This window comes from Macaca nemestrina, chromosome Y (genome assembly GCF_043159975.1).
Source record: "Macaca nemestrina isolate mMacNem1 chromosome Y, mMacNem.hap1, whole genome shotgun sequence".
Classification (NCBI taxonomy): Eukaryota; Metazoa; Chordata; class Mammalia; order Primates; family Cercopithecidae; genus Macaca; species Macaca nemestrina.
The window spans coordinates 2,343,658-2,415,224 of NC_092146.1; the positions used below are offsets into that span (position 1 = coordinate 2,343,658).

The 71,567-nt window shown below is 42.6% G+C and overlaps 1 protein-coding gene and 1 pseudogene across 2 annotated transcripts; one reads left to right on the forward strand and one right to left on the reverse strand.

The window, feature by feature from the left end:
* Positions 1 to 4,314: 4,314 nt before the first annotated feature.
* On the forward strand, positions 4,315 to 29,679 carry LOC139360998 (ribosomal protein S4 Y-linked 1). 2 transcript variants are annotated; one of them, XM_071089500.1, is made up of 7 exons: positions 4,315 to 4,373; positions 4,925 to 5,002; positions 6,827 to 7,007; positions 8,704 to 8,801; positions 17,509 to 17,680; positions 28,138 to 28,295; positions 29,517 to 29,679. In XM_071089500.1, exons 1-7 carry the CDS (start codon positions 4,371 to 4,373, stop codon positions 29,616 to 29,618), a joined length of 792 nt encoding a protein of 263 aa, XP_070945601.1. In that variant the 5' UTR covers positions 4,315 to 4,370; the 3' UTR covers positions 29,619 to 29,679. The 2 variants fall into 2 exon arrangements, with proteins under 2 accessions (XP_070945601.1, XP_070945602.1); XM_071089501.1 differs by lacking the exon at positions 4,315 to 4,373 and adding an exon at positions 4,418 to 4,731.
* A 22,477-nt stretch (positions 29,680 to 52,156) lies between these two features.
* Positions 52,157 to 53,812, reverse strand: LOC139360920 (heat shock transcription factor, Y-linked-like; annotated as a pseudogene).
* Between the last annotated feature and the right edge of the window lie 17,755 nt (positions 53,813 to 71,567).

Consider the following 71,567-nt stretch of genomic DNA (forward strand, 5'->3'; position numbering starts at 1 on the left):
AATAAGTGCTCAGTAAACACATCAATTTGTTACTGTTTGGAAGGAAGCTTTATCATCCAGTATCTGATTTAAGGTAAAAGCGTTTATTGCCAAGTTGTTACATTTTCTTATACTTTGATCATTTTGAAATTATGCATATGGCATTATTCAACTAAGAGAGTGTGAAAGGAAAAATAAATGTTGGAACCCCCAAATCACTAGGCCAAAGGGAAACGTCAAGCTGGAAACTGTGGCAGGCAAACCTGAGATGAGAATAAGACAGTTACAAAGCTAAAAAACGGCTACATAGGGCTGGGTGCAGTGGCTCGCGCCTGTAATCCCAGCACTTTGGGAGGCTGAGATGGGTGGATCACGAGGTGGGGAGATTGAGACCATCCTGGCTAACATGATAAAACCCCGTCTCTACTAAAAATGCCAAAAAAAAAAAAAAAAAAAAATTAGCTAGGCATAGTGGCAGTGCCTGTAGTCCCAGCTATTTGGGAGGCTGAGGAAGGAGAGTGGCGTGAACCCGGGAGGCGGATCTTGCAGTGAGCCAAGATCGTACCACTGCACTCCAGCCTGGGTGACAGAGCAAGACAGACTGTCTCAAAAAAAAAAAAAAAAAAAAAAAAAGCTACATAGATTCCTCACATTTGTGCCAAAAGAGAAATTCATTGTGGACCTCAAAGTCTTTTTTTCTGAGAAGGAGTCTTGCTCTGTCACCCAGGCTGGAGTGCAGTGTTGTGATCTTGGCTCACTGCAACCTCTACCTCCCACGTTCAAACAATCATCCTGCCTCAGCCTCCTGAGTAGCTGTGACTACAGGCGTGTGCCACCATGCCTGGCTACTTTTTTGTATTTTCAGTAGAGACAGGGTTTCACCGTGTTAGCCAGGATTGTCTCGATCTCCTGACCTCATGATCTGCCAGCCTCTACTATGAGCTTTCATTTTTGTCACTACATGAAGGCCTTGACTAGCATCCTTATAATTTGATAAGGCCATGATTTCCCACGCTTCCCATTCCATGAACTTTAATGATGAACTGGAGGCTGGGTTGGGTTTTTGTCCTTAGCCGGTTCAGTAGGATAACGGGAGAATAAGAAAAGGTTTACGTCTTCTGAAACATGCGCAAGTCTGCTTTGAGCTGCATCACACGTAGGAATCAGAGACCACACCTGGAACAAATTAAAAAAAAAAGTCCTTCCCCCTTCTGGGCAGTACAATTATTCCCATTCACTCCTTGGCATTCAGGTAACACCAGGGAGTGATCCTAGCCAATTGCCCTCAATTTCCAAGGAGCTACTAGGAAACAGCCACTGAAAGACTGAAAAAAGAAAAGGAAAAAAAATCTGAAAAAGACCCAGATACCTTAAACAAACTGAGCAGTGGTGATTTGGTGCCTCCACAGGGAAACCCCTAGTTTCACTGCCCACAGCCAGAAACCTGCAGTTGACTCTGTGTTTAGGCGCTGCCCACCAAGGGTCTCATATTGGAAAGGGCAGAGGTTCTGAGGTCTAGTACTAAGCCCTCCTTAGAATTTTCCCAAAGTGCTGGGATTACAGGCATGAGCCACCATGCCCAGCCATGCACCTCAAGATCTTTACTCCAAAGCAGGACAGAAAGTCCTCCATCTTCACATCTGCAACAAATGCATATCTCATTGCTTCCTCTGCTACACTGTTTATGTAAAAATGCAGACTCACTGAGCCAGACTATGATAGTAAGTGAGTATTCTCTACCCCTCCTGTGTGTTTTTTTTTTTTTTTTTTTTTTTGAGACAGAATTTTCCAAGTGATTCTCCTGCCTCAGCCTCCAGAGTAGCTGGGATTACAAGCATATGCCACCATGCTGGGCTAATTTTTGCATTTTTAGTAGAAAAAGGGTTTCTCCATGTTGGTCAGGCTGGTCTTGAACTCCCAACCTCAGGTGATCCATCTGCCTTGGCTTCCCAAAGTGCTGGGATTACAGGTGTGAGCCACCTACCCGGCATCTACCCTTTCTCTTACACTTAAATTGTGTATTTAGTGAAAGACTGATCAGAGACCCAAAAGAATGCAACCATTCATCTCTTACGACATCAAACTCTACCTCCCCACTGCCCCAACCCCCCACCAACCCACCCCAAACTCCTGCACCATATACATCTTGCATACATTCACTGAAGTCTCTTGTCTTCCTAAAATGTATGAAATCAACCTGTGCACCGGCCACCTTAGGCACATTTTGTCAGGACCTGGTGTGGCATCTTTAACCTTGCAAAATAAGCTTTCTAAATTGAGACCTGTGTCAGGTACTTTGAGTTCACCAGAGACACAAAGCAAACTGGGTTAATATATTTAACTTACTCCTACTAAGTGTTCAAAGCCTTCTCATTCTCAAAAGCTCCGAGGAGCAGCAGACAGTCAGGAACCCTCTCTGTTTAACAGAAGTGTAAACAAATTCTCACAGTAGAGTTTGGTGTAAGCCTGGATAGAGAGGATTTCATACATATATCTATGAAAACTCACCGTCATCTGAGACACTTCATCTATCCCCATGCCCACATATGTATTTGACTAAGAATCTTCTGAAAATGATCCAGTCAGAAAAGTCTGTATTAGTCAGAAAGCAGTATTCTGCACTATTCTATCTGGATGAGTGAATGCATTATTTGGGAGAACAACAAGAATGGAAAAGAATAGAAAACTGAGTGTGGAGCTGTCTGCTACCAAGAGTGGGAGGAACCAGCCCAATTAAGTGTAAGGGCTCTCCTTGGGCTGTCCAGAACAAGAACTGAAATCAGCAAGGAGACCTGAGAAATGGCAAAAGGAATCTAGGAATTTTGGAATAGAAGAGGTGAATCCTGTTACAGCACAAATAGTATGGAGTCCAAATCTATTCCAGCCTGCTCTCAGGACAGCTGGCACATACACTACCTGAAGCCTTGAGTCAAGGAATTGAATGCAAAAACAAACAAAACAAAACGAAAAAACACTTCAGGTACTGTTATGTGCTTACAAATTGGTAAAGACGATGGATCTTATGTTGTGTTCTTGCAACAGTTAAAGGAAAAGCAAAGCCAGGAAGTGATGACAGTCCCAGCACTGTGGGAGGCTGAGGTGGGAGAATTCCCTCGAGCCCCGGGAAGTCGAGGCTGCAGGGAAGCTGGGCGACAGAGGGAGACCCTGCCTCATTCAAAAAGACAAGAAAAGAAAGAAAAGAAAAGGAAAAAGAAAAGAAACACTCAGAAAGGAACACAAGAAACTTTTGGAGGTGATGGAGATGTTCATTACCTCGATTGTGATGGTGGTATCGTGGGTTTTACGCCTACGTCCAAACTCGTCAAATTGTACACATTGAGGAAATGCAGCTTCATTTGGCTGTTTTAAAATTTTATTTATTATTATTATTATTATTATTATTGAGAAGGAGTCTCACTCTGTCACCCAGGTTGGAGTGCAGTGGTGCGATCTCGGCTCATGGCAAACTCCGCCTCCCGGGTTCACGCCATTCTCCTGCCTCAGCCTTCCGAGTAGCTGGGACTACAGGCGCCCGCCACCACGCCCGGCTAATTTTCTTGTGTTTTTAGTGTTAGCCAGGATGGTCTTGATCTCCTGACTTCATGATCTGCCCGCCTCTGCCTCCCAAAGTGCTGGGATTACAGGCGTGAGCCACAGCTTCCGGCTTGGCAGGTTGTGTTTTGTATATCAATTCTGTCAGGCGGACGCGCGTGAAAAATTCCACCTCAATAAAGCTGTGACTACACACACGCGTGCGCAGTGCAACTTACATAGCCGACTGTGAATTGTTTTGGAGGTTTTACGACATGCACAGAGCTGTGCATCCATCATGACGAGCTAATCCAAAGCAAGGTATTCAACTTAAAATTCACATGCCATAAAATCTATCATTTCAATGTTTACAATACAGACGATTTTAGTACATTCCCAAACCTGTGAAACTGGCCCCAATCCAGAACAACGAATTATTTGTCTCTGACCCAAATCATGATTTTGCAGTCACAGCATGTCACAGTCACAAGGACTCACATACGTTATTTCTTACCATTGGCATTTTTTTAAGGCTCCTAAATCGTGCTCTTTCAGGGCTCTTGCTAAATATTTTGAAGGTCGGTGACAGATAAGTTAAAGAGTGCAAACTGCGTCCTCCCAACTCAGCCGACCTGACGCAGGGGAGGCACAACAAAAAGTCCTGCGGCATAACTGACACCTGTAAATCAGTATCAGAAACTTAAAATACTAAAAAATTCAGTTCCAGGCTGTGAACTCTATAGCGGAAGAATAAGAAACCGGAACTGAACTTCTCACTCATCTGACTTCCTGCGGGTTACGACCACAGAGTTTCGTTGCACCGGAAAGGAAAAGGTTCTCTTCCGTCGCAGGCTTTCGCCATGGTAAGACTGATACGCCCAAACTCCGAATATATCTGCCTCCATCCTTTGAAAAAGGGCCGTTCCACCTTGGCAGTGTTTCGCTTTTTGATCGCCCCTACTTGGTGGGTGGGAACGGTGCTGGTACTGCTTCAGGAAACCCAATTTGGAGAGCGGAGGTCTCAGAAGTGTGCGTCTAGTTGTCCTCGGCCTGGGGGCCGGCACAAGAGCAGGCCGGCACAAGAGTCCTTCCTTGACGCAGCCCGGCAGTGGCTTTTTACCCGTATTAGCTTATTTCCACACGTTGAAGCAGTCTGAGATTCGCTTGGAGGGCACTGTGGATGTTTTCGACGTGTGATAGGGAGACGCGCGGTTTTCAAAGGTCTGTACTTTACGCGGTCTCTGTTCTGGGGTCTGGCAGGAAGTAATATTGGCTCAAAACGGGGCGTGAGTATGGGCTGGGCGATCTTTTCTCCTTGGATGAGGTATTACCAGTTAGCGGTTCCTGCAGCTGAAAATGAGGACGTTTCACTGTCAGCGGAGACGAATTTCTCTGAGTTTGGTGTCCTTTTCAGGCCCGGGGCCCCAAGAAGCACTTGAAGCGTGTTGCAGCGCCGAAGCATTGGATGCTTGACAAACTAACGGGTGTATATGTGAGTATAACTTCATTTTTTTTTTTTTTTTTTTTTTTTTTAACTCGAGTACATGCTAAATACCTGTGGCTTGGTATTTCTTGGGAGCGGGGTTTGCTTATTTGTTATGTGGAATTTTCGTTGGTAAAGACTTCCTACACCCGGAACTTGTCCTTGCACTTTTCTGTGCAACAAAGGGCCAGAATATCACGTCCTGGTGGTCTCCTTTGCTGTTTGAGGTCCCCACTTTAGAGGGCACTTGCTGAGGCCAGAGCCGGGTGGGTTAATGAATGTGTCCAATTTCACGTAAGAAAGGAGTTCAGTGAGAGTCCACTGAGTCCCCATTAATAAATGTTTAATTTAAAGTTACCCTTGATTTTAGAGAGTGGAGTAACTGCTTTTTACGTTGAGCCCGAGGTACTGGTTTAGCAGTAAAGGCTACAGGAGCCCCTGAAACAAGGGCAAGAAATTGTGTGAGAAACGCTGGATGCTCTTGAAGTGAACGTGAAGACCTGGCAGGATGAGGGCAGTATACTTAGATGCACGGGAGGCAAACATCTCACAAGGAGACTAGGCAATTTCCACATTGGTGGTGTGGTGACATTGGGAGAGAGTGGTTGAAGCCATAAAGTCTTGGTCTTCTGAGACTGAGAGGAGTCAGTGTGAAGAAGACAGAACCGAGGTGCCTAAGATGCCAACAGTTTTTTTGATTGGGAATAAATGTGGGGCATCCTTAAGAGACTGTATCTTCCCCTGAGGGTCTACAGCCATATAGGAGGCACTTGGTAACTAGCTTGATTTGGCCTCTTCTTCGTACAGTTTGAACTCTGAACACAGTAGTAGAGGCTTGTCTTCCTTGTCCTGATATTTTCGGAGACAACCTAGGCCATGTGTTGGCTGGGGACCTGGATTTGCAACCTGTCCTAGTCAGTTTCTGCTTCCAAGTGCTGCCTCTGCTACTGTCCACTACTATCTGACCTCCCTGGTTGGGCCATTGTTTTCTCTATTGTTATGTGGATGAGCAAGGCACTTTAAGAAGACTTGTTGGGAACTTAGTCCCTTAGTCTTGTGGGCTCCTCTCGTTTTCCCCTTGGCATTGATGAATGTGTGTGGTTAATGATTGCTAGTCCCTTTTAAGAGGGACAAAACTAAAGAGGGATCTGTAGAAGCAGCTTGAAGAACAGTCTCCATTAGAAGGGATTCCTGTGTGATCCAAGCTTAAGAGATAATTGGGGAGTGATGTTCAAGACAGACCTTGATTGAGGCTTTTGTAGGTACTGGCAGTAGATATCCAAAGGACAGTATAACGCTGAAATTGCAAGATAATAGGTTACAGGATTTGTTGCAGTATGATTTTGATGACACTGAAGCCAGCAAGCAGCCAAGAAAGGAAGAACGCACATTGGGTGTTATGGGGTAGTCCAGCAACATCGGCAGGACTTGTGTGGAACTTTGAAGCCTGGAATGGTGAGAGAGTAGTAGAATATGTCTCCGTAGGGTTTTGGGTAAAGTATAAGCTACACTCGAGATACATGGGGTGTAGTGTTGTGTTCAAGGGAGGTTTGAGGAGGCAGTACCAGTGGCAGTGGTGCTTGGGGCAGGGCAAAATGGGGAGATTGTTGTGAGGCTGGATTTGGGGAAGGAAGGGGCATGAAATGGAATTTCCATGATTGGAGACATGACCTTCCTAACAAGACAGACCTCTCTAAATTGATGAAATAATTGCCCTCTTGTATTCCTCTTCCCCGCAACAAGTTAAGTTCAGCTGAACTTATGCAGAGCTAAGATCTGATTCCATAAGGACCTGGTTACATAGATCAGGTTACCTGCCCTTGTTTTCTGCAGGCACCTCGTCCATCGACAGGTCCCCACAAGCTGAGGGAATGTCTTCCCCTGATCATCTTCCTCAGGAATAGACTCAAGTATGCGTTGACTGGAGATGAGGTAAAGAAGATATGTATGCAACGCTTCATCAAAATTGATGGCAAGGTTCGAGTGGATGTCACATACCCTGCTGGATTCATGGGTAAGGAAAGAGCTCTTTATTTTGAAGAAGGAATGGGTTGAGAGAAAGACAAGGTGTAGGGCTTTCATGTTGCCAGTGATAAAACCGGACACTGAACTTTTGATTTGTACAGAAGTTACTGCTGGTCCTTTCAGAAGGAGAATGAGGGATAGGGAGAGGAGTGGCAAGGCTGAAGTGAAAAGCAGGAAAGGGGTGGTCACTGTAAATGGGATGAGACAAGCAGTGGCTGCTAGCTGGTGTGTTATCAAAGTTAGGCTCCTACCCTCGCGTCAGAGGTTGGGAGACAGAGCAGCTGTCCTTAGGTGTTGGCTGGAACAAACAGTAAATTCTTGTGGCAGCCTTGAGTTTTCTCAGGTAGGCACTTTGAGGGGGATTGGGCTCCTCTTGAGCTTTTAGAAGCCATGTTAGTGTTGAGGTCTTCATAGGCCAAGGTTGAAGCTTAGCCAAGAAGAGGGCCCAGAGGAATCTGGCTAATGATTGGTCGAGGAGAGACTCTTTGTCAGTCAACAGAGTTTTGGCTCTATCTTCCCACTTTGTTGATGACTTAACTATTCTGCATCTCCAAGGATGGATTTGCAGCTTGGTTTGTGGGGGGGGGGAGTGGAGGAGGGGCAGAAGGGTCACACACCTCTAGGGAAAAAGTGTACTGAGAGGGGAGGTAGGGAAAAGCGCTAAGGAATTCTGACCTAGTGGATAGTTCACCCTTTTATTTTATTTATTTATTTATTTTATTTTATTTTTTTTTTTTGAGACGGAGTCTCACTCTGTCGCCGGGCTGGAGTGCAGTGTCCGGACCTCAGCTCACTGCAAGCTCCACCTCCTGGGTTCCCGCCATTCTCCTGCCTCAGCCTCCCGAGTAGCTGGGACCACAGGCGCCCGCCACCTCGCCCGGCTAGTTTTTTTTTTTTTTTGTATTTTTAGTAGAGACAGGGTTTCACCGTATTAGCCAGGATGGTCTCGATCTCCTGACCTCGTGATCCGCCCGTCTCGGCCTCCCAAAGTGCTGGGATTACAGGCTTGAGCCACCGCGCCCGGCCTAGTTCACCCTTTTAATGGTGAAAGGCTCAATTTAGCCTAGTATTGTTCCAAAAGCAGGGGGATGATTAGTTTATCAGGTGTGGATGCTACCAAGTGGATGGGGTTCCAGGCCAGACTTTCCCAGGATGCAGCCACTGAATTAGAAAAGACAGACCTTCCTTTTCTTACTTTCCTTCCTTCTTTTTCCCCCCCCCATCTTGCTTTCTTCCTCAAAACCCCAAATCCCGAGTGAGGCAGGACTCCTGATAAGTCATAGAGGGAGTAAAGGGGGCCAGGCCATTGACTGCTGACCCTTGAGTCTTGCTTGCTTAAATGTGAGTTCTGCTTGTTCATTTGGTTTCCTGGTATGTGTGGGTGTGCTCATGTGTGTTTTCTCCTCAGGATCCTAAGTGCATTAACCCAGAACACAGTCTCAAGTAGCCATTGCATAAGAACATAGGAAGCGGTAGAGCAGCCTTATTTGTATTCACTTTCTTTTGCTGGATGACATGTATTGGGACAGGAGCAGGCTTTGGTTTCGTTCAAGCACCCCCATCAAGTGCTGGGTACTCCTAGCCTGCTAAAATGTTCTCAGGTTCAACCTGGCATAGAGTGTTCCTGCTGTGCAGGCAAAAGAAAGTTTGTGTTAACAATGTTCTGTATACCTCTTTGTGATCAGATGTCATCAGCATCGAGAAGACAGGTGAACATTTCCGCCTGGTCTATGACACCAAGGGCCGTTTTGCTGTTCACCGCATCACAGTGGAAGAGGCAAAGGTATGTTGTGCAAATTAAGTGAGGTTTGTAATTTCCAGATGCTAGGTCTGTTACCACGGTTGTCAGAGGGTGTTTAGGCCAGATTCTGGGAGTATTTCCTATCTCTGCTTGTTCATCTGGTTTTTTAATCCAGGCACATAGGTGCCACTGATGGAAGGTAATGGATTTTTCACATGAGACTGTTTTAGAAGCAGGATACGAGTAAGCAGTTCTCTGAAGGACAAGGTGTTTCTGTACAGGAAGGGTCTGTGGTATTGGAACCAGGAAGGCCTGGGTACAAATCCAGACCCTTGTCATTCATTCATTATGTAACTGCAGGCAATAGTCCATAGAACCTTTTTTAAGTCTTTTGTTTTCTTTGTAAACAGTGGTAATAACGCTTTCTTGCCAGCTGTCTGTGACTATGTTAGTAGTAGTGCTGCCTCGCACTTACTAGACGTAGAAGATTATTGACTCCCTAATGTCTGCCTCAGCCCTTAAAACTCCCTCTTCCCTCCCCAGATTTAATGGCTGAAGTTTCAAGGAAACTTTCACAGGAGCTCCTTTCTGTGTGTACAGGACTTTCCATTTTTCTGTGTAGGGAAGACCTCTTTGGAAACCACAGTCACCCCTCAGTCATCCATTCCTCTTTTTGCTGAATTTAGGGTCGTGGGATGACTTTGTTTTTCACATAACCAAATCACGTTTACAGTGACTAGATGCCATCTGAATATGAGATACATTCTGTAAGTGAATCACAACATGTTTTATTGGATGTTGTTTCCACTTAGTTTAACCGGCTTGCCTTTTTCTCTGTATACTTCTTTGGAACACATTAGAGTCCCTACAGGAATTGACAAATACTTTCATCTCTGAATAGTTACTTAATTGATCAGTTGTTTGGTTGTTTCTGACTTCTTTGGTCATGTCCCTTGATAGAGTCTATCCTGTTTTTGTGGATTGCTCCCACAGGCGGTGCTTTGTTTTAGATGGTAGTAGTAGGCCTTGAATCCTGCAGGGTGTTCAGTCGTGCAGGCTGTCACGTTCTGTTGTACATAAAAGCTAGAAAGCACGGGGGAAATCTTAAATCTGATGACCGGTTTCTGCTTTTGTAAGGAATTTGGATCTCAAGAGACAACGCACATTGGTAGTCCCTGTGAATTTTTAAGTAGGGAGAGGTGGAGTGGGACAAGGAGATACTTGTGGGACAAGGAGTGTTGTCATACCTAGTACTTGCCCTAACGGATTGGCCAGCCACTGTGTAAAAATGGTTACCCTGGGTTAGGGTACGGGCCTTACCCTTGTATAACAGGTGAGAGACTTGGGGAAGTTTTAGTTGAGCTTATTTGTTTGCTGATTGTTTCTTTGAGCACTTGGAAGGGAGCATTCCTTATTACAAACCCAGGTTAGCTTGGCTTGAGCCAAGAGTTGAAGGACACAGTGAGTTCACAGTGGAGAATCACAGGCTCCTGGTTGTCAATTGTGTCAGGGACACACCAGGGAGCCTTTTCGTAGTTTATTAGTTCACCAGGTAGCATAGGTTAGTGGAGAGACAGAACATCCAAATAGCCCTCCACCCTTGAAAATAAGACAGAAAAGGGGTATTTTGTGGGTCTTGGGAAAACAGCCCGATGGATTTCAGACATAATTTTTCCCTTTAACAACTTGGTATTTGTTGAAGACCAAGGAAATAGAAGTCACTGGATTTAGGAGTGGGAGAATACATCTGTTTCTGTGGGTGATTGCCACTACAGTGGATGGGAGAAAAAGAAAGATTTTGGGTGAGCCCATGATGAGCCTGCACAAGAATAATGGGAACTAAGGCAGTGCCTGTTCCCATTGCGAGTAGGGGTAGAGAGCACAAGTATCAACTGGGAGATGCAAAGAAGACAGGGGTTTAAGATATATATCCCCTGCTGTGGTATGGAGGAAGCACATGTGGAACAGGGTGATTGAATATTTGGTGGTAGGATAAGGAGATGGTAGCTCCAGATCTTGACGAAATACATGGATGCTTGAGAGAGTTGTGGATGGAAGGACAGTACCATAATGCTTTGGGTTCAGCTTGCCTTGTAGCTTGCAAGTACATAATAAGACAGAAAAAAGTAGGAGCTGACTGAAATAGAGGACTGAAGCACTGCTCAAAGGAGTTACAGTAGATGCTGTCTGAATAGTTGGCACAGTATCCTCATTGATGTTGGGCAGCTTGTGTTCAGTGATAGGTGTGCATAAGGAGAGGGAGATTTTGTATTGCAGAAGGTTTATGAACAGGATCTAGGTGGTGCAGGTTCTTTTTCCTGAAAAGTGGAAAACACTGGTTAAAGAAATCGAAAACAGGAAATCAGAGAGTAACCAACCAGCCAGAGACTTGGGTTTATGTATTACCATTCTTGAATGTTGAGAAGACTGAATCTCATAAAGGTGACCGTTATTCTCAAAGTAGAAGATACAGGACAGTGGCTAGAAAGAGGCAGAAAGAGGGAGTTTCTTTTAAGATAGTGGGTAATGTTTGCTAATTTGTTTTAGAAAATTGGAGACTAGTGCAAAAGGAGGTGTTCAAGACCATGAGTGTGGAGACTAGTGCTTTTTTTGGTGGGCAAGGAAGAAATGTGGGAGGGAATAGGCAGTTGAAGTTTAAGTTTCAGAAAAGATGGAACCTGGGCAGTTAGATTTATTTCTAAGGGAGGCCAGCTGAGAAAGATTTCATATTGGTTTGTGTATGTGTTGTACAAAGGGCAGTGGAAACGTGAAGCGAAGAGTTAATCTTGGTTCGAGAGGGACAGGGTAGAATGCTCTCAGTGGAGCCTCACATTTGACATTCATTTTGGAGAATGACAGGAAGCGTCACCTTGCAGTCAAGATTATATGGAAAGGGTGTCAGTGGGGCAGGCATGTTGTAGTAGGTGGTGATGTGATTACAAGTTATGACTGGGAGTCAAGATTGCTGAGCAGAGAGAAGGCAGAGTTGAGGTTTTCTTGTGGTAGAGCGCTATTCAACAGTTAAGAATAAACTCTTTTTCTCTGTAGTTCTTCCTTTAAAAAAAAGAAATTTGAAAATATTCAGTAACTTTTTGGATACAAGTGTTTTTTGGGTTACATGGATGAATTATCTGGTGGTTAATTCTGAGATTGTAGTGCACCCATCACTGTAATAGTGTACATTGTATCTAATATGTATTATTTTTATCTCTGGCCCCCTCCCAACCTTCAGATACTCGAGAGTATCTGAAGTATCTGAGTATTTGAAGCCCGTTATATCACTCTGTATGTGTTTGCATACTCATAGCCTGGCTCCCACTTACAAGTGAGAACATAGGGGTTTTGGTTTTCCACTCCTGTGTTATTTCACTTTGAATAATGGCTTCCAGGTCCCTTCAGGTTGCTGCAAAAGACATTATTTTGTTCCTTTCAATGGCTGTTTTTCTTCAAATGTCTGTCTCTGTGAGTGCTCAGAAACTGACACGTTCTGGAGACTACCCTAAGCATTTTGCTTAGATATGCCCGTGGCTTACATATACCTAGGCTCAACTGCTTTTTATTTCCCTGGCTCCCACCCCTGTCCTTTTCTGTCAGACATTTCCATTTGTCTTAGACATTTTATTATAAGCAGTTGGTTTGTTGTACTCCAGCTCATACTGTCTTGTTTTCATCCATTATATCCTTGCCTTCATGGCTTTTAGGCTGCCTCCTTGGAGGACTCAATCCAAACTCTGATTCCTGTTCTGGAATCGTGCCACACAGAGGCTGAGCCCCATGCTAGGAACTGAGGATTGAACCCAGAGCAGTCTCCTGTTTGCTGTCATTGTTGTGCTTTTCTCACTGGCCGGTGGTGACCCAGAGGGCCCTACAGTCGTTGGGGCTGGAGGGAAGTCTTGGGGCTGGAGGACAGAAGGTGATGGGGGTATCACATCTTTAAAATCTGAAGTCAGTCTTTTCAGCCGTGGGACAAAGGAAAAATAATTGGTTTTCCGCAGATGTTGAGCTACCCCTGTGGTAAGAGGTTTAGCTCAACTGGAAGTTCCCCTCATGATACCGCCAGCCTTACCCTTAGTGAACCTCTAGTTTTCTCACAGGATGGGCCTCTACCAAGCAAGAGTACCCAAGATCTCTAAATCCTGAGCTGTTTTGGCCACATAAAGGTTTGGTGCACAGGTAATAAAAGTCGTTTGAGGTGGATATGAGGAAAGCGTGCTGAGGTTGGCTTTTGCAGGAACTCTCCGCCTAATAAAAGTGTTCAAAAGTTTTGAGCCTACTTTAGTCCTGGTCTTGAAGCACCGCAAACCTGGTCAGGCAGCTCTGTGTAGAGATTAGACATGGAACTGTTACCTGTTAATGTGCTAGCATGCTTACAGGCATTTCGCTCACTCATGGATAGTTGCTCTCTGCCATCTCTATTTCACAGTCATCTCTGGATCCTTCAGGGACAGACGTGCATCGTGAAGTTTGGGTTAATGGTTCCAGAGGGAACCATCTGACAGGATGGAGGGGGAGGCCCCTTGGAAGTGGAGGCACCCGGAGAGGCCATGTCTTTTTCAGAGGGTGTTTCATGTGTGCAGTTAAAGGCAAAGGACCTTTGGGCCCAAGGGTTCAAGTTTGTTGCTGTGATGTAGCAGTGAACAGCATGGTGCTGTTGCTGTCTATGTAGATACTTGGTTAGTGAGAGGATCTGTGGAGGATACAGGAAAATAAAATGTTTTTACTTGTTTTGTTGTTGCTTTCTTTCCTTTCTCCTGACTGTCAGCAGTACCTGATGACTATTGTGACTCCCTTAGCACCATTCTCAGCTCAGCTGAGACAGTACACTGCCCAGGATGTATGTGAAAAGTAGAGGGCAGCAGGTAGGCTTTGAGGTGTGAATAGGCTTTCTGTGAGTTCATAGCCATAGAACTTAGTTGGACTTGTCTTACCTGGGATATTTGGGGCTAATGAGCAAGGGTGGAAAGGGGAAGGGTTAACTTTGACTGGGAACATTTTAGAATCACCCAAGAAGGTTTAGGATGTCATGTACAAAAAATGTGGAGGACAGTTGGGTGGCAAGAATGCATTCAGCAGGCCATGATGCAAAGACTTGCCTTGTGAAGTTGGAGGGGCAGAGGTAGAGAGGGCCAGATTTTATTCTGAACAGGGAGCAGTGATTGTAATAGGGGTGTCAGTAATAGTGACCTCAGAAACTGTGTGTAGAGCCATTTCAGAACTGGAGCTTGCATTTCAGTTCTTCCTCTGGTTATCAAGGACAGTGGGTTTCTTAAATCTAGCATGGAGGAGAGCTGGAGAGATTGAAAATTTCCCTAGTAGCCTTAGATTGATTAAAGTAACACTGCATTAGTAAGTAGTCAGTGGGTTGGTACTGGATTGAATAGTACATTTTAAAGGTGAAGTGCAAGTTGCACTTCTAAATGGGGATGGAAGAGTGAAGTCAACAGATTGTTTTCAAGTCTGGCTCCACTGGTTGCAGAATGTATGCTGTGTGTTGTAATCTTTCTTATGGTTTGGTCCCAGGGCCTTTGGAGGTATAAGGGGAAAAAGTGTTTCCTCTGTCTGCATACCCAGCTTTACTTACCCTGGACTGAAACAAGCCTAGATTCTTCACCCACTGCTTTAGTGCTTATGGACTGTAGCTTGGTAGTTTTCCACTTTGGAATAGAGGGCAAAGAGAATAATGGACTTTGATAGTCATATTATACCTCATCCACATGTATTCACCCTGAAGTTCGGCAGGTTAGTAACCCTCTGTGCCCGTGGTATACCATTTATTGTCTGAGGCAATTCTGCTTGGCTCCTCAGTGAACCTCAAAGACCTCCTTTCAGTACCCTGGACACTCTGTGTCTGTGTCCATATTCTCCCTCTGCCTCATCACACTTAAGTATTTTGCCTACTGTAACACAATAGCTTGATGATTTTCTGTTCTGGCACATAATCTTATCAGCTGAATTTGGTTGTTTATTGGATCTGTCTTCTCTTATGGGGATATTTATACCTGGTTGGAAGGAATGTGCCAAGTTGTATTCAGTATCTTAATGACAGCACCCCCTACCCTGCCTCTGCACACATTACCTTCATTACACTTGCTTATGGATGGCCAAGTACTTACATCCCTGGGTGGTGGGGCCATTCCTGTAGTCACCTTGGTTTGCACTGTGTTTGTTTTGCTTTCCTTCTGCCACCATTCGTTCTTTCCAAGTCCCATCCATACGTTCAAAGGGCTTCTGTCCTGCTGTGCCTTGCTGTGACAGGCAGTAGAACAAAAGTTTTAAACACTGCAGCCTTTGTGTGTGTGTGCAAGCAGGTTTCTGATGTCTTGTCCTTCAGGGCCAAGTTCTGGACCCAGAGGCATTCCTAAAGTTAATTTGGGCGTGGTGTACACACTGGCAGGGCAGCAGGAAAGGAGAATGTGGTTTTCCTTTTCCTTTTGAAGTAAGAGGGCTCAATCAGCCTAATTGTCCCTTAGAGTGCTTCCGACTTTTCTTTAAGAGCTTCAGTTGGTATGTTTGCATGCAACATCTGGGTGTTTCTTAAATTTCTACATTTATGTGTGACTTCTGTATTACAGTCTCTAAGGTTTTCAGTTGGTTGGTCCAGTAGGCAGCTCTCATTGGGGAGCTAGGCAGCTTTTGATTCTTTGCTTAATTCACTGGCCAGGAAAGCTGGAAATGATCTTGAGTTTGTATTTGTAGTGGTGGTAAATGTGAAGTGGTGGTGGTAAACAAACTGAACACTCAACTGAAGAGTGCCTGGAGGAATGTGTCAACTGTGAAGTTTTGAGTTGAAGAGAGTGCTCTCATTAGATTGACTGCATAGGTTCTAGGCCTTAACGTGGATAAGTGGGGTTGGATATGCCAGGCTGGTGAATTCCAGATTTACTTTAACTGATGGAGTTAATGTGGCCTAAGTTCCACATGTGGAATAAAAGTCTTTTGTCACCTTCTTGGACTGCTGGCTAAATGGCTTCACATCTCCATAGCACCTTGAATGGCGTTGGATCTATAGTAGCAACAGGAATAATATTAGCTGACATTTAGTGCTTTGCCAGGTCCTTTATGTTCCATTATCTCATAAACATTAGATGTAGTAGTGTGCAATAATTATTCCCATCCTACACCTGTGAAGCCTAAGGGGACAGTATTTCAACTTGTGCCTTTTTTATAGAAGAGTGAGCCCAAACTCTGGTTACTTTACTTACTTTGCTTCTCTTTCCACTCCTAGGCAGGTCAAAAGCAGTGATAGAGAGAAGCTGGCAAACCTAGTTAGTCCTAAGAGCCCAAATATAGGGGAGAGAGTTGAAATATCTGTAGAGGAAATGCAGGAGCTGATTAAAAAAAAAAAAAAAAAAAAACAGTGGCTCCTCGAGTTCATTCATTGTACAGTTTTTGGACTGTTTCTGTCATCTTCAGGGGGCTCTTTCTGTCATCTGGCAGTCTGCATTTGTCCTTGTTATTTTTACATTTACCCAGAGAGTTTGTCCTGAGACTTCAGAGGACTGTACTCAGTTTAAGTGTGGGGTTTTTAATATCTTTTAACTTTCTATAAGCCTTTTCTTCCAACAAAACTGAAAGAAAACCGACTTTGTCACTTCTGAGCAGTGACACTCTGTGGGGAGCCTGGATGTGGGGATCCTGGTATGTAGGATGAGCATTGGCAACCACAAATGGATGATGTTTGTTTGAGATTACATAGTGTACCATTTGAAGCTCCTGAAAATTGCTTCTATAACAAAATGGGGCTTGGATAACTCTTGGGCTGATACTTGTATTTGGTATGAGACATTTTGAACTGCTCCTGCTGGTAGATGTCACAAGCAACACCAGAGTGGTAAATGTTAACAAGGAAATAAAGCAAGTATATAATGGGTTGTGCCATTTAAAAGTGAGATGAGGAAGAGCAGCATTGTGTACTGAAAGCATATAGCTGGCTGGCACAGCTGTTTTTACCTAACCTGGTCATAAAAGCCTCATGTTTTTCTTTTCTTTTTTTTTCCTTTGAGACAGAGTTTCGCTCTTGTTGCCCAGGCTGGAGTGCAGTGGCGCAATCTTGGCTCACCGCAACCTCTACTTCCCAGGTTCAAGCAATTCTCCTGCCTCAGCCTCCCGAGTAGCTGAGATTACAGACATGCGCCACTACCCTGGCTAATTTAGTATTTTTAGTAGAGACAGGGTTTCTCCATGTTGGTCAGGCTGGTCTTGAACTCTCAACCTTAGGTGGTCCGCCTGCCTTGGTTTCCCAAAGTGCTGGGATTACAGGCCTGAGCCACTGCGCCCAGCAAAAGCCACACATGTTCTTAGCAGTTCTTAGTAGTGGTAGAGTTAGGTTTGTCTCTGGGGCTCTTTATTACCACCGCTCCAGAGTTGCTGGATGAGAACTATCAATTGGAAATATGTCCCTGAGGAGAAAATGATATACCAGTTGACTGTGAGTTACCACTCAGATACACAGGCAACAAGCTTTTAGGGTGTGATAAAGGACCAGAGGTTAGTTCAGCTGAGCACTCTTCCAGTAGCCACTAGAGAGTTCTGAAACAGATTCCCCCTTGGTGAGATTTCCCAGATGTCTAAATTACTAAATCAGTATGGGAGATCATCAGCTCTGTGACTGGTTAATGTAGTTTTTCCCAGGAGCATTCCTCTGTCTGAGGACATGCTGGAAATCGATGGGATAGGAAATATTTGGGTGACTGCTTTAGGCTGGCTTTGTGTTTACATATTAAATTGGTTTTCCTTGCTGTGTTTATAGTACAAGTTGTGCAAAGTGAGGAAGATCACTATGGGAATGAAGGGAATCCCTCACCTGGTGACTCATGATGCTCGTACCATTCGCTACCCAGATCCTCTCATTAAGGTGAATGATACTGTGCAGATTGATTTAGGGACTGGCAAGATAATCAACTTTATCAAATTTGAGACGGGTAAGTTTTTTTTTCCCTTGTGTTGTCTGCTACCTCCCTCCTTGTCTTTTCTTTTTCTATCTTTCTATTTTATTCTATTTTGTCTGTACAACCATTATGATTAGAGAGAACTAAATAAAACGCATTTGGTTCTCCCTAAGAGAGAGCATATTGTGTCATGGTCTCCTGGGTTTGCAGTGGGTTCTTGATGTTGAGTAGGGGTGTGATGTCCCTTTGAGCTATCTGCAATAGCCTAGCCTCATTCAAGAATGTAAACCATAGCTGTGTAAACTCTGTGTCCATTCTGTCACCAGAGGGGAACTTATTTTAAATGAGATAAACTTTAGGTGTGTTCCTTGAGGTGAAGGGCTGAAGTTGTCCAGATAACCTTAAACTAGTTACGAGGAAAACATGTGTCTACAGCTTTGTTTCTCCTCTCTACACCACAGGCTCCGTCTCCTGACAGGTGTACACCCAAGTGCTTGGTAATACCTGATCAGCTAAGGAAGTAAAATATTTTGTTCTACTTATTTTAACAGAAATTTCTAGAAATGCAGAAACACTGAAAAAACAGGACAGGGACAACAAACAGTGGCAACTCCTTTTGTGCCAACCTTCAGTGACTTTGCATTTTGTTATGTTGCCTATCTGCCCTCCCTGTTTACCTGCTTATGGCACCCCCACAGTCCCCACTTGGACTGTGATTTAAGACCTAGCCAAAGTCCTCAAGTTGCCTTGGTGTTTGAGCCCAGGCTGGCTGTCTTGAATTCAGTACTGCACAGGCTGGGGTTGTCTGATTGTTTGACCACTATGATCTTCTACCTGCGCTGCCTGCACTGCTGTTATTTACTGTTGACCTGGAAATTTTAGCCAAGAATGTTTCTTGGCTGTGAAAGTTGAGAGGCCTTCTCATTAGGGGAAAACATTGAGAGAGGGGATATTTAACGGGATGTGTCATGCTTGTGATACCTAAACCTGTTGTTTGATGTCATTGTGACCACAAAAGAGAGAACTAGACATCTTGCATCTCCTAGTAATAGCAGGAAGTAATAGCAGGGATACTTCCATTCAGGAAATATTCTTGTGAAAGAATCAAGACAAACTTGGATAAAGGGACAAAGGAAAGCATGTATATATTGGAACACACTTAAGACACCTAGAAATAATTTGCAGAGTTACTTAGATTTTCGAGTGGCTTGCCAGATATTTCAGATTCAAATGATTTGGTACTGGCCATTTGTTTCTAAGTGATCCAGCGAAGGACTGCAGGAGTTTAAAAATGTTACGAAGCTGGAGAGTGTAGCTAGGATCATATTGTGCTTGTGTCCCAACTTTTGCATACCTTTGAGAATAATTTTTTAAATGGGTGTGGACTTCTTATCTCCAATTAAATGATAATGTTGTTTCTCATTAAATCAAATTCTAAGTTAAAATTAAACAGATTTTTTTCTCCCCCACCTAACTTGGTTTTGTTTTGTTTTTTTGGGGGGATTTTGTTTTGTTTTGAGACAAGAGTCTTGCCCCATTGCCCAGGCTGATGTGCAGTGGTGTAGTCTCAGCTGACTGCAAGCTCTGCCTCCTGGGTTCAAGTGATTCTCCTGCCTCAGCCTCCCAGGTAAAGACAGGGTTTCACCATGTTGACCAGGCTGGTTTCAAACTTCTGACCTCAGGTGATCCACTGCCTTGGCTTCCCACAGTGCTGGGATTACAGGCGTGAGCCATTGCCCTTGGCCCTGACTTTGTTTATTTGAAATATATATCCCTTTTTCTTACACAAACATGCTTGGTATTAATTTGTTTACTTATTTGCTTATTACTTGTTTATTAGTTTACTTAGTTTACTCCTGGGAGTTTACATAAAATCTCAGAATGACAAAGCCAATATTCCTAGTAACAAGAAACCAAGTGAGGGCAAAGGTTTCTGTGTGGTTCTTGGTTTGTTTGGTTTTAAATGCTTAACGAATTTTTAATTGTGGTTTAAAAACAAAAAACAAGATAACTTCCGAAATTTAGCACCTTAACCGTTTTTAAGTGTACAGTTCATTAGTGTTGTTAACTATATTCACATTTTTGTGTGGCAGATCTCCAGAACTCCCTCATGTGCTTTAACCAACTCCGCCACTTTCTGCTTTCTGTAACCTCTGACAACCACCATATCACTCTTTGCTTCTGTGAATTTGACTTTTTTGGGTGGTTTCTTTTTTTTTTTTTTTTTGAGACGGAGTCTCGCTCTGTTGCCCAGGCTGGAGTGCAGTGGCCAGATCTCAGCTCACTGCAAGCTCCACCCCCGGGTTCACGCCATTCTCCTGGCTCAGCCTCCCGAGTAGCTGGGACTACAGGCGCCCGCCACCTTGCCCGGCTAGTTTTTTGTATTTTTTAGTAGAGACGGGGTTTCACTGTGTTAGCCAGGATGGTCTCGATCTCCTGACCTCGTGATCCGCCTGTCTCGGCCTCCCAAAGTGCTGGGATTACAGTGGGTGGTTTCTTAATAAGTGGAAATCATAGTGTTTGTCCTTTTTGACCAGTTAACTTTACTTGGCCTAATGTCCTCAGGCTTCATGCATGTTGTGGCATGTGAAAGTATTTCTTTCTTCTTTTTTTGAGACAGTTTCACTCTTGTCGCCCAGGCTGGCATGCAGTGATGCTATCTCCACTTACTGCAGCCTCCATTTCCTGGTTTCAAGTGATTCTCCTGCCTCAGCCTCCTGAGTAGTTGAGATTTCTGGCACCCGTCACAACACCCAGTTAATTTTTGTATTTTTAGTAGAGATGGGGTTTCGCCATGTTGGCCAGGCTGGACTCAAAACTCTTGGCCTTAGGTGATCCACCTGCTTTAACCTCCCAAAGTGCTGGTATTATAGGCGTGAGCCACTGCACTTGGCCAGTGTTTCCTTCCTCTTTAAAGGCGGAGTAATACTCAGTTGTGTATATATACCACATTTTGTTTATCCATTCCTCTGTGGATGGACGTTTAGGTTGTCTCTACCTCTTGCCTATTGTGAGTAGTGCTGCTAGGAACACGGCTGTGCAGACAGCTCTCCCAGATCCTGCTGGATATTTCTGTGTACATACTCAGAAGTGGCATTGCTGGACCATATGTGATAGTTTTGAAATTTTTGAGAAACCTTTGTGCTGTTTTTTTTATAGCAGCCTTGCCGTTTTACATTCTCACCAACAGTGCAGAAGAATTTCAGTTTCTTCATATTCCTTCCCACACTTTGCTGTTGTTTGCTTTTTATATTTTTTCTTTTTTTTCTTGTGGCTATCCTGATAGGTATGAGGTCATATCTCATTATTATTTTTTTAATTTGGAGTTCTGTGATGAGTAGAGACATTGAACATCTTTTTGAGTGCTTGTATGTTTTTGGAGAAAGGTCTTATGTCCTTTGTCCAGTATTTAGCCAGGTTGTTTCTGGTATTGTTGAGTTGTAGGACATCTTTAGATTGTATCAAATGTAAGATTTGTGGATGTTTTTTCCCATTCCATAGGTTGCCTTTTCACCGTTACTGATTGTTTCTTTTGGTTGACAGGCTTTTAAAAATTTGTCTGTTTTTGCTTGTGCTGTCATGTCCAGGAAATCGTATCTCTTATGTCACTTGTGGTTTCTGTGTGTGTCTTGGGAGCTTTACAGTTTGAGGCCTTACTTTTAATCTGTTTAGAGCTGGTTTTTGTATATGGTGTAATGTAAGGTATTCTCCTTGTTGTTCATTTATGTGGGGACCTAGTTTTACCAACACCACTTGTTGAAGTGACTGTCTTTTCTCCATTGAGAGGTCTGGGCACCCTTGTTAAAGATCATTTGGCATATACACTTGGGTTTATTTCTGGGCTCTGTTTTCTTCCTTTGGTCTGTTTGCCCGTGTTTTATGCCAGTATCACACTGTTGGATTGCTGTCATTTTGTATTTCGTTTTCAAATTAGGAAGTGTGTTATCCAAGTTTGTGTTTATTTTTCAGAATTGTTTTGGCTGTCTTTGGTGCTTGTAGAGGAGGTGTGTCCCTTGAGATTCCATATGAATTTTAGTGTGATTTTTTATTTCTGCAAAAAGAAAAAATGCTATTGGTATTTTGATGGTGATTACATTAAATCTATAGGTTGCTTTGGGTTATATGGACTTCTAAAAGATACTAAGTTTCTGTATCAGTGGAGATGACTGAGTGATTTTTGTCTTTTATTCTGTTAATGTAACACTGATTTTTTTATGTTTCATCATTCCTTGCATTCCAGGAGTAAATCCTACTTGATTGTGGTGATGTATTGCTGTTGAATTTGATTTGCCAGCATTTTGGTTACAATTTCTGCATTGTATTTATTAAGGACAGTGGCATGTAGTTTTCATTGTGGTATCCTTGTCTAGGTTTTATATCAGGTTGATGCTGGCCTCACAGAATGTACTTAAAGTGTTACCTCCTTCCCAGCCTTTTCAGGAGGATTAGTGGTAATTATTATTCTGATGTTGTCAGGTCCTGGGCTTTTATTTATGGTGAGGTTTTTGGTTACTGATTCAAACTGCAAGTCTAGCTATAGATCTGTTCAGATTTTTTTAAAGTTTTAAATTTTTTTTTTTTTTTTTTTTACTTTTGAGACAGTCTGACTCTGTCGCTCAGACTCTAGATCTTGGCTCACTGCAACCTCTGCCTCCCAGGTTCGAGCGATTCTCCTGCCTCAGCATCCCGAGTTGCTGGGATTAGACGGCAGTGCCACCACGCCTGGCTAATTTTTGTGTTTTTGTTAGAGACAGGGTTTCATTTCACCCTGTTGGCCAGGCCGGTGTTGAACTCCTGACCTCAGTTGATCTGCCAGCCTTGCCTCCTGAAGTACTCAGATTAGAGGTGTGAGCGAGCCACTGTGCTCGGCCTCAATTTTTTTTTACTTCTTCACGAGTCAGTCTTGGTCCGTTGTATGTTTTTAGGAATTTTCCTCAGTTTCTTCTAGGTTCTCCCAATTTGTTGGTGTACTCATGGTATTCTTATGATACTTTTATGTCTATGACATTGGTTGTAATATCTTCTCTTTCATTTCTGATTTTAATTTTTTTGAATCTGTTTCTTAATTTGGCTAAACTTTTGTCAAGGTTCTTGTTTTGTTTTTTTTGGGAACAGGGCCTCACTCTGTCATCCAGCCTGGAATGCAGTGGTGTGATCACTGCTTACTGCAGCTCAACCACCTTGGGCTTGGATAATCTTCCTGCCTTACCGTCCCGAGTAGCTGGGATCACAGGCACGCACCACCACACCTGGCTAATCTTTGTAATTTTTTATAGAGATGGGGTTTCACCATGTTGCTTAGGCTGATCTTGAGCTCCTGGGATAAAGCGATCCTGTTTGCTTTTGCCTACCAAAGCAGAGTCAACCACGCTCAACTTCCGTTTTGTCAGTTTTGTTAATCTGTTTTAAGAAATCAACCCTTAGTTTTTTTTCTTTTTTCTTACTGTTTTTTCTTATGTCTGCTCCGGTCTTTATTTAATTTCCTTCCTTCTGCCAACCTTGAGTTTATTCTGTTTTTCTAGTTTCTTGTAGTGTAGTTAGGCTATTCGTTTGAGGTCATTCTTCTTTTGTAACATGAGCATTTTTGAGCTGCCTTGTCTTGTGTGAAAATTTTTGACTTACAGTTTGTTTTGTCTGACCCAAGTTTGGTCAGCCTTGCTGTCTTTTGGTTACCATTTGCTTGGAACATCAACTTCAGCCTTTCACTTTCAGCCTGTATGTGTCCTTAAATCTGAAACTAGTCTTTTGTTAACAGCATATAGTTATAACTTGTTTGGTTGGTTATATGGTTTTATTCCTTTAGCTAGTCTTTGTCCTTAGATTGGGGTGAGGAGTTAATCTATTTTACAGTCAAAATAGTTAACTGTTAAGGAAGGTGTTAGTATAGCTCTGTTAATTATTTTCAGTATGTTCTGTAGCTATTTTATACCTATTTTTTCTCCCTTAATTACCTGCCTTTTTGTGTTTTGCTGCTCTTTACTTTTTGTAGTGACAAGGAATAAAATAATGCTTTGAATTCTTTCTGTTTTTGTTTTGTGTGTCTTCCATGGTTTTTTTCTTTGTAGTTACCAAGGGGATTACATAAATTATCTTAAAGTGAAAACAGTCTGTTTTCAACTGTTACCTGCAGTTGCATTGCCATATTCTCTCAGACCAATTTTGTTATTGATGGCATACATGAATTTTTTTTATTGTGTATCCTTTTACATTGGTTTATGGTTATATACATGCTTTTGTGATTTAAGTTCTATACCAGATTTAAAAGTGATTTATACACCTTTGTGATCCAGGATTCTCTTTATTTCTTTGTATATTTACTTTTATCAGAAAGCTTTATGTTTTCTTTTTTTTTTTTTTCTTTTTTTAAGAGAAGGGGTCTCGCTGTGTCGCCCAGGCTAGAGTACAGTGACATCATCTCAGCTCACTGCAACCTAGGCCTCCCGGATTCTAGCAGTTTTCCTGCCTCAGCCTCCCAAGTGACTGGGACTACAGGCATATGCCGCCACACCTGACCAATTTTTTTGTATTTTAGTAGAGACGGGTTTTCACTGTTGCCCAGGCTGGTCTCGAACTCCTGAGCTCAGGCAGTCCCCTCTCAAAATGCTAGGATTATAGGCGTAAGCCACCATGCCCAGCCAAACTTTATATTTTCATGTGGTTTTGTGTCTGACATCCTTTTGTTTCATCTTGTAGGACTTCTTTCCGCATTTCTTGCAGGGCAAGCCTAGTGGCTTTGCTTACCTCGGAAGGTATTATCTTTTTCTTTAATTTTGAAAGATGGTATTCTTGTGAGGACTAAACACTGATTATTATCTTGTCCCAATCCCTATCTAAAGGATCTGGGAGTTATGCCCTACAAATGAGCATGACTAATCATCAGATGAGTTTTATTTAACCCTATATTTCACGACTGACTTTCCAGTCTGACTCTGGGATAACATTACGAGACAATGAAGAAAATAAAAATATTTTACTCCAAAACATTTTTGTTTGCTGTATTTTGAAATGACCCTGCGAAGCTCTTCTTTGTGGGAATGGGGGAAATCTGCATCTGTAAAGAATCTCTGTTAAAATTGTTACATCTTTTTCTTCCAGACCCTCCCAATCCTAAAGAGAGAAACTAAAATCTGAATAAGAAACATTGATCATCTATTGTCTCTAAGGGCAGCCACTTTAAGACTTCAGAAGAACTTTGGTCTACATCATCTTTTATCTTAACCTGAGCATTCTGTTTCCCTTCTTACCAATCCCAGGCAAACTCAAACTTCAACGAGAAAAATATTTAAATTCACCAATAGACTAGACCCGATAACCCCCACAACCCTGTTTTTTCTGGACCAAACCAGTGTATTTCTTAAATGTATTTGATTGATGCCTCATGCTTCTCTAAAATGTATAAAACCAAGCTGTGTGCCCTGACCACCTTGGTTACATGTTCTCAGGGCCTCCTCCTAAGGGTTGTGTCATGGGCCATGATGACTCATATTTGGCTGTTTGATAGTTAGCCTCTTTTAGTTGTCACTTGGTTGACAGTTTGTTCCTTTGAGCACGTTGAATATGTGTCATCCCACTGTCCTCTGGATTGCAGAGTTACAGCTTATCTAGCAGGAGTTCCCCCATAAATCATGAGTCACTTTTTACCTGCTGCTTCTTTTTTTTTTTTTTTTTTTTTTTTGAGACGGAGTCTCGCTCTGTCACCCAGGCTGGAGTGCAGTGGCGCGATCTCGGCTCACTGCAAGCTCCGCCTCCTGGGTTTACGCCATTCTCCTGCCTCAGCCTCCTGAGTAGCTGGGACTACAGGCGCCCGCCACCGCGCCCGGCTAATTTTTTGTATTTTTAGTAGAGACGGGGTTTCACCGTGGTCTCGATCTCCTGACCTTGTGATCCGCCTGCCTCGGCCTCCCAAAGTGCTGGGATTACAGGCGTGAGCCACTGCGCCCGGCTACCTGCTGCTTCTAAGATGCTTTCTTTGTGACTCTTGACAGTTTGATTATATTGTCTCTTGATGTGTATCTCTTTGGGCTTGTCCTAGTTGGAGTTCAGCTTCTTGAATTTGTATGTCTGTCTTCTTTCTCACAATTGGGGAGCTTGGGCCATTATTCTTTTCTAGTAGGCTTTTTGCCCCTCCCTGTCTTCCCCCCAAATCCCGTTCTCATTTTCTCTGTTTCTGTCTAATCTCTTTCTAGGACTCTTGTAATTTGTATATTGTTCCTCTTGATAGTGTCTCCTCCTCCCTGTCTTAGGCTTACCTTTATTATTACTTTTTCCTTTTTGCGCCTCTGACTTGTTAATTTCAATGGCCTGTCTTCAAGTTTGCAGATTCTTTCTGGATCTGTGAATTTTTAAATTCAGTTGTATTCAGCTCCAGAGTTCGATCATTTTTTTGTGGGTTTCGTTTACATTGTTGATAATTCTTACGTTGTTTATGGGTTGTTTTCTGATTTTGTTTGTATCTGTGTTTCCTTAGTTTGATGTGCATCTTTAAGATGGTTAGTTTGAATTCTTTGGTAATCATTTCTTCAGGCTCATTTTTCTAAAGAAATATAGTCACCTCTTCCAGTCTTCACCAAGTATCTTCATACAGGGAGTATAACCTTCACCACTCAGCCAGGCTAGAGGTTTTAGGGATCTCAACTCAGGGCTTGCATGTGTACTTCCTTGGCTGTGCTTTTCTGAAGCCCCTAACATCTTGCTTTGCCTGATGCCTGTCTGTGATACTATGGCCTCTCTGCTATTGTAAAAACTGTCTTGTACACCCAGCTCCCACCCCAATCCCTGCATGTCTTTTTTTTTTTTTTTTTTTTTTTTTTTTGAGATGGGGTTTCATTCTTGTTGCCTGGGCAGTACTGCAATGGTGTCATCTCAGCTCACTGCAACTGTCGCCTTTCAGGTTGAAGCGATTCTCCTGCCTCAGTCTCCTGAGTAGCTGGGATTATAGGCATGTGCCACCATGCCCGGCTAATTTTGTACTTTTAGTAGAGATGGGATTTCTCCATATTGGTCAGGCTGGTCTTGAACTCCCAACCTCAGGTGATCCTCCCACCTCAGCCTTCCAAAGTGCTGGGATTACAGGCGTGAGCCACAGTGCCTGTCAATTTTTGTAATTTGTAGTAGGGACAGTTTCATCATGTTAGTCAGGCTGGTGTTGAACTCCTGACCTCAGGTGATCTGCCTGCCTTGGCCTCCCAAAATGCTAGGATTACAGGCATGAGCCACCATGCCTGGCTTTTTTTTTTTTCCAAGACAAGAGTTTTGCTCTGTCACCCAGGCTGGAGAGCAGCGGCATGATCTCGGCTCATTGCAACCCCTGCCTCTGAGGTTCAAGCATTCTACTTCAGCCTCCCAAGTAGCTGGGGTTACCAGGTGTGTGCCGCCATGCCTAGCTGTGATCCATTGCAGTAGAACATGTTGTTTTCACATACTGCTTTGTTCATAACCTTCATCTCACTTCAGTGTTTGGGACTTGTATTAGAGCTTTTCATAGTAGACCCACTTGTCCAGTCTTCTCTGTTTATCATCTTTTTATCTTTCTATAGTGCATCATGAACATTTCTTTTCAGCACCTTCTGTTTTTCTCATTCTCTCTTCAACCAACTGTAGACATGTTTCTTTAAACCCATTCCTTTCCATTCTTAATTTTGGTAACCACATTTTTCATTATTTGTTTGATTTTCGAATCCAGTAGGTTACTCTGCAAAGGTGGGCTTCTTGTTGATTTGCGTTAGTTTTATTATGTTTTGTTTTTGCTCTTACCCTTGTAGACCCTTTCAGGACAGTTACAAGTTCTGCATTTGGTTTGATGCTGTGTTGAGGGTGGTGGTCTTTATCATGATGTCTTAGTTCCTTCCATGCTAGATACTACATGTAAAGTACTGACACATACAAGAATAGTATGTGGTCAAGACAAGGTAGCCGGTGCCCTATATAGTATGCTTATAATAGATGGTTAGGTCCCACAAAAATAACTCTAGATATCTGAAACAAATGTATTCTTCCTGGGGCCGCCTGAGAGCCCTTAGAACGTTGGAAGATTCCTCCTCGAAAGACTGGATTAGCTAGCCATCCAGTTAAAGGCCTTTCGTTGTTGTCTAGTGCCTTTCTCATAGCCTGAATTTCTCCAGTTCTCCCTCCCTCTCAGTCATCCTCACTATCTCTCCACCCATCCACCTACCCAGTGCTGCTCTATGCTGTCTTTGTCAACCCCAAAATGATTATTTATTCAACCTTTGAAGAATTATTGTTGGACAAACAATGCAGGGAAAGCTTATGATTTGAAAAATCCTTAGGGGCTTGCCTTTAAATGATGACTGCAGTGTAATTCACAAATAGCATTCATTTACAGTGACAAGAGTTCTTGAAATTACAATTTGGGGATGATGCTCCATTTTTGTTGCCTGGTGAGCCCATCTGTTTTAATTGGTTTTAAAGGCAGCAGGCTTCTGTCTGGTTTTAAAATGACTCCTCTCCTGTTTATTTTCCATTCCCTCTAGGCAATGTGTGTATGGTGATTGGTGGAGCCAACCTCGGTCGTGTTGGTGTGATCACAAACAGGGAAAGACATCCTGGTTCTTTTGATGTGGTGCATGTGAAGGATGCCAATGGCAACAGCTTTGCCACGAGGCTTTCCAACATTTTTGTCATTGGCAATGTAAGACTTACACTCTCTTTACTTCTTTCTAAGAAGACTCACCCTAAAAAGCATAAAGACCTGCATCCGCTACTGGTGTTTGTCTGTCTGTTGTTGTTCTTGTGTTAAGGTTCACAGAGTGCAGCAAGCTTTCTATTTAGAGTCTCAGAGAAGAAACAAGATTAGATCTAGAGCCTTACGCCTGCCTCTTCAGGTGGTCTATGTGAGATGCCAGCAGTGTCATGCAGTAAATTAAGTTAAACTCAGCCTTGCAACTTTTGCAGGGCTACACCAGTGGTATGGGCTGGATTAAGGCCACTGGCTGCAATCCTGGTAGTACCATGCCCCCTTACTTTTGTAACTAAGTCTGCTAAACCCCTCTGAGACTCCCATGATATAGCTCATCAGTGAACATGGTGGAATTTGATGCAAGGGGGCTATGAATGAGTTCCTAATTTGAGAATAAGAGCATTTACAAGGCATATAACACTCGTTAGTTTCCTTTACTTGTTCAAGATGATCTTGCTCTGGGATCTTTTGAGACCTTTTCAGTGAAGGAGCACCTCTAAAGTCATGCAGTATCCTTACATGGGAGTCAGTTACCCCAAGACTTAAGGAAAGGGCAAGGGACGTAATTGAAAAGCTTTTCATCAAGCTATTCAGCCCTGGGAACAGCATCTTTCACTTGTACCCTGGCAGTCCTTAGAATATTTGAGAGGTGGTACAGAGGCGAAGCCTGCTGTTGTTTTTTTGGCTATGCCACTCAGCAGCTCTATAGTTGGTCCATTCCTTTTCTCGGTATTGAATTATGACACCTCAGTTTATATCTTTGAAAGCAAGGGATCAGGGAAGTGAGTAAATGCATGTAAAAGTTCTTTAAAGCTGATGATGGGGTGCTGACAGTTCATGACTTCAAAACTATGAGAACCTGAAGTTAGTGTCCTTGCCTTTAAAGATGCTTATGAAAAACTTGTTGGCTGGTTGCTTCATATAAAATAGAAGCAGGAAGACCTTTATTTAGCAGCTCAGCAGTGAGGAGTGGGAGGGAATGTGAGAGGCAGATAACCTCTCAGGAGACATGTATAAGGAAATCTTTTATTTTGTTTCAAATTTTGTTTGGCGGTGTTCTGTTAGCTGGCTCTTAATGTAAAGGAAGGTATAAGGCGTGTGTGTTTTGGTGGGATGTTGTTTTTCTCTCCTCCCTCTCTTTCTGTACTTATTTTATCTCCTTCTCAATTACAGGGCAATAAACCTTGGATTTCTCTGCCCAGGGGAAAGGGCGTTCGACTTACTATTGCTGAAGAGAGAGACAAGAGGCTGGCCACCAAACAGAGCAGTGGCTAAATTGCAGTAGCAGTGTATCTTTTTTCTTTGCCAAAATAAACAGTGAATTCTTGTTTCCTAATGTGTTTTTTCCCCCTTGTGGATAATAGTAGGGTTTGAATTTGCTCATGGTGTTGGCACTATCTTAAGATCTCTAGGAATACCACCTATACTTCCTCTGACCCTCCAGTAAGTAAACCTTTACTTCCCTCATACATGTTACCCACACCATCTCTGTGGGCAGAGTGATGGAGTAGCATTACAAACCAAGTACAAAAAGCATATGACGTTTCTGGTGCCTCAGAGAATGAGCATTAGTCGAAATCTTAGAAGAAACAAGTGTTTGTAAATTAGGGAGTTTAATTTTTCTTTACCAGGGACATGCTTTCCGTACCTCCCCCTCCCCCACCCCAGTTCTTTAGGTCAGAAGTCCAGCCTGTCTCAGAAAGGATGGCATTCTTTTGTGGAAGCTGTGGGCGATGGTCTTAGTTTCCTTGCTTGTTCACATTATTGGCAGAAATTAAATCCTATGGCTGTAGGACTGAGGTCCCTTTTTCCTTGCTGACTGGCAATCTGAGGGCTTTTCTCAGCTTCTGGAGGCCATGTGCATTCTTTGCCTAATGGTCCCATTTCTCCATCTTGTTCAAAGTCAGCAGTGGCAGGTCAGGTCCTTCATGTACAGAGTGTTTGGTCTTTGACCCAGTCAGGAATGTTTCTCCACTTAAGGCCCCATTAGAGTAACCTCTTATTCTCATGGATTGTCACTTTAATGTCATATTTATAGGATCTTTGGATACTGCTTTTCTTACCAGAAACCTCTATGGCTGGTGGCGCCTTTGCCTGAGTTTTATTTTGGCTTGCTGGGCTCGTTCTGCCCACTTGGCATGGCAGGCTAAGCTTGGTCTATAATATTATCTTAGATCCCATGCCTGCCAAGGGCAAGTCAGGCGTGGAACAGTTAGGGGTGTATGAGCAAGCATGGGGTCTGGCCATTGTGCAGTCCCACATGCTGGCTGCTCCCACAGGGCAGGCAGCTCTAGGTGCCAGGATGGGCGCTGGCTCTCTGCAGAGCTCCAGCTGGTGCACCGCAACAGCTTCCACAGCTGGCTCTGGGGAAAACGGTAGCACTCAGAAACTTGGAGATGCCAGGAACTGCACGGCCTCAAATGGGGAGCTCAGCCCTGGCTCAGGGAGCTCCCAGGTCTTGGCTCCCTGAAGTACTGCAGGGCTTCTTCCCTCATCACCTGCAATGTGGCAACCAAGGGGAATGTATCAGCCCTTTTTGTGTTATAGGTATTTTAGAATTCACATTCGGTGGGTCCTGAGTGCTTGTCCTGTGTCCAGGAAGAATGAGGTACGTGGACAAGTGGAGGGTGAGGAAGACAAAGAGAAGCTTTATTGAGCAACAGGACAGCTCAGAGGAGACCCACGGGCAACTTCAGTCCTCACCCAAGATTGGAGCAGGCTCTGGGAGCCAGGAGAGGTCAGTGGGAGCAGACACCCTGATTCTGGGGACCAGGGGTGCCTTCCGAGGCCCCCAAGGTTGCAGAGTGCAGAGACAGTGTTGGCAGCAGGGGTGATATATCTGGCAAGTTGTTCTGCAGCTCCAGTGCTCCCCTCTGACAGGCCCCTGACCCTGGAGGGGAGTGGGGGGTGTAGGGGGACCAGGGTGCCTCCAGGAGCAGATCACCATTGCTTGATGGTCACCCCTTGGGCCCCAGAGACACAGCCTTAGGAGGCCATGGCAGAGCCAGGTATATGTGTGCATACACCTGTGATAATCAGATTTTTTTTTTTTAGGCGGAGTCTCACCCTTTCCCAGGCTGCAGTGCAGTAGTGTGATCTTGGCTTACTGCAACCTCCCCTTCTTGGTTTCAAGCGATTTTTGTACCTCTCAACCTCCCAGGTAACTGGGACTACAGGCACATACCACCATGCCTGGCTGATTTTTGTATTTTTAGTATACAAAATTGGCCAGTGTGGTCTCAAAACTCCTGACCTCAAGTGATCCACCCATTTTGGCTTCCCAAAGTACTGGGATTACAGGCATGAGCCATTGTGCCTGGCTGATAAGCAAAATTTTGACTCAAGTACAGCAAAGATACTACACTGGAAAGAAGTGGGATAATAATTCCCTTGAGTACTGTGTTTATTGTAGTCTCATAGACACATCTATTTCAGTGTCCCTTCATCTCCTTATGACTGACTAATGCAAAACTGAGTATGATGCTCAAAAATGTTTTCTCTTACCAACCCTTCCTCCCTGATGTAAGGACATCTTATTCCTCATCACACTTGAGAACCTACGGTTATTGTTACCTTATTCCTCACCTTCATGTCATCATCTCCCTCAAATCCTTTCTGTAAGTGGGTGAATTTTAAATCATGTTAGTAAAACTAATCAGCCACCAAACATTACCAGCTGGTGTAACTCTCTTTCTATCCATTGCCACTGTCACTCCTCGGGAGGATTTTATCCCAGAAATATTTCTCTGACTTCTCCTCCTCCAACCACTGCCTGTTACTTGAGTTTGGTCTTCCTGTATTTAACTAGGTGGTGAGCTCAAAGAGCTACAGTGTGAATCCCTGACTTTGTTTCTGAGCCTCTTTCAGGTTTGCCCTGGGGCTCAAAGGCAGGAAGTCTTGCCCTCACAAAATACTGCTCGTTGGTTATTTGGTATCTTAAACTCTCAAGTACATGGCTGCGCATTGGTCCAGCACCTGACAGCCTCTTTCTTCAGAGATTAAGCCCTCAGGCCTTTGTGCTCAGGCTTTGAAGGTCTAATTTTCCTCCCAACTCTTTCCTAGCTGGAGGGGTGGTAGAGCAGGAGTAAGAATTCACCTTCTGGCAACTGAGACAAACTGAAACAAAAACACACTCATCAGTATCTGGGAAAGAACTCAGTCCCATGACTCTTCATGCAGTAAGTCCAAATACTTAATCACAGCCCTAAGAGACAGATGAAAGGGAAGAAGGGAGGAAAAGTGGAATAAGAAAGGAGTGAGCACCATCAGTGTCAAAAACACTTGACCATACAAAAAAATCTGTATTCCTGAATTAAACATTACTTTCTCATATCTATTCTTGAGATATTTTTTGAGTACCTACTGTCTGACATGCGCTAAACAGAATAGACAGAAAACACTAAAGCTTGAACTCAGGTGTGGGAAATTGATGATTTAAAAAGTTAGCAAAACTAAGCAAGGTTGTGTCAGTGACAAGTCTGTGAATGAATAAAATGGAATTGGGATAGAGACCTCTTGAGGCAGTCCACAAGGCCTCTCTGAGCATTGACATTTGTGAGTCAGTAGAATAAAGAGTCGACCAATAATGCAAATTAAAGGCACATTGATAGATTTCCTCTATAAAAAAACAGTAGATGTGTGCTTCCCATTTGTATTAGTTTGCTGAGCCACGAAATGGGTAAGACAAATGAAGGACCGGTGTGGTGAACACTTGTCATCCCAGCACTTTGGGAGGCAAAGGTGGGTGGATCATGAGGCCAGGAGTTCAAGACCAGTCTGGTCAACATAATGAAACTCCATCGCTATTAAAAACCAAAAAATTAGCCAGGCATGGTGGCAGGCACCTGTAATCCCAGCTACTTGGGAGGCTAAGGCAGGAAAATCGCCTGAAAATCGCTTGAACCAGCGAGGGAGAGGTTGCAGTGAGCCGAGATCATGCCACTGCACTCTAGCCTGGGCAACAGAGCGAGACTCCATCTCAAAAATAAATACAGAAATTAGTTGTCTCCTAATTCTAGACGCAAGAAGTCTCCTAATTCTTGACAGGACCATGCTCCCTCAATGGATAGGAGGGTCTGTTCTAGGCCTCTCCTATTTCTGGTAGTTCCTTGGCTTGTCGCAGCATAACTAGCCTTCACATGGCATTCTCCCTGTGTGCTGGAGATACACTTAAGTGAAACTTAAACTTGTTTTGTTTTTTTCTGTTTTGAGACAGTCTGGTTCTGTCGCCCAGGGTGCAGTGCGATGACATGGTCTCCACTCACTGCAAGCTCCGCCTCCCGGGCTCACGCCATTTTCCTGCCTCAGCCTCCGGAGTAGCTGGGACTACAGGCGCCCGCCACTGCCCGCGCTAATTTTTTGTGTTTTTAGTAGTGACGGCCAGGATAGTTTCATCTGTCAGCCAGGATAGTTTCAATCTCCTGTCGTGATCCGCCCACCTCGGCCTCCCAAAGTGCTAGGATTACAGGTGTGAGCCACCACGCCCGGCGCTATTTACTTTTAGGGGAGCTTGTATGGTCTTGAAGATTACAAATGACTTAGTTTGGTACTACTGCCTTGATCCATTCGTGGTAGGAAGCCAGGAGTCTCAACCACCACTGCCTTTGCATCTTCAATGCAAACATCAGCATGGTGAAAAGGGCAGATAATGTTTGCATGTGAAAATAATTGTGACTTTTTAAGTATTCCTGGAAAGAGTCCTGGGACCTTGATTTTAGGGATGGCTATGTTGAAACAGGCATTGGAAACTCCTATAAATTGATGATCTTCAATAGTTCGTTTTCTAGTAAGAAAGTCAACCAAATAACATACCTACCAGTGCACAATGTCACTTATGAAGAATTTGTGTGTGTGTATCCATATAGTTACATATATGGATATGTTCTGAATACAATCAGGCAGATCTAACAGTATATATGAGAAAATCAAGAGAGGTAGTTTAAAGGGAATGATATGGCATAAACAAACGACACAAGCAATAAAAAGGAAAGCACTTCTAAAACACTGAGCAACATAAAAGAGTATCACTAAGTGGTTTAGAGGAAAAGAATATAACTCAAAAAGTTCTAATTTATATGTTACCCAAGAACATAACACCTGTGATACCCAGGTGTGAGCCACTGCACTCGGCCTTGTTTTTTTGATGTGCCTTCATTGCTATGGAATTCCCTCTTAGGAGTGTGTTTGCTGTAACTCTTGTTTTCTCAAAGAGATTATGTAGAACTGATTATGTTCTTAAAGATATGTGGTAGATTCTCTTCTATTTTTTATAGAATTAGGTAGAATTGATGTTATTTCTTTAGATGGTATCTTTTGAGTCGAGTTTTTTTTTTTTTTAGGTGTCAAAATTTTGCATTATACATTTAATTCTGTGAATAGTTACGGGACAATTTAAAGTATTTTATATCGATGGGTTGAAGTGCTGTGTCTGTTGTTGGTTTTTGTTTTGTTTTGAGACAAAGTCTCAGTCTGTCATTCAGTCTGAACTCTGGTGGTACAGTCATGGCTCTCAATAGCCTCAAATTCCTGATCTCAAGTGAGCTTCCTGTCTCAGTCGCCGGAGTAGCTGGGACCACAGCCACACACCACCATGCCAGGCTAATTTTTTTTTAAGTTATTTGTAGAGATGGTGTCTCACCATTTTGCCCAGGCTGGTTTTGAACTGGACTGAAGCAGTCCTGCCTCAGCCTCCCAAGGTGTTGGGGTTACAAGGGTGAGCCACTGTGCCTGGCAGTTGTGTGTTTTCTGAGAAATTTGTCCATTTTGTCAAAGATTCAAATTTATGTGTGTATAATTGTTTATAGTATTCCTTATTGTGTGTGTATGTATGTGTGTGTAAGGTGTAAGGGTCTGTAAAACAGAATACCCTGTTTTATCCTGATCATGATAATTTATTTTTTCTTTTTGTCAGTCTTACTAGAAAAAGGTTGGTTAATTTTGTTGATCTTTACACAGAACCATTCTTTGTTTCACTGACTTTTTTTTTTAAAAAAAGATGATCTCACTCTGGCTGCAGTGCAGTGGCACATTCTTGGCTCACTGCAACCTCCGCGTACCCGGTTCAAGTGATTCTCCTGCTTCAGCCTCCCGAGTAGCTGGGATTACAGGTGCCCACCTTCACCCCAGCTAATTTTTGTATTTATTTTTAGTAGAGATGGGGTTTCACCATGTTGACCAGGCTAGCCTTGAACTCCTGAACTCAAGTGATCCACTTGCGTTGGATCAAAGTGCTACGGTTGCAGGTGTGACCCACCATGCCCAGCCTGTTTCATTGATTTTTATCTATTGTTTCTCTTTTCTATTTGATGGATTTGTGTACTTTATTGTTTTTTTCCTTTTGCTTGCTTTGGGTTATTTTTGCCCTTCTCTGTACAAGTTACTAAAATGGAAGTGTACATTATTGAAAGGTATTATCTTTTCTCATGTTTTAATTTAATGCCATAATTTTACCTGTCAGCACTCCTTCTCCTTTTACCTTCATCTGATCTGAAATGTATTTTCACATTTATCCAGCTCAATGTATTATTTTATTTTTTGTTGACACTTTTCCTTTAACCCTCTGATTATTTGAAGTATTCTTGCTTGACCCAGCGATGATCTTCCCAGTGTATGGAGATTTTCCTGTTATCATTTTCTTATTGATTTCTACTTTAGTTCTTTTGTGGTTTGGGAGCACACTGGATTATTGTAATTCTTTTTTATTTGTTGAGTTTTGTTTGATCACACAGGAACCTTGAAAATAATATGTATTTTGCATTTAGCAGAGTGTTCCATAAATGTTCATTAGATTGTTTTGGTTGATGGTGTTACTGAGAGGTCTCTTTGTTGATTTTCTTTCTAGTTGTCCTGTCAATTGATAAAGGATGTTGGCCTTTCAAACTGTAATAGATTTGTATTTTTCTTTTATATTTTTAGGTTTTGCTTGACATATTTTCAGTTTTGTTTCTTTCTGCATGGACAGTTCTGACTGCTCTTCTAGATTAATTGTTCATTTAGCATTATATAATATCCTTTACATAGCTGGTAATTTTATCTTCTCTCATTTACTTTATCTGGTAATATATCTATCCACTTCTGTTTTCCTTTTTACTTTTGAACTTTCAGCCTGTCTGTACTTTTATATGAAAGTGAATTTCTTGTTGTAAATATATGGGGCAGGTTGTTAAATCTACACTGCTAGTCTCCATATTTTAGTTGGTGCATTTAAACTATTTAGTGTTTACATTTAGTATTAATTTTTGATATGTTCATAGTGTACTTGGAACCAAGCAAGGTCTGGCTGCATTTTCTCATGGCCTAATAACTAGAAGCAGACAAACTACATAAGAAGGGAATTTATTGCTGTAACTAGATACAGGGAGACTAGAGATACTTCCAGGAGACCAACTGAAAGTGTTAAAATTTTTTGGTGGTTATATAGGTTGGGCTTATGTGCCTACATGCAGTACACCTTTTGCCTAAGTCTATTGGCAGCTTATTTTGTTTCACCTAGGTCAGAGGCTAAAAGAAAAAAAGGCTTGTTAAGTCCGATTCAAAGGGCCCCGGTGCCTTCAAGGGCTGTCTACTGTGATATAGCAGTGATTACTTGTAGCTTATGTCCTTTAGAGCTTGATCTGAAGAGCTGCCTTTGACTCTCCAATGAATCCATTCAAACAGCTGCCTCTGTTACCTTGACTCTTCTCAGGTTTTGTTGACCCGAGATGGGTCCTGGCACTAGGAATGTAAGGCTGTCTCTATTATTTTGGTTGGCTCCAGGTTAGGGAGAGACCCATGCAAGGCTCCTGATGACCATGTTTCATTTCTAGCTTTGATGTCTGGACACTGATTTCTGTAGGTTTAACTTTGCTCAATGTTAAGGCAGCGCTGTGGAAATTTGTCTGTAACTAGGTTGTTGCACAGGCCTGTGTAAGAACTGTCATGCCATAATAACCATTCATTTTCTCTCTGCTGGTTTTTTTTTTTCTTCCGGGTTTTATTTTTTGTCCTTTGGGCGGGTTATTTGAAGAGATTTGAGATATTCATTTTGACATATTTATTATCTTTTTCAGTGTACCTGAAGAGATATAAAGATATGCCTTTTTTGGTTGTCTTTTTGGTGTTACATTCTATAAACATAATTTGTCACAGTCTACTAACATAATTTTACCTTACCTCCTGTTAGTCCCTTTTAATTTCCCTTTTTATACTTGCCTTATATATTTTCTCTACATAGATTTAGGATGATCTCAGACTGTTACATAATTTTTGTTATGGATTTTAGTTTTAAAATTTCATTTTCTTTGTTGAAACCCGTAATTTTTATGCTTTATACTTACTAGTTTTAAGCATGTTCATAATTCTTCATTTAATTATTTTTATGATGGCAGTTTAGGAATCTTTCTCCGATATTCCTGATAACATTGACATTTCTGTATTGACATCGTGTTGTTTCTTTGAGGTGGAGGCCTTCCTATTGCTTGATTTTTATTTGAAATGAAATTTGAACTTTTAAGGGACTGTTAGGAGACTCTGGACCTTATTATGATGTTCATTTTTATCTGGCTTTGTCTAATACCACCCTAACAGAGGAAAGGGTGTGCTTGTCTAGTAGGGGCACAATTCCAAATTCCCTTCTACATTTCCTTTGACACCCAAGGCAGGGCTCCTCATTACTGATAAATAAATATGTAGTTTCCAGTGTCACACAAAGCCTTACTTGCACCTCCTAGGGAAGGGTGTCTTGTTAACACATGAAAACTCTAGCTGCCTACTCTGCCTTCTCTGATTCCACTCCAGCAAAGGATTGGAGTGCTTCATTACTCTCTATACAATGGATGCTCACACTTGGACTTTGTTGACCTGGGTAGGTTTTTTGTTTTGCCTTGTTTTTGTCATGCATGTCATGTGAAGAGACCACCAAACAGGCTTTGTGTGAGCAACATGGCTGTTTATTTCACCTGGGTGCAGGTGGGCTGAGTCCGAAAACAGAGTCAGGGAAGGGAGGTAAGGGTGGGGCCGTTTTATAGGATTTGGGTAGGTAAGGGAAAATTACAGTCAAAGGGGGGTTGTTCTTTGGCAGGCAGGAGTGGGGGTCACAAGGTGCTCAGTGGGGGAGTTTTTGAGCCAGGATGAGCCAGGAAAAGGAATTTCACAAGATAATATCGCTTAAGGCAAGGACCGGCCATTTTCACTTCTTTTGTGGTGGAATATCATCGGTTAAGGGGAGGCAGGGCATTTGTACTTCTTTTGTGGTTCTTCAGTTACTTCAGGCCATCTGGATGTATATGTGCAAGTCACAGGGGAAGCGATGGCTTGGCTTGGGCTCAAGAGGCCTGACAGTTTTGTGTTGTGTTGTGTTGTTTGGCTAAAGTAGGGTGACTGTTGTATAAAAGCTTTTTGTCTTAGTAAGATGTCTTTTTCCTAACCCTGTGGCTAGAGAAGGCGGGCTTGGGAGAACATTTTTGTCTGTGCCTATTTACATTTTTGCAGAACATTTGTACTCCTTTTGGGCAGAAAATTCAAAGTAATTTTTGCATCAAAACGTTTTCAACTAATTTAACCTCAATAGAGACAGACTACTTTACAAGGTACAGTGTCAGTTGGGCACAGTGGGTCATGGCTCTAATCCCAGCAGTTTGGGAGGCCGAGGCAGGTGGATCACTCAAGGTCATGGTCATGTTGAGACCAGCCTGGTCAACATGGTGAAATCCCATCTCTACTAAAAATACACACACAAATTAACTGGCCATTGTGGTGCAGACCTGTAATCCCAGCTATTCGGGAAGTTTAGGCAGGAGAATCACTTGAACCCGGGAGGTGGAGGTTGCAGTGAGACAGGATCGCACCACTAAACTCCAGCCTGGATGACAGAGCAAGACTCCATCTCAAAAAAAAAAAAAAAAAAAAAAAAAAAAAAAAAAAAAAAGAGGTACAGTGTCTTTGAATCTTAGAGGAAGCTAGGATAGTTTCTAGGTTAAGTTGCTCAGAACATAAAGAGTTTGCAGAGCGTGGGGACACATATTCTAATCATGTTGACCACTTTATTTTTTGCATTTGTTTACTCCTTGCTCCTTCCCCCTCTGTCTTCCCCTCCCTGCATTTGTTTCGTTGTTGCTCTTGTTGTTTGTGTGACACTGGCCTTATTTTGGCCTTAACTTGACAATGTTGTATTCCACATTTAACCTTTTTCCATCCTCTCGTTACTTTTTCCTGCTTTTTCTAAAATTTAATTTTCTTTTTCCTTTGTTCCCCTAGTATTTACTCAAGTTAGTCTGTTCACTTTTCATCCTTTTGGGCATCGTACTTTTTTTTTTTTTTTTTTTTTTTTTTTTTGAGACGGAGTCTCGCTCTGTCGCCCAGGCTGGAGTGCAGTGGCCAGATCTCGGCTCACTGCAAGCTCCGCCTCCCGGGTTCGGGCCATTCTCCTGTCTCAGCCTCCTGAGTAGCTGGGACTACAGGCGCCCGCCACCTCGCCCTGCTAGTTTCTTGTATTTTTTAGTAGAGACGGGGTTTCACCGTGTTAGCCAGGATGGTCTCCATCTCCTGACCTCGTGATCCGCCCATCTCGGCCTCCCAAAGTGCTGGGATTACAGGCTTGAGCCACCGCGCCCGGCTTTTTTTTTTTTTTTTTTTTTTTGAGGCGGAGTCTTCACTCTGTCGCCCAGGCTGGAGTGCAGTGGCACCATCTCAGCTCACTGCAAGCTCCGCCTCCCGAGTTTACGCCATTCTCCTGCCTCAGCCTCCCGAGTAGCTGGGACTACAGGTGCCCGCCACCTCGCCCGGCTAGTTTAATGTATTTTTAAGTAGAGATGGGGTTTCACCGTGTTAGCCAGGATGGTCTCGATCTCCTGACCTCGTGATCCGCCCATCTCGGCCTCCCAAAGTGCTGGGATTACAGGCTTGAGCCACCGCGCCCGGCCTTTTTTTTTTTTTTTTGAGGCGGAGTCTTCACTCTGTCGCCCAGGCTGGAGTGCAGTGGCACCATCTCAGCTCACTGCAAGCCCCGCCTCCCAGGTTCGCGCCATTCTCCTGCCTCAGCCTCCCGAGTAGCTGGGACTACAGGCGCCCGCCACCGCGCCTGGCTAATTTTTTTTGTATTTTAGTAGAGACGGGGTTTCACCGTGTTAGCCAGGATGGTCTCGATCTCCTGACCTCGTGATCCGCCCGCCTCGGCCTTCCAAAGTGCAGGGATTACAGGCGTGAGCTACCGCGCCCGGCCCATCGTACTTTTTTTTGTTAAAAAAAAAAAAAAAATCGGCCGGGCGGGGTGGCTGAAGCCTGTAATCCCTGCACTTTGGGAGGCCGAGGCGGGCGGATCACGAGGTCAGGAGATGGAGACCATCCTGGCTAACACGGTGAAACCCCGTCTCTACTAAAAAATACAAAAAACTAGCTGGGCGAAGTGGCCGGCGCCTGTAGTCCCAGCTACCCGGGAGGCTGAGGCAGGAGAATGGCGTAAACCCGGGAGGCGGAGCTTGCAGTGAGCTGAGATCTGGCCACTGCACTCCAGCCTGGGCGACACAGGGAGACTCCGTCTCCAAAAAAAAAAAAAAATCATGTTCAACATTTAATCATGTTTACCACACTACCCTATGAAAATACAGCTTGAAAACTAAAAAGTGGGCCAGGCATAGTGGCTCATGCCTTGATTCCAGCATTTTGGGAGGCTGATGTGGGTGGATCACCTAAGGTCAGGAGTTCAAAAAGCCTGGCCAACATGGTGAAACCCCGTCTCTAAAAATACAAAAATTAGCCAGTGGCTCATACATGTAGTTTCAGCTATTTGGGAGGCTGAGGCAGTAGAATTGCTTGAACCTGAGAGGCAGAGGTTTCAGTAAGCAGAGATGGCATCACTATACTCCAGCCTGGGCAACAGAGCAAGACTCCGTTAAGAGAGGAGACCACCCTTCTTATCGTCGTATGCCCAATTTCTGCCTCCAAAGAAAGAAGTAAAAACTAAAAGGCAGAAATGATATCCACAGGCAGACAGCCTGGAGCTGCACCCTGGGCCTGGTAGTTAAAGATCGACCCCTGATCTAATTGGTTATGTTATCTATGGATTACAGACATTGTATAGAAATGCACTGTGAAAATCCCTATTTTGTTTTGTTCCAGTCTAATTACTGGTGCATGCAGCCCCCAGTCACGTACCCCCTTGCTTGCTCAATCAATCACGATCCTCTCATATGCACCCCTTTAGAGTTGTGAGCCCTTAAAAAGGGCAGGAATTGCTCACTCAGGGAGCTCGGCTCTTGAGACAGAAGTCTTGCCAATGCCCCTGGCTGAATAAACCCCTTCCTTTTTTAACTGGGTGTCTGAGGAGTTTTGTCTGACGCTTGTCCTGCTACATTTCTTGGTTCCCTGACCGGGAAGTGAGGTGAATGGTGGATGGTCAAAGCAGCTCCTTAGGCGGCTTAAGCCTGCCCTGTGGAACATCCCTGCTGGGGACTCCGACCAGCCTGAGCGACAGGGATCCTGAGAGCACTCCCGGATGGGCATTTGCCCTGGTGGGACACCTTGCCAGAGCAGTGTGTGGCAGGCCGCCGTGGAGGATCAGCGCAGTGGGTGAACACCAGGAAGGAATGGACACTTGGAGTCTGGACATCTAAAACTTGGTAAGACTAGTTTTTGAAACTTGCCCACTCCATTTGAGTGGGAGTGTGGCCTGATCACCCATGGCGTGCCTTTATCGGCACTTTGGTTTTGGTTTTGATTTGGTTTGAATTGCTTGACAGGACCAGTCTTGGGATCTTGCCCACTCCGTTTGAGTGGAAGCGTGGCCTGAACACCCACAGTGTGCTTTTAGCGGCACTTTGGTTTTGGTTTTGACTTGAATTGCTTGACAGGACTGGTCTTGGGAACTTGCCCACTCCATTTGAGTGGATGCGTGGCCTGATCCCCTATGGTGTGCCTCTACCGGCACTTTGGTTTTTGTTTTTGACTTCATTTGGATTGCTTGATATTTTGGTTTTGGTTTTGACCTGGCTTGGATTTCTGGACACTCTGATTTTGGTTTTGATTTTGGTTTGGTATAAACTACCAAGTGTATATGTGCCCTTTCTACCTGTTCTTTTTGTGGTGTGCATCTGGTGTGAGCTTGGTGTTTTGTCTAGAGGATACATGGGTGAGGCACAAAGTAAGCCCACCCCACTAGGAACTATGTTGAAAATGTTCAAAAAAAAAAAAAAAAAAAAAGGATTTAAGGGAGACTATGGAGTACTAAGACACCAGGAAAACTTAAAACTTTGTGTAAGATAGACTGGCCAGGATTAGAAGTAGGTTGGTCATTAGATGGAAACCTGGACAGGTCCCTTGTTTCAAAGGTATAGCACAAGGTAACATGTAAGCCAGGGAATCCAGACCAGTTCCTAGATATAGACACTTGGTTACAGCTTGTTTTAGACCCCCTGCCACCAACACACAGTGGTTGAAAGAACAGCAGCATAAGCGGCTGACAGAGGCAAGGAAAGACCAGCAGAGAGAGAGAAAGGAAAGAGACAGGAAAAGAGGTAAAGAGAGAGAGAGGAAGAGACAAAGAGGGAGTCAAGGAGAGAGAAAGACAGAGGCAGAGAGAGAAAGGAAGAGACCGAGGGAAAAGGAAAGTCAGAGAGTGACAAAGTCAGAGAAAGAGAGACATATACAAGTAGTTAAGAAAAAAAGTGTACCCTATTGCTTTAAAAGCCATCATACCAATTCTAATTTGTACAAAACAAGGTCTTATTAATAGCAAAGGATAATTAAAAACCCAAACTTACAAAGTTTTCAACAAAAGTAATGTTGGCTAAAAGTAAAGTTGGCTAAAAGTTAACAGTGTAACATGTATAATAGTAACTTTTTTTTTTTTTTTTTTTTTTTTTTTTGAGACGGAGTCTTGCTCTGTCACCCAGGCTGGAGTAGTGCAGTGGCCAGATCTCAGCTCACTGCAAGCTCCGCCTCCCGGGTTTACGCCATTCTCCTGCCTCAGCCTCCCGAGTAGCTGGGACCACAGACGCCCGCCACCTCGCCCGGCTAGTTTTTTGTATTTTTAGTAGAGATGGGGTTTCACCGTGTTAGCCAGGATGGTCTCGATCTCCTGACCTCGTGATCCACCCATCTCGGCCTCCCAAAGTGCTGGGATTACAGGCTTGAGCCACCGCGCCCGGCCAATAGTAAATTCTATTCTTGTGGACTTAGACAGTCTAGTCCACAGACATAAAGAAAGGTTCGCTTTGGAAAAGAATGGTTATCGTCTTCGAAAAAAAAGAACGAAAAAAAAAAAGGGGGGCGGAATTTTTATCAAAAGAGTGTTATATGGTAAATTCTTGTCCTGAAATAAATTAACTGGTTGTTTACAGAAAGAAATGTTTGTAATAAGTCAGAAAGTTAAGGCATGTCGAAAAATTGCCTGTAAAAGTCGTGGAAGAAAAATAAAAAAGATTTTTTTAAAAGTGTGTTAAAAAAAGAATTTATGCAAAAAATGTTGTATAATTTAAAAGTAACTAGGCCTCTTGAATGTAAAACTATTAAAAAAAACCAGTTTATATGCAAAGTGTATAAGAAAAGCAAAATATACCTTTGGTAAAAAGATTATAAGGAGGCATAAGACTGTACATTTTTACCTACATTAAAAAGTTAAAAATTATTGTTTTGAAGGTTTCAGCAATTTCTAAAAATGTTAATTTTTAAAGAACATTCTGTGTGTAAACATATTAGCTAAAGTTAAAGAAGTATCATCCAGTTTTTCTGTGAACTGGACATTAAAGTAAAAGCATAACAGGTTTTTCTTAAAGCACCAACCTGCTCTTTAGCAAAAACTGTAAAAGGTTAAAAAGAGTCTATAAAATCTTATCTAATGGTCAGACATTAAAAATTAAATATGTCTACATGGTTTTGTTAAAATTAGGTTTACATTAATAACACACTAATATTAAGATAACATTTAGCTTATCTGGTATAAAAATCATACGAGAAGCATTGTTAAATCTAAAATGGTATTTGGCTTTCTTTGGTTTAAAAACTAATAAAAATAGGTGCTAAAGGAAATTTCTCAGTGAAAAGGCACTAAGGACTATAAAGTCCACTGCCAAGGTCCCCACATTTAAAACAAAAGGTCAGTTTCTTAAAAATTATATACTTGGTTTATCTTCCACTTTCCTTTCTCGCAAAAAAAAAAAGAAAACAACAACTAAAAATCTTTTAGCACATGTACCACCCCTAAAATTTGCAGTAAAGCAGCACCAGCCTGAAGACCACGTTCTCATTGAAAGGTGGAAAGAAGAAAAACTTGAGCCAGCCTGGGAAGGACCCTACCTTGTACTGCTAACCACTAAGACTGCTGTTAGTACAGCAAAAAAAGGGATGGACTCATCACACCCAAGTCAAGAAAACGCCACCCCCTCCAGAGTCATGGGCCATAGTCCCAGGGGAAAACCCTACCAAACTAAAGCTAAGAAAAATTTAACTCTTTTAATCTATTCTGTTACTCTTCTTTCGTTGTTCTGTTGCTGACCATCTAGTTATTAATATAACCAAGTCAATTTCGCCTCAAACTATTGCATTTAATGGTTGCCTTGTTATACCGTGCGGGGACTTGCCAAGTCAAAGATAAGCTTTCTACTTCAAAAGTACTTTTGTCCCTCCTGACTCTCCTCAGACTGGGCATTAGCAAACTAGAACCATTTAATCCGGGGCGATTTTGATAAAGACCCCAGTGCCAACCAGGAGTGTTGCCCCCTGACGTACAGCTTTCATGCCATAGTTGGTCCAACATTCTGTGGACCACTACAGAGAGAGGATGGACTGCCCCAACCAGTTTTTGTAATTTCCTAAAACCATACATTCATTTTACTAGAGGATCATAGAAATTAAAGACTTAAAGTTTAGCAATTAAGACAGGATACCAAGATGCAAATACCTGGTTAAAATAGATCAAATGTTCCATCTGCACGTTTTAAAAAAAGCAATTGTTATGCTTGTGCACATGGCAGGCCAGAGGCCTAGATTGTCCCTCTTCCACTAGGGTGGTCCTCCAGTCGACCAGGCGTAGGCTGCATGGTAGCTCTTTTCCAGGATTCTATAGCCTGGAGTAACAAGTCATGCCAAGTTCTCTCTGCTCTATCCCAAAGTCCCTGCGGGTCAGTCCCCGACGGCCATCCAGCTTCTGTCTCCCAACACTAAGTTCACTTTGTGTCTCTTACAACAGGGAGGAAACTTAGCATTCCTTGGAGACCTGAAAGAATTCAGTGAGCTTAAGAATTTTCAAGAGCTTACCAATTAGCCCTTGTTCATCCCTGAGCGGATGTGTGGTGGTATTGTGGTGGACCTTTACTGGGCACTCTGCTGAATAACTGGAGTGGCACTTGTACTTTAGTCCAATTGGCTATCCTTTTCACCCTGGCATTTCATCAACCGGAAGGAGAAAAAATAAATCATAAAGTGAGGGAAGCCCCTTATGGGTCTTTCGACTCTCATGTCTATTTAGATGCAATTGGAGTCCCACAAGGAATACCAGATCAATTTAAAGCTGGAAATCAAATAGCTGCAGGATGTAAGTCAATTATTTTGGTGGGTGACAGTTAATAAAAATGTAGATTAAATAAACTACATCTATTACAACCAACAGCAACGAGCTTTTCATGAGTTAAAAGAAAAACTCATGTTGGCCCCAGCCCTGAGGCTAGCTGACCTCACAAAACTCTTTACACTGTGTGTGTCAGAAAGAAAAAAATGGCAGTTGAAGTTTTAACCCAGACTGTGGGATCCTGGCCAAGGCTAGTGGCCTATCTCTCAAAACAACTAGACAGGGTTTCCAAAGACTGGCCCCTAGGTCTAAGGGCCCTGGCAGCAATGGCCCTGTTAGCACAAGAAGCAGGTAAACTAACCCTAGGCAAAACCTGAATATAAAGCCCCCCTATGCTGTGGTAACTTTAATAAATACCAGAGGACATCATTGGTTAACAAATGCTAGATTAACCGAGTACTAAAGCTTGCTATGTGAAAATCCCCACATAACCACTAAAGTTTGCAACATCCTAAACCCCACGACCTTGCTGCTGGTATCAGAGAGCCCAATTGAACATAACTATGTAGAGGTGTTGGACTCAGTTTATTCTAGCAGGCCCAACCTCTAATACCATCCTTAAACATCAGTAGGTTGTGAGTAGTATGTGGATGGGAGCAGCTTCACCAGTCCTTGCAAAGTGACTCTGAAGAAGATGACAAGCCCTGCTCCAGTCACATCCGGAAGCTGACTGGAGCATGCACAGCCGAAGCATGAGGAAACTCATCATGGGACTCATTTTTCTTAAAATTTGGACTTGTGCAGTAAGGACTTCAACTGACCTTCCTCAGACTGTGGGCTGTTCCCAGTGTATACGTCAAGTCACTGAGGTAGGACGAAAGGTTGCTACGGTCCTATTATTTTATGGTTATTATAAATGTACTGGAATTCTAAAAAGAACTTTTTGTATAATGTTATTCTATAAAAGGTATGTAGCCCAGGAAATGACCAACCCGATGTGTGTTATGACCCATCTGAGCCTCCCATGACCACAGTTTTTAAAATAAGATTAAGGACTGAGGACTGGTGGGGGCTCATAAACGATACGAGTAAAGTGTTAGCCAAAACAGAAGAAAAAGGGGTTCCCAAACAAGTCACCTTAAAATTTGATGCGTGTGCTGTCATTAATAGTAATAAGTTAGGAATAAGGTGTAGTTCTCTTAATTAGAAAAGAGGCTATATGGCAGAAAATAAGTACATCTGTCATAAATTAAGACTGTGTGGAAATAAATGTAAATACTGATCTTGTGTGATTTAGGCCACTTGGATTAAAAAAAAAAAAAAAAGGAAAGGATCCAGTCCACCTTCAGAAAGGAAAAAAATGGCCATTCTTGTACTAAGGGACAGTGTAGCCCCTTAGAGTTAGTAATAACCAATCCCCTTGATCCTCACTGGAAAAAAAGGGGAACGTGTGACCCTAAAAATTGATGGAGCGAGACTTGATCTTCAAGTAAATGTCGTGGTTTGAGAAAAAGTTTATAAATGCTCTCCTGAGCCAGTATTTCAAACCTTCTATGATAAACTAAAAGTGCCAGTACCAGAAATTCCAGGAAAATCAAGAAATTTGTTTTTGCAATTAATCGAGCATGTAGCCTAGTCTCTCAATGTCACTTCCTGTTATGTATGTGGAGGAATTGTAATGGGAGATCAACGGCCATGGGAAGGCCAAGAATTAGTACCTATGGATCCAGTTCCTGATGAATTCCTGGCTCAGAAGAATCACCCTGATAATTTCTGGGTCCTAAAAGCCTCAATTATTGGACAATATTGCATAGCTAGCGAAGGAAAATAATTCACCCCGTAGGATGACTTAGTTGTCTGAGACAGAAACTGTATAATGGTACCACAAAAACAGTCACTTGGTGGAGTTCAAATCACACAGAGAGGAATCCATTTAGTAAATTCCCAAGGTTGTCCCACTCCAAATGTGGACCCACCTGGACTTCCACCGGGACTGGACAGCCCTCACTGGATTATACTGGATATGTGGGCATAGAGCTTATGCCAAATTACCTGACCAGTGGGCAGGTCATTGTGTTATTGGCACTGTTAAACCATCTTTCTTCCCACTGCCCATAAAAGCAGGCGAACTCCTGGGCTTCCCTGTCTATGCTTCCCGCAAAAAGAGAAGTATAGCTATAAGAAATTGAAAAAATGATAAATAGCCCCCTGAGAGAATCATACAAATTATAGGCCTGCTGCTTAGGCACAAGATGGCTCGTGGGGATACTGGACCGCCATTTACATGATCAACCGAATCACACGGTTACAAGCTGTCTTAGAAATAATCACTAATGGGCCAGGCGCAGTGGCCCAAGCCTGTAATCCCAGCACTTTGGGAGGCCGAGGCGGGCGGATCACGAGGTCAGGAGATCGAGACCATCCTGGCTAACACCGTGAAACGCCGTCTCTACTAAAAAATACAAAACACTAACGGGGCATGGTGGCGGGTGCCTGTAGTCCCAGCTACTCAGGAGGCTGAGGCAGGAGAATGACGTGAACCTGGGGGGCGGAGCTTGCAGTGAGCCGAGATTGCGCCACTGCACTGCAGCCTGGGGCACAGAGCAAGACTCCGTCTTAAAAAAAAAAAAAAAAAAATCACTAATAAAACCAGCAGAGCCTTGACTATTCTGGCCCAGGAAGAAAGTCAGATGAGAAATTCTATCAAAATAGATTAGGTCTCAACTACTTGCTAGCGGCTGAAGAAGAGGTCTGTAGGAAATTTAACCTTACTAATAGCTGCCTACACATAGATAATCAAGGGCAAGTAGTTGAAGACAGAGATATGACAAAACTGGCACATGTGCCCGTGCAAGTGTGGCATGGATTTGATCCTGGGGCCATGTTTAGAAAATGGTTCCTAGCGTTAGGAGAATTTAAAACTCTTATAAAAAGAGTTATAATAGTAATAGTAACCTGCCTACTACTCCCTTGTTTGCTACCTGTACTTCTTCAAACAATTAAAAGCTTCATCGCTACCTTAGTTCACCAAAATGCTTAGCACAAGTGTACTATATGAATCACTATTGATCTCTCATACAAGAAGACATGGGTAGTGAGGATGAAAGTGAGAACTCCCACTAATGAGTGAGAGCCTCAAAAGGGGGGAATAAGGGAGGAGACCACCCTTTATATCATCTTATGCCCAATTTCTGCCTCCAAAGAAAGAAGAAGTAAAAACTAAAAGGCAGAAATGAAATCCACAAGCAGACAGTCCAGCGCCACACCCTGGGCCTGGTAGTTAAAGATCGACCCCTGACCTAATGGGTTATGTTATCTATAGATTATAGACATCATATAGAAATGCACTGTGAAAATCCCTATCTTGTTTTGTTCTGATCTAATTACTGGTGCATGCAGCCCCCATTCAGGTACTCCCTGCTTGCTCAGTCAATCACGACCCTCTCACACGCACCCTCTTAAGAGTTGTGAGCCATTAAAAGGGACAGGAATTGCCCACTAGGGGAGCTCAGCTCTTGAGACAGAAGTCTTGCCGATGTCCCTGTCCAAATAAATCCCTTCCTTCTTTAACTTGATGTCTGAGGAGTTTTGTCTGCTGCGTGTCCTGCTACACATCTCAAAAAAAAACAAAAACAAAAAAGAAAACTAAAAAGTGGTATTATATTTTAATGGCATGTGGACATAGGTGAAATGGCCATTGTTTTGTGTCATAGTATGCCAGCATAAGGAATCAGGATTCCCTGTATAGATCATGGATTATTCATTCCAAACTTTTCCTACTTAGGCACAATTTGAAAATATATGTACATGGTCAAATGGCAGCAGTAAGTTTCCAGCCTGAGAAATCTGACTGTACAAATCCATACACCATCTCAACTTCAGCTTTCCCAGAAAACTGAGTGATGAATCTTGTCAGGTTTTAGCTTGTGACACCAGCGGATTTATAGTATACAAAATCTACTGTTAATTCTGCTTCTGAACTGTTGCATAGCTGGGATCCCCAGTGTAATCCATTTCAGCACAACAACTGGGAATCCCTGCCGCAAATAAAGGAAGACATGGTAAGTATGCAGCTAGTTCTTTCAGGCAAGGACCTGGCAGTTAAAGCAGAAGATAGAAAAGAAATTTTAGAAGAGGCAGGGGGAAATCAGCACATTTCAGTGAGATAAAAGGAAAGAAGCCTTTATGGTGGTATTGCTGAAAGTATGCAGATTTGCATAGTGGTCAGATAACTGGAAGCTAAAAAGAAAGCATGATAGTGGAATTGATAACCAGTGACAGTAGTTTCAGTAAGTCAAAATTGTTCCAACTCTAGTGAAAACTGCTTTGGCCTACCCCTTAAAGGTTGTGGAGAAGAGCAACGAGGAAAATTAATGCCTGAACACCATGAATGTTTGTTTTTGACAATGAAAGTAGATTTTAATGGGTTTCAGTCCATAGTCAATATTAACTGATTTACACACACACACATATATAAACATACATACATATATCAGACACTGTTAGGTCTCTGCTGGGTGTCCAAGACAGATAAGAAAATTAATGAAAATTAATGATAATGATAAGATAAGAAACATCTCCTGGAAGGAGTGATATCTGTGCTCTAGGAGTCTTAAGTAGGCAAAGCGAGAGAGGGCCTTTTATGTCCAGGAAAGAAATGGGGCAAAAGGTACAATATGGGAAAGGGCGTGGCTGAAAGTGGTTTGTTTGAATCTTGCTCCAGAAAAACAGAAAGACATGAAGCTGAATGTCAGATGTTGAAGTGATTTATTCAGCCATCCTGAGGACCTGGGCTTAGAATCTAGAAGGTATTAAATGCCAACCCAAGAAATTGAGTATTTGGGTGGAGCATGAAACCAGTGTGATGAAAGTGTGCATTAGAGGCTAGGTGTGGTGATTCATGGCTGTTATCCCAGCACTTTGGGAGGCAAAGGCGAGTGGATCACCTAAGGTCAGGAGAGCCTGGCCAACATGGCAAAACCCCATCTCTAATAAAAATACAAAAATTAGCCCAGCATAGTGCTGCACCTCTGTAACCCTAGCTACTTGGGAGGCTGAGGCATGAGAATCACTTGAACCCAGAGGTGGAGGATGCAGTGAACTGAGATCACTCCAGTGCACTCTGGCCTGATGACACCGTGAGACTATCTCAAAAAATAAATAAATAAAAATAAAATGTGCATTGGAAAATGTGAAACGTGGCCTCTTGCGGGAGGTAATTAAAGGCATAAACCTGCTGGAATGCTTTGACAGAACGTCAAAAATGGCCATTGCTGATGCCAGCTGTGAAATTCCAGCATGTCCTGACAGTGATGCAGTCCATGAGTATAATATCATGTGAAGTTTGTTACTCAAGTGATGACACAAATAATGGTGATACATTTACTGAGCTGGCTAGGTACGAACTGTAATGAAGATGATCTTTGCCATCTAAAATCCAAGTTTAAAATAACTAGGGTAATGTAACAGAAAATACTGAAGTAAATAATATGTATTAACCTTTCTCTGGAGTTTTTGTATGTGCATGTGTGTGTAGGTGTGTGTGTGCATCTGTTCCCTCCTTTGTGCCATCCTAATTTAGACCCTCATTTGATTTAGGCCAGATTTTGAGAAGTTGCTTATTACCTTTTCCTAACTCCACTTCCTTTTTTTGCCTTTGCTCAATGCCATGATTTTGAATGCCCCCTCCACATATCACACTGAAATTCTGTGGCCATTGTAATAGTGTTGGGAGATGGGACCTTTAAGAAATGACTAGCTGTGAGGGTGCAACCTATCATGACTGGATTGATGGCATTATGTTGAGAATAAGTTATTGTGCGAGTGGACTTTGGATCAAAGGATGAGTTTGGCCCTTATTTTCTGTTTTTCACGTCTTTTACCATATGATGCGCTCCTGCCATGTTGTAACATAGAAAGAAGGCCTCACCAGATGCAGCCCCTTGGACTTCCCCAGCCTCCAGAAACATAAGTATAATGAGTCTTTTTACAAATTACCCAGTCAATGGTATTCTGTTGTTGCAGCAGCGAATGGACTAAAGCACTTTATTTTTTTTTCGTCTTTAGAGAACTAAATAAACTTACAAAGAGACATGTCAAATTTCCTGTCAAATGATCAAAAAGGCCATATAGGTTTTAAAAATTGTACAATAGCCCACCACTGAAATAAAGCACCATTTTCCTCTTCACCTAGTTTTTAGAAATAAGGGAAAAGCAACCATAAATGTAAACATGTAATTTTATTGTTTAATAGAATTACAGGAATTTAAAAATTTTTTATCAATGCAAATTTCAGTCCCTGTTGTCCTGCCTAATCTGTTACCTCTTTGGTGGAAGATCAGTTGTAATTAGGGTGATGTTTGTCCAGTGAAGATGACTGATGAGATGGCCTGGAAAGACAGGCAGCCGATGTATCAAATGTCATAGGCATTTGGAACCACTGGTTGCCTGCTGGTAGCAGGTTAGGATAAGGAGCCTCACTGACTAATACCTCAAAATATCTGGTTGGAAAAATAGATGGTTCCACGGTCAGCCCCCAAAAACTATTCTGTAAGGGAGGTGTGATATGGTATTGAGAAGTGGTGGTGATAACAAAATTCACATATGTCCATTTGTTTGCATGTAGGTGCTATGAGAGTGCATATGAATGCTGGTCAATTGATTTAAATGTTGATCTGTGGCAATTTGGTCTGACGGTCCAACTGAAGTTGAAGATGGAGGAGGAAAACCGCTTCTGATTGGGTCAGTTGAACTAGCAGTTCTCTAGCTGACACAATATTTCCTTGTTAGAGGCATATTTAAATTTGTAGAGGGTGGAAATAAACTTTCTTCACTAGGTTTAGCAGCTAAGCCAGAATTACAATTACCCATGTTACCCCCTGCTCTGAAGTGCTTCTTGTTGAAATCTTCAGCAAATAAAGTAGACACAGGAGAAGGATTTTTAATCCCAACTTTTCATTCTTACTGAAAGTTGGGGACAGTCACGTTTGAAATTTGGATTATGAGAACTGTAACTAAAACCAAAGAAGTTGATTTAGTGCCATTTTAACCAAGAGGCAAGCGACTATCACAAATCTGACGTGTAAAGTCTCAGATTTCTGTTGTACCACACAAAGTTAATGTTATCAACTAATAAATGCACATTGTTGACTATTTTTAAGAATGCACTTTTTGGGAAAAAAGCATTCAATTAGTAAAGCCCTCAAGTGAAAACATGTTATAGATTGACAGTGACATTTCACTAGTGGCTTTGGTATCTTTATTTGTAGTTCACTGATAAGATTCAAAGTTGTTGGCAAAGTTTTTTCACACGCTGAAAGTTTAATGCTTAAGCTGCCCTCAATGATTTCAAAAAATTAAATAATTTTAACCTTAATATTTCACATAATTTTTGAAATCGGGTCTTACTGCATATATTAGTGTGTTTACTGATGTATAAAATAAAATCATATATATACTCTACATAAAGTGGTAACTGAAAATATTTTGAATACCTTGCTTGAAACAGAGACTTGTTTTTCTTCTGCCAGAAAGTTGGCCAAAGAAGCAGAAGTTTGAAAATTCTGTCGAATTTTACTAAATACATAGAGGTTGAGCTGTTGAACTAAACTTTTCATACTGTCAGTTTCCAATATTCTGTAAGGAGCTCTTCTTTCCAAAATTTCTTTCTTGAAGAGTTCTTCATTAATCACATGCAAGTTCCATTCTCATCTTATGAAATAGACTTGAATTGGTCACTTTCAATTATTTTCCAAAGTTTTTTGGGAAACGTCAGGGAAAGAAAATCATTATCTTTATCTGGCTCAGAGACACAAACTGTGCAACGTGGCCTTTTTATCAAGGATCCTTGTGACAAAACCTGACAAGCATTTTCTTCAATCATTGACCTTAAGTCTGAGTCGCCAGGGAATGTGTTTTCACACAATGGAGACCTAGGGGAGGCTTCTGAACCAGTTAATTCATCTTTGGGAGTTTCTGAGGAAACACGTGCCATCTCAAGTAAATATTTCTTTTTTTTTTTTTTTTTTTTTTTTTTTTGAGACGGAGTCTCGCTCTGTCACCCAGGCTGGAGTGCAGTGGCGGGATCTCAGCTCACTGCAAGCTCCGCCTCCCGGGTTTACACCATTCTCCTGCCTCAGCCTCCCGAGTAGCTGGGACTACAGGCGCCCGCCACCTCGCCCGGCTAATTTTTTGTACTTTTTTAGTAGAGATGGGGTTTCACTGTGTTAGCCAGGATGGTCTCGATCTCCTGACCTCGTGATCCGCCCGTTTCGGCCTCCCAAAGTGCTGGGATTACAGGCGTGAGCCACCGCGCCCGGCTGTAAATATTTCTTTAGCTACTCTTCCAGGCCGCATGGTTTTCAAGACTGCAGCTTCCAAAGCTGCTTCAGAAGGCCTAGGCAGGTAAAGTAATCTATATCATCACAGTGGTTCCTAATCTGAGTAGCAATGACATCACAAGAGGACTTTGGTCTCCTAGTAACATGTGTAAAAAATTCAGCCAAGTATGAGAAATGAAAATTCTTCCCAGAAATGTATCCAGTAAAAACAAAATGTGAACTTACTACTTACACAATGTGATCTCCAGAATCTCATTCCTGCAGAATCTTTTAAGTAAACAAGGAAATAAATGAATAATGTCCTCAATCCCTGAAATAAAAGTGATTTTCTTCGTTACACACACACTCATACTATATTGGTGCCAGGAGTGTAGGGCCTGGTAATTGGACAATGCAAAAAAACAACAATAACAAAAAAAGATTTTAAAAGGTGTGTCAGTTTGGCATGTTGGATTGGAAATTGATGCAGTGTAGAACCTATATGTTAAAAATCCTGTCTCTACTAAGATACAAAAAATTAGCTGAGCATGGTGGCATGCACTCAGGTGGCTGAGGCAGGGGAATCGCTTGAACCTGGGAGGTGGAGACTGGTGAGCCAAGATCACACCACTGCACTCCAGCCTGGTGACAGAGCAAGACTCTCAAAACAAAACACAACACAACAAAACAAAAAAATGCAAGGCCTTAGAGATAAAAAGTAGGTTACCGGTTGCTGGGGAGGGGCGGGGGAATACAAAGAACTGTTTAGTAGATAAGAGGTTTCCTATTGGGTGATAGAAATGTTTAAGAACTAGAGTGAGGTGATAATTGTACAACATCATAAGCATATGAAATTCCATTGAATTGTACACTTTAAAATAATTTTATATTATGTGAAACTTGCTATAAAAAATTAAGCGCCAGGTGCAGTGAGTCACGCTTGTAATCCCAGCACTTTGGGAGGCTGAGGCAGGCAGATCACGAGGTCAGGAGATCCAGACCACCCTGGCTAACACAGTGAAACCCCATCTCTACTAAAAAAAACAAAAAATTAGCCGGGCATGGTGGCGGGCACCTGTAGTCCCAGCTACTCAGGAGGCTAAGGCAGGAGAATGGCGTGAACCCAGGAGGTGGAGCTTGCAGTGAGCCAAGATCACACCACTGCACTCCAGCCTGGGTGACAGAGCAAGGCTCCGTCTCAACAACAACAACAACGACAGCAAAAAAAAACTACTTGAATTTCTCCTTCGTAATCAGAATCAACAACTTCTGGGACTACAGTAATGCCCTGTAAGTTAAGATGGCTTTTGCCTAAATTTAGTCCTGTGTATCCTGTTGGTAAAGGTCCCCAAAAACCAGTGGGAACTTTGATGGGTTTGTATCCTACAACTAACTTGATTCTTGGGGGGTAGATCTAATCTTGCACTTGCTGGTGTTCCTGGGGTGGGGGAATCAATGTGTCTTTAGGAACCCAAGCCTGAAACAGTGTTGAGGGCTGAACTGGGAATGCCCTTATTGTTTGAGGGGCCTGGGTCCCGGCCCCCATCTCATTTCCCGACAGCGGGGTGCCATTCTGATGAAATCTTGAGTGGCACTGATTAGCCCAGTGATATCCTTTGTTACAGTGAGGACAAAGTCCTGGCACTTTTTTTGCTGGGTGGGACAATGCATTGTAAGATCCTTTCTGTCTTGAGGTCTGGCGGCATTCCTTTTTAAAATGTCGTCTTTCCACAATTACAACATTTTCCCATTTTAGGGTTTGATTCTTGGCTCCTTTTAGATTTGACTGTCAGGCCTCTGAGCCCAAGCCAAGCCATTGCATCCCCTGTGACTTGCACGTATAGGCCCAGATGGCCTGAAGTAACTGAAGAGTCACAAAAGAGGTGAAAACACCCTGCCCCTGCCTTAACTGATGACATTCCACCCCAAAACAAATGAAAATGACTGGTCCTTGCCTTAAGTGATGACGTTACCTTGTGAAATTCCCTTTCCTGGCTCATCCTGGCACAGAAAGCTCCCCCACTGAGCACCCTGTGACCCCCCACTCCTGCCCTCCAGAGAACAACCCCCCTTTGACTGTAATTTCCCTTTACCTACCCAAATATGATAAAGGCCGAGCTAGGTCCCAATTTTTCCTCAGCCTCCACTCCCCCACCCTATAATCCTTTTATCACCTTCCCTCCTCACACCCAGTCTGGCTTCCAGTTTTGTTCCATGACTAGCTCTACCCAACATGCCCAGCAATTTCCTCTTAAAAAGGTGACTTCAGCTAAAGACATAGTCAAGGTTAATGCTCCTTTTTCTTTATCCGACTTCTCCCAAATCAGTTAGCGTTTAGGCTCTTTTTCATCAAATATGAAAAACCCAGCCCATTTCATGGCTCATTTGGTGGCAATCCTGAGATGCTTTACAGCCCTAGACCCTAAAAGGTCAAAAGGCCATCTTAATGTACATTTTGTTACCCAGTCTGCTCCCGACATTAAATAAAGCCCCCAAAATGAAATTCTGGCCCTCAAACCCCACAACAGAACTTAATTAACCCGCCTTCAGGGTATACCATAATAAAGTAGAGGCAGCCAAGTAGCAATGTATTTCTGAGTTGCAATTCCTTGCTTCCACTGTGAGACAAACCCCAGCCACATCTCCAGCGCACAAGAACTTCCAAATGCCTGAACCACAGCAGCCAGGTGGTCCTCCAGGACTGCCTCCCCCAGGAGCTTGCTACAAGTGCCAGAAATCTGGCAATGAGGCCAAGGAATATCTGCAGTCCAGGATTCCTCCTAAGCCATGTCCCATCTGTGTGGGACCCCACTAAAAATTGGATTGTTCAACTCACCTGGCAGCCACTTCCAGAGCCCCTGGAACTCTGGCCCAAGGCTCTTGACTGACTTCTTCCCAGATCTCAGCTTAGCAGCTGAAGGCTGACACTGCCCAATTGCCTTGGAAGCCTACAGGACCATCACAGATGCTCTGGGTAAGTGTCACAGTGGAGAGTAAGTTCGTCCCCTTCTTAATCAATACGGAGGCTACCAACTCCACATTACCTTCTTTTCAAGAGTCTGTTTCCCATTGCCTCCATAACTGTTGTGGGTATTGACAGCCAGGGTTCTAAACCTCTTAAAACTCCCCAACTCTGGTGCCAACTTTGACAACATTCTTAATGCACTCCATTTTAGTTATCCCCACCTGCCCAATTCCCTTATTAGGCTGACACATTTTAGCTAAATTATCTGCTTCCCTGACGATTCCTAGGCTATAGTCACACCTCTTTGCCACATTTTCCCCCAGTTCAAAGCTTCCTTCACGTGGCACACCTCGTTGTCGCCTTTTCCCCCAGTTCAAAGCCTCCTCCGCTTGTATCGCCCCCCCTCGTTGTCGCCTTTTCCCCCAGTTCAAAGCATCCTCCGCTTGTATCGCCCCCACCTTAACCCACAAGTATAGGATACCTCTACTCCCTTCTTGGCGACTGATCATCTACCCCTTACCATCTCATTAAAAATCACCCTTACCCCATCAATGCCAATATCCCATCCCACAGCATGATTTAAAAGGATTAAAGCCTGTTATCACCAACCTGTTAGACCATGGCCTTTTAAAGCCTGTAAACTCCTTTTACAATTCCCCCACCTGTCCTAAAACCAGACAAGACTTGCAAGTTAGTTCAGGATCTGCACCTTATCAACCAAATTGTTTTGCCTATCCACCCCGGGGTGCCAAAACCATATACTCTCCTATCCTCCATATCTCCCTCCACAACCCATTATTCTGTTCTAGATCTTAAACATACTTTTCTTTACTATTCCTTTGCACCCTTCATCCTATCTTCACTTTCACTTGGGCTGACCCTGGCACCCAACAGGCTCAGCAAATTACCTGGGCTGTACTGCTGGAGGTTTTGCCCCTGGCCCAGGACGGGCAAATTGACTTTACTCACATGCTTTTAGGCTTCAGACAACCCCTATTACTAAAAGTTAGCTAAAAAAGCAGCTAGCGTTCCAACTTCTATTCCTCATGGCAGTTTTCCTCCTTCACATCAGTCACATGCCACAAAGCTTCAGACAGCCCCCATTACTTCAGTCAAGCCCAGATTTCTTCCTTATCTGTTACCTATCCCTCGACATAATTCTCATAAAAACACATGTCCCTGCTGATCATGTCTGGCTAATCTCCCAAACCCCAATCTCTTCTACAAAACAACAACTTTCCAATTCCTAGGCATGGTTAGTGCGGTCAGAATTCTTACACAAGAGCTGGGACCATGTCCTGTAGCCTTTCTGTCCAAACAACTTGACCTTCCTGTGTTAGCCTAGCCCTCATGTCTGCGTGCAGCAGCTGCCCCTGCTTTAATACTGTTAGAGTCTCTAAAAAATCACAAGCTATGCTCAACTCACTCTCTACAGTTCTCATAACTTCCAAAATCTATTTTCTTTCCCCCACCCTCAAGACAACGCTTTTTCTGATAAATTAGCTAAAAAAGCAGCCATCAAAAGGCATCAGATCCCATCGCTGAGGACAATGCTTATGCTGATAAGTTAGCTAAAAAAGCAGCTAGCATTCCAACTTGTATTCCTCATGGCAGTTTTTCTCCTTCACATCGGTCACTCCCACCTACTCCCCATCTGAAACTTCCACCTATCAATCTCTTCCCACACAAGGCAAATGGTTCTTGGACCAAGGAAAATATCTCCTTCCAGCCTCACAGGCCCATTCTATTCTGTCATCATTTCATAATCTCTTCCATGTAAGTTATAAGCTGCTAGCCCACCTTGTAGAACCTCTCATTTCCTTTCCATAGTAGAAATCTATCCTCAAGGAAATCACTTCTCAGTGTTCCATCTGCTATTCTACTACTACTCAGGAATTTCTCAGGCCCCCTCCCTTCCCTACACATCAAGCTGGAGGTTTTGCCCCCAGCCCAGGATGGGCAAATTGACTTTACTCACATGCCTTTAGTCAGGAAACTAAAATACCTCTTGGTCTAGGTAGACACTTTCAATGGATAGGTAGAGGCCCTTCCCACAGGGTCTGAGAAGGTCACCATGGTCATTTCTTCCCTTCTGTCAGACACAGTTCCTCGGTTTGACCTTCCACCTCTATACAGTCTGATAATGGACCAGCCTTTACTAGTCAAATTACCCAAGCAGTTTTTCAGGCTCTTGGTATTCAGTGAAACCTTTATATCCTTTACCGTTCTCAATCTTCAGGAAAGGTAAAACAGATAATGGTCTGTTAAAAACACACCTCAGCAAGCTCAGTCACCAATTTAAAAAAGACTGGACAACACTTTTACCACTTTCCCTTCTCAGAATTCAGCCCGTTCCTTGGAATGCTACAGGGTACAGCCCATTTGAGCTCCTGTATAGATGCTCCTTTTTATTAGGCCCTGATCTCATTCCATACACCAGCCCAACTTGAATTGCACCCCAAAAACTTAGAGCCTAAAAACTCACCAACCAAGCAAGTAATTATGCAGAACCCTCTTAGGCTCTCTCTAATTAGATGTCCTGGGTCCTCCCAATTCTTAGTCCTTTAATACCTGTTTTTTCTCTTTCTCTTATTCAGACTTTGGTCTTCCATTTAGTTTCTGAATTCATACAAAACTGCATCCAGGTCATCACCAATCATTGTATACGACAAATGTTCCTTCAAACAACTCCACAATATCGCCTCTTACCACAAAATTTTCCTTCAGCTTAATCTCTCCCACTCTAGGTTCCCATGCCACCCCTAATCCCCCTTGAAGCAGCCCTGAGAAACATCACCCATTATCTCTCCATGCCACCCCCCAAAAATTTTCGCCATCCCAACACTTCAACACTATTTTATTTTTCTTATTAACATAAAAAGGCAGGAATGTTAGGCCTCTGAGCCCAAGCCAAGCCATTGCGTCCCCTGTGACTTGCATGTATACATCCAGATGGCCTGAAGTACCTGAAGAATCACAGAAGTGAAAATGCCCTGCCCCTGCCATAACTGATGAAATTCCATCACAAAAGAAGTGAAAATTTCTGGTCCTTGCCGTAAGCGATGACATTACCTTGTGAAATTTCCTTTCCTGGCTCATCCTGGCTCAAAAAACTCCCCCACTGAGCACCTTGTGACCCCCACACCTGCCTGGCAGAGAACAACCCCCCTTTGACTATAATTTTCCTTTACCTACCCAAATCGTAAAAAACAGCCCCCCCCTTACCTCCCTTAGCTGACTCTTTTTCGGACTCAGCCCACCTGCACCCAGGTGATTAAAAGGCTTTACTGCTCACACAAAGCCTGTTTGGTAGCCTCTTCACACAAACGCACATGACATTGACAATTCTGAATTAGCCATTGCTTGCGCTAACATTGCAGATGGATGGAGCTCAGTTTCTATATCCCGACAAGCTCTGAGAAAATTTCCCAAGTTTTTTGTACACCTTCCTGGTGCTAGTGCATATTTATAATCCTTGTTTGCATTCTCAAAATCTAGAGTTAAGGTTAGCACTTCTGCAGCTGCAGTATGAGGAATCTGATGCTTCATTGCCTCTTGTAATCTTGTAAGAATTGTGAATAGGACTTCTGTGACCCTTGCATGATATGTAAAAAGGATTGTACTGAGACTTCTTCTTCAGGAATTGTGGCTCAGCACATTTAGTGGCCTATGCACACTGCTGATAAGCAGAGTGTGGGAGTGCCATTTGTCACTCCAGGTCTGAATAATGGCCATTACCTAACAGCATATCCTCTGTAAAGTCTCCGTGTCCAGCAACATTATTTTATCTAGCCTGTGTCTGCACACATGTCTTGCCAATTTAAATTCCATGTAAGATATGTGCTAGCAGACAGATAAGTTTGTGCCAAGTGTTCTACATCAAAGGGTAAAAGACGCATAGCACCAAACACAGATTCTCGCAATCCTAAAGTGAATGGACTCTGTTTGCCATTATTTACCACACTCACTTTTTAATTCCTTCAACAACTTAAACTCTAGTGGAGTGTGTTCATGAATAACCTGCTGTGGATCAGGCCTTATGGAAATAGGAAAAGCACAAGGTCCTAAGGGCTCTCCACCTATGGCAGCAGAGCATAAAATTCTTTGTATTGGGGTTTCTAATTCTGCTACTGAAGGAGGCCGTACAGATGTTTCTGCAATTGGAGGAGGTGGTATAGGCCAATTTTTAACCTCCCTGTCATGTTTTTTATTTTCAATCGATGCTGTGGGCGGGACAACAGATTCTTTCAGATTTTTAGACTCAGCATACTGTCCTGTAGCATAATAAAGAGATAATGATAGAATTACAGTATGAATTAAACTCCAAGTGGAAAAAACAGAAGAATCAACTTTAAGACTTTTTTGATGAGCCCATTTTAATTCTTTTCCTGGTCTGTCCCAATTTTCCATATCAAGAGTGCCTGCCTGTGGAAACCATGAATTACGCTTAGTAACCTCCTGCAGCATCTTAGTTAATGTCTGAGAACTAATCTGAGCATCAGTTTGTTTCAACAGAACTTTAAGCAACTGCACATAATGTTTTTCTTCAGTAGACAAATTCTGCCCTATGTTACCCTGATTCAGAAAACTTCCCATTCCCAGTATTTCTTTAAAGCACTGCTCCCGGTACCTCTTTAGGGCACTGACCTTATATCCACTGCTGGCAGACTTGTCCTGGGTCCCCCTTCACCTTGTCAATTTCAGTTCCTCTGCTCCAGCAGATCTTTTTCATTCACATCCTTGAAGTCCTGTGTCTGGATGCCACTTGTAACCTGCACAGACCTTGCAGGACTGAACAAAGGAGGATGAATGTGGGGATGAAAGACAAAGACAAAAGAGTATATTTGGAAGAAGGGGTTGGGGGAACCTTGCCTCTAGTGGAGATGGGCCCAGAGCTTTTTCAGCGCTCTGAATTTATTAAGTTAGCAAGAAAGTGGCGGGGTGGGGGGCGGGGGTTGGGTAGTGATTGTTGGGTACTTGTCAGTCAGCCATTTGGTTCACAGCAGGCTTGCAAGACGGCATCCTTGAAACAATAGGTGATAGATTTCCCAGCAGATAACTTCCAGGAGCCTGGTGCCAGGGAGTGTCTGCCCTCAGCAAACCTTTCGGTAGCAGGCGCAGTGTGAGTTTGCCCATATCCTGCATTCATGATAAACAGTTTGCTATTTGATCATATATCCTCCAGTGGAATGCTGATTTGGTGAGCATTCCTTTGCTGGCTCTCTACAGAAGCTACTTTAATGATTTTCTGCATAGGACCCATGCTGTATTACACAAGAAAATTAGACATTTCTATTTGAGGGTTTGGGAGTCAAAGTTGTCTCAATGCTTTAGAATATTGCCAAGAGGTGAGTATGAAGGAATAGACGGGCTTTGTCCCATGGTGGGACTGGAAAACACACTGCTCAGGAGCTTTCATGAATTGCACTTTTCTTGAGTTTGCTGCCAAGATGAAAAGTGTTTCACTTGTGTCTGCTCAGAGACTTGGGTACATTTTCTAAAAGGGCATTCCACCTATTAGAAAATACCTCTTGGCTGCTCAGGAGGCTTATGCTGGGTAATTGGTGAGGAAAATGGGTACACAGAATAGTCAGTCTGCGCTAGGTCTGCAGATGGAGTGGGTGAGGGAAGACTCATTGTTTGGAGGTTGTCTGACATCACCTGATTTAGTAGCGTCCACAGCAGGATGGCTGAACAACTCAAGAAGATAATTCAGAATGAGAAAGAGAGTCTGAGTTACCTAAAACAACTCTGAATGAGCTTCTGCTGTCAGTCACATCCGTTGTGGGGATTAGGGACCTTCTACTACAAAAGATAGAATAGAGTTTTAGTTCTTTTTAGGCAAGGCAGTCAGCCCTGTTCACACTTCGGCCTTCATGCAACAACAGAACACAGGGCAGTTACCAGAGTTGCCAGAGGGATACTGGAAGCGAGCTGTTGCAAAACTTAAAAAGAAAATAAACTTAGGTCCTTCACCTGCATGCATGGTCATTGGTGGTCAGATGCTTCCACATGAACATTTTTCAGTACTACTGGAATGTAGTTTCAGCCAGAGATGTTCACTTGTCTCTGTGCTTAGGTGCTGTTCACTGAGGATCCTGAGTTGGGAAAGAGAAAGGCAAGTGGGTTCCCCATAAGGAGAGTCCCTGTATGGACTCCCAAAATGTCATTGCTTATCAGCTACTGTCTATGGCTGGTATCACACAGGTAGTAAGAAGAATTTACCAGAATAGTTTTAAAGAAAGGCAGATTTATTAGGAAAGTACGGAGCTATGTTTCAAGGATGCAACAAGCAGGGCAGCAAAAAGGATCCTACTGTAAGGAAACAAAGGCTTGCTGAGAATTTTATGGAAGAGTGTTTATGTTGTGTACTGAAGAGGGCTTTGTGCAGTATTGATAACACCACAACCAAAGTTGCACTGAGCTAACTTGCATTTTCCTATCAGCTGAGGGTTTGGTCATAGCTGCAGAAAGCTGCAGAAAGACTTATTTGTCCAGGAGGGCTGTGTATCCTGAAACAATGAAGAAAGGTAGACTTATAGCTTATTTGCCTTCTTTTTTTGCCTTTCTTCTGTCCCACTGGCTAGAATCATCCTTCCTTATTAGGGCTTGGCAATTTCTTCATACTATGCTCAATAATTTATAATAGTTCCTCACCTCCTCCATAGTATTTCAGGCCCTTATAAAAGAAGTCTGATTCAACCTAACCTTTTTTTTTTTTCGTGTTTTTTTTCCCCCAATATAAGCCCCTCGTTGAACTTTTCTGTTTTCATTATTCCAGAATCATTCAGGTTACACTTGGCTCTCTACCTGTTCTTTCTTCCTTCCCACCCCTCTTCTCCCCTCGCCCTCCCTCCCTCCCTCCCTCCCTCCCTTTTCTTTCTCCCTTCCTTCTCTTCCTTCCTTCTTTCTTTCCTTTTTCTTCCTTTCTTTCTTTTCTTCATTTTAATAGGGATGGAATCTTTGTCACCTAGGCTGTGATAACAGTTGTGCCATCACAGTTTGCTGCAGACTTGATTTTCCAAGCTCAAGCAATCTTCCCACCTTGGCCTCCCAAGTAGATTGGACCACAGGTAGGAACCAGCATGCTAGGCTAAAATTATTTTTTGTAGAGACAGGGTCTCACTCTATTACCCAGGCTGGCCTCAGACAGACTCCAGGCAGTCCTCCCACCTCAACCTCCCAAAATGCTGGGATTACAGGCATGAACCACTGTGCTTGGCCTCTGTTCTTTTCTTCTTCTTTTTTTTTTTTTTTTTTTTTTTTGAGACGGAGTCTTGCTCTGTAGCCCGGGCTGGAGTGCAGTGGCCGGATCTCAGCTCACTGCAAGCTCCGCCTCCCGAGTTTACGCCATTCTCCTGCCTCAGCCTCCGGAGTAGCTGGGACTACAGGCGCCCGCCACCTCGCCCGGCTAGTTTTTTGTATTTTTAGTAGAGACGGGGTTTCACGGTGTTAGCCAGGATGGTCTCGATCTCCTGACCTCGTGATCCGCCCGTCTCGGCCTCCCAAAGTGCTGGGATTACAGGCTTGAGCCACCGCGCCCGGCCTGTTCTTTTCTTACTGTCTGCCTCCTTATGAAGCCTTCCATGAATACTTTGCCCCAAGATCTGTCATCATTTATCATCAGCTACATTAGTATAAGTATCTAATTTATACTAATAATTAAAAGGTTAAGTTTCATTGCCTTTTGAGAAAATAATCTGGCTTTGTGGTGGTTTTATACCTACTTGATTTTATTATTTCCTCTTTTATGATCTTAGTGTTTCCAGTGTGTTTAAAAATAAGTATAAATAGGCCAGGCGTGGTGGCTCACACCTGTAATCCAAGATTTTGGGAGGCTGAGGCAGGCGGATCAGGAGATCAGGAGGTCAGGAGTTCAAGACCAGCCTGGCCAACATGGTGAAACCCCATGTCTACTAAAAATAAAAAAATTAGCCAGGCATGGTGGTGGGTGCCTGTAATCCCAGCTACTGGGGAGGCTGAAGCAGGGAATTGCTTGAACCCAGGAGGTGGAGGTTGCAGTCCATAGAGATCATGCCACTGCACTCCAACCTGGGTGACAGAGTGATATTTCATTTCAAAAAGAAAAAAAAAAAGTAGATTATGCGCAGTGGCTGACACCTGTAATCCTACACTTTGGGAGGCTGCGTGGGGCGGATCACTTGAGCCTAGGAGTTTGAGATCAGCCTGGCCAACATGGAGAAATCCCATTTCTACAAAAAATTTAAAAATTAGCAAGACGTGATGGGGCATACCTGTAATTCCAGCCACTTGGGAGGCTGAGGTGGAAAGATTGCTTGGGCCTAGTAGGTTAAGGCTACAGTGAGCAGTCATCAGGCCACTGTACTGCAGCTTGGGCAACAGTGTGAGACCCTGCCTCAAAAAATAATAAGTCTCTTTGGGAGGCTGAGGAGAGTGGATCTCTTGAGGTCAGGTGTTTGAGACCAGCCTGTGCAACATGGCAAAACTCTGTCTGTACAAAAAGTACAAAAATTAGTTGGATGTGGTGGCATGTGCCTGTAGTCCCAGGTACTTGGAAGGCTAGGGTGAGAGGATTACTTGAGCCCAGGAGGTGAAGGTTGCAATGATCTGAGATTGTGCCACTGCACCATAGCCTGGGTGACAGAGCCAGACCTTTTCTCAAAAAAAAAAAAAAAGAAGAAGAAGAAGAAGGAAGAAAAAGGAGAAGGGGGAAGAGGACGGAAGAAGGAAGAGGGAGGAAAAGCGAGAAGCAGCAGGAGAAGAAAGGAGGAGGAGGAAGAGGAGGAGGAGCAAGAAGAAAAAGAAGAGGGGAAAGCAGCATAAATAATATCAAGCCTTCAAAGACCTTTACAATGGAATATATTACTCAGCATGAATGGACATTTTCTGCATTAGAACCCATTTTTAAAACAAAGGATCTTTAGGCCAGGCATGGTGGCTCATGTCTGTAATCTCAGCAATTTGAGAGGCCTGGGTAGAAGGATCACTTGAGTCTAGGAGTTTGAGACCAGCCGGAGCAACACAGCAAGAACTCATCTTAATTTTTTAAACATAGTAATAATAAGAAAATAAGGATTTTTTGTCTTCTCACTATTATGAGAGAATTCTTTTCAACTGAAATTTTAGACCTTGAACATTTTTAAATGTTACATAGGCCAGGCGTGATGGCTTGTGCCTATAATCCCAGTCCTTTGGGAGACTAAGGTGGGAGGATCACCAGGTCAGGAGTTCCAGACAAGCCAGGCCAACATGGTGAAACCCTGTGTCTACTGAAAATACAAAAATTAGCCAGGCCTGGTGGCACCTGCTTATAATCCCAGCTACTCAGGAGGCTGAAGCAGGAGAATTGCGCCACTGCACTCCAGCCTGAGTGACAAAGCAAGATTCTATCTTAAAAAAAAAATAATAAAATAAAATAAAAATGTTACATAAAGGAATATCTGAATTATTGCTTTATAGTCTTAAAAAATTATATATATATATATAGTGTGTGTGTGTGTGTGTGTGTATATATATATATATTTTTTTTTTTTTTTTTTTTTTTGAGACAGAATCTGGCTGTGTTGCCCAGGCTGGAGTGCAGTGGCGTCATCTTGGCTCACTGCAAGCTCCGCCTCCCTGGTTCATGCCATTCTCCTGCCTCAGCCTCCCAAGTAGCTGGGACTACAGGTGTGCATCACCACACCTGGCTAATTTTTTGTATTTTTTTTTTTTTTTTTTTTTTTTTTTGAGACGGAGTCTCGCTGTGTCACCCAGGCTGGAGTGCAGTGGCGCGATCTCAGCTCACTGCAAGCTCCACCTCCCGGGTTTACGCCATTCTCCGGCCTCAGCCTCTGAGTAGCTGGGACTACAGGCGCCCGCCACCACGCCCGGCTAGTTTTTTGTATTTTTAGTAGAGACGGGGTTTCACCATGTTAGCCAGGATGATCTGGATCGCCTGACCTCGTGATCCACCCGCCTTGGCCTCCCAAAGTGCTGGGATTACAGGTCAAGAGCCACCACACAGGTGCAAAAGTTATATTGTATTGCTATACAAACTATTACTTTGTAGTCGTTGTTAAAATTATGCTAAAATACAAATAACATAAACTTGGTCATCTTAATCTCTGTTTGTACAGTTCAGTAGTGTTGAATGCAATCACATTGTTGTACCATCACCACCATCCATCTTCAGAGCTTTTCGAAAAATCTCGTCAAAGTGAAAATTTACCCATTAAACGATAAGTCTACCTGCTTTTAACCCTGGCAGTCACTGGTTTCTGTGTCCTGTTTATGAATTTTACTACATTCAGCACCTGTTACAAGTAGAGTTATACTTTTGTCTTTTTGTTACTGGATTGTCATACTTAGCACAATGTGCTCAAGGTTCATGTTGCAACATGTAAAAAAATTCCCTTCCTTTCTTGGGAGGGTGAGGCAGGAGAATTGCTTGAACCTGGGAGGCAGAGGTTGCAGTGAGCTGAGATCACACCACTGCACTCCAGCCTGGGTGACCGAGTAAAATGATATATCAGAAAAACAAACAAAAAAATTTCCTTCCTTTTAAAAACTGAGTAATATTAATATTCTATGTATATAACATATTTTGCTTATCCAGGTATCTGTCAGTGGACATGTGGGTTGCTTCTACCTTTCAACTTTTGTGAATAAAACTATTATGAATGTGGGTATACAGGTATCTCTTGAAGACCCTGCTTTCAATGCTTTTGATGTATACCCTGAAATAGAATTGCTGGATTGTATGGGAATTGTATTAGCTGCTTCAGTATTATCTGCCCATAAATTTTGGTAGGTTGTGTTTCCATTTTCTTTTTGTCTCAAGATATTGTGTAATTTCTCATGATTTCTTCTATGATTTATTGATTGGTTAAGTGTATTGTTTAATTTTCACATATGTGTAGATTTTCTAATAGTTGTCCTATTGATTTTTTTGTGATCAGAAATAAAATTGTAAATTGTGCAATTTCCATCATTTTAAATTTATGAAAGTGATTTGTGGTCTGATTCATGGTGTGTACTGGAAAACGCTTAATTGACACTTGGAAAAATGCACATATAGATGTTGTTGGGTGGAGACTTATATAAGTCTTAGATCCATTTGGTGTGGATTGTTTTTCATGATCCTATTTCCTTATTGATCTTTTGTCTGAACGTTGTACCTGTTATTGAAAGTTAGTTATAGAAGTCTCTTATTATAGAGCCATTTATCCCTTTGATTCTGTCAATATTTGCTTTGTGTATTTGATACCTCAGATGTTTGGTGTGTGTTTGTACTTCTTATATCTTTGTGGCAAATTGATCTCTTTATCATAATATAGTATCTTTCTTTGTGTCTTATAAGAGTTTTTATGCTAACATCCATGTTAGCATGTGATATCAGAATAGTTGTCCTATTCTGTTTTGGTTACTGTTTGAATGAAATGCCTTTTTCTGTTCTTTCATTTTCAACCTTTGTGTGTTTTTGCATCTAAAGTGAGTCTCTTTTAGACAGTATGCAGTTTTTTTCTTGATTTTTAATCTCTTTAGTAAATTCTTTTCATTAGCAAGTTACACAATTAATTACTATTATGAAGAACATATGATTGATGTTTTATTATTTGTTTTGTGTAAACAGATGGAATATTAATATTCAAAATGCTTGGGTTTGGCCGGGCGCGGTGGCTCAAGCCTGTAATCCCAGCACTTTGGGAGGCCGAGATGGGCGGATCACGAGGTCAGGAGATGGAGACCATCCTGGCTAACACGGTGAAACCCCGTCTCTACTAAGAAATACAAAAAATAGCCGGGCGAGGTGGCAGCGCCTGTAGTCCCAGCTACTCGGGAGGCTGAGGCGGGAGAATGGCGTGAACCCGGGAGGCGGAGCTTGCAGTGAGCTGAGATCCGGCCACTGCACTCCAGCCTGGGCTACAGAGCGAGATTCCGTCTCAAAACAAACAAACAAACAAACAAAAAAAAAAACAAAATGCTTGGGTTCAGAATGGTATTTGATTTCAAAATTTTTTTTGGTATTAGAATATTTCTGTTACACTTAATGCTTGATCATCCTAATTCAAAATTTGAAATACTCCAGTGAGCATATTTGAGCATCACGTCAGCACTCAAAAAGTTGTAGATTGTACAGATTTTGAGTTTTGGATTTTTTTATTAGGGATATGCAATGTGTACTGTACACATTTTTTGCTCCTCTTTTTTCTCCCCTCACTCTGGTTTAGCTCATTTTTTGTAGTGACTTTCAATTTTTCTATCACTTCCTTTTTTATATATTCTATAGATACTTTCTAGTTATCATGAACTTTACATACAACATCTTAAAAGTTAACAGCTTGTTTTATTTTTTTCAAGTTTTACTTAACGTTTAGTACAAGTTTGCTTTTAGTGTTTAGTTTTTCTGCTTTTTACTTATTTTATTTTATTTTTTAATCTTTAAAAACGAGGTCTCACTTGATCAGGTCTTACTCAGTGCCCAGGCAGGAGTGCAACTGTGCAATCGTGGCTTACTGTAACTTCTACTTTGCAGGCTGAAGAGCTCCTCCCACCTTGGCCTGCCAAGTGCTGAGTTTATAAGATGTGTCACTGCGCCCAGCCCTAACAACTTATTTTAAACTAAAACCTTTAATTACACACAAAAAACTTTTTTATAGCTTGCTGCTCCCCCTTATTATTAAAGTCACAAATTTTATATCCTTATCTATTATACACCAGTTAATATAGATTTATAATTTATACTCTGTCTTTTAAATACTATAGAAAATCAAAAGTGGGCTGGGTGCGGTGGCTCACGCCTGTAATCCCAGCACTTTGGGAGGCCGAGATGGGGGGAGCACTAGGTCAGGAGATGGAGACCATTCTGGCTAATGCAGTGAAACCCCGTCTCTACTAAAAATACAAAAAAATTAGCTGGGTATGGCAGCGTGGGTCTGTAGTCCCAGCAACTCAGGAGGCTGAGGCAGGAGAATGGCGTGAACCTGGGAGGTGGAGCCTGCAGTGACAGAGCACTCCAGCCTGGGCCACAAAGGGAGACTCCATCTCAAAAGAAAAAAAAAAGAAAAGTGGAGTTATGAATCAAAATTCCAATAGTACTGTTTCTGATGTTTATGCACTTACTTTTACCAAAGAACTTCTAATTTTCATATGGCTCCAGGTTATTATCTAGCATCCTTTTGTTTTAACTTGAAGACTCCCTTTTCAGATTTCTTCTAGGACAGCTCTAGTGGGAATGAACCTTCCTCAGTTTTTATCTCTGAAAGTTGTTATCTTTCATTTTTGAGAATAACTTTGCTACGTACTGAACTCTCAGGTTTTTTTTTTTTTCTTTCAGCACTTAAAATAGTTTACCCTACTGCCTTCTGGCTTGCAAAGTTTCTCCTGAGAAATATCTGCTGATAATCCCTGTTTTGTTTCTGGTGTTCATAATCTTATTGAGAATTCTTTGTACATGATGAATCACTTTTCTTCTGACGCTTTGAAGATTTTCTGTGTCTGTGATTTTTCCCCTCCCTCTCCCTTCCCTTTCCTTCCCCTCCCCTCCTCTCCTTTCCTTTCTTCTTCTTTTTTTTTTTTTTTTTTGACAGGGTGTCTCTCTGTTGCCCAGTCTGGACTGAAACTTTTGGCTCAACTAATCCTCCTGTCTCAGCCTATTGAGTAGCTGGGAATACAGTCATGTGCCATCACAGTCAATTCCTTGTTTATAACTTTAGATGTGATTATAATATGTCTCTGAATGGGTCTCTGGGTTTTTCATACTTCCATTTCTTTGATGCTTGTATTTGTATGTCTTTGTCTTCATATTTGGGAAGTTTGTGGGTATTATTTATTCAAAGAAGTTCTGTAATCCTTATTTTGTATCTTCTCCTTTAGGGACTTTCATAATGTATATATTGGATTGCTTGATGCTATCCATAAATCTCATAGGCTTTGTTCACTTATCTTCATTCTTTCCTCTTTTGATTCGTCAGCCTGATAATTTCAAATGATCTTTCTTTAGGTTTGCTGAATCTTTTTCTTCAGGTTTGTTTAACCTTTCTAATAAATTTTTCAATGCAGTCATTATATTTTCAGCTTCAGAATATCTTTTTAGTTCTTTTTTTATAATTTGTCTCTTTTTGTTTTTTGGATTTCACTTCTGTTTCTGTTCATATTCTCCCTTAGGTCTTTGAGAATATTAAAGACAATGTCATACCAAGTAAGTCTGAGGTTTACTTTTTCTTCAGGGTTGATTTCTGGAGATTTATTTGCTTCATGTGAATGAGCCATGTTTCTCTGATTCTTTGTATCCTTTGAGATCTTTTGTTATAAATTGGGCATTTGAAAAAACAGCTGCCTCTCTATTTATGCAAACTAGCACTATGTAGGGAATGACTTTCAGTAATCAGCCCAGAATGAAGGCTTTGTGGTTGACCTGAGCTTGTGTGTTTGCCTTATTCCCCGATTTTCTCATAATTGTGGCTACTTTTAAATGTCTTTATTTCCCCCAGAGTCATACC

Excerpts from the sequence above, each read along its gene's own strand:
- LOC139360998 (XM_071089500.1), top strand. Across the intron at positions 5,003-6,826 it reads ACAAACTAACGGGTGTATAT|GCACCTCGTCCATCGACAGG; the intron begins GTGAGTATAACT and ends TGTTTTCTGCAG. Across the intron at positions 8,802-17,508 it reads TCACAGTGGAAGAGGCAAAG|TACAAGTTGTGCAAAGTGAG; the intron begins GTATGTTGTGCA and ends CTGTGTTTATAG.